We start from the raw sequence: 60,948 nt of genomic DNA, 5'->3' as shown, positions 1-60,948 counted from the left end.
ATTCATACTACATGTATTTCACATTACTAATACTACGATGTAATAAGAGATTCTTGAAAACAACACTGTTGTTCATATTCCCCAAGAAGTAAAGGTAGATGGCGCTATAGCAAAACACACATTCATAGCACCCTCCCACCGCAAAAGCTCGACGTCAAAGGTCATGTGTGTATGACTGACATGGGGATACAATCCCCAATCATGTACGTGTACTGGTATCGTATGCAGCCGCCGGGTCGTATGTGTATCATGCATGCACAGCATACTAGTATTCCGTGTATTCGTCTTGATAGCGCCGGTATTTGGTGATACAGAAATCTGGCAGGGACTTCAATGATCTGATGAATGTAATCCCATAATTATGCCGGAGATATCTTCGAACATTTTACTGAACAAGTTTGTTGCTTTATAATGTCTGATCTGTTTAGATCTGCTTTTGGGCTCCTCGGGGGCCAAAGTGATAGGGGGAGTGAATTTGTTGGACAGCAAGTGGAACTCGGCGAGACCAAGTTGCGAGTGAAGCGAGTGATTGCTGAGGGTAAGAGAACAGGACTCAATAATAGACGGGTCTAACGTTAGAGTTGAAGCACTGTTGTTTCGTGTTCTTTTGTTTTGTCAGACAAGGCTGCATGCTGCCCAGCAATTTGCCACTTTAATTAAAGGGATCATATAGTTTTGTTTGAGACCTAATTTCAGGTTTCTAACATTTTTGGGTGAGATAATGAGAAACCTCTTAACGAAATATGAAACAGCATGTACGGTAGCCTAAAATTAACTCCATGAATTCAACATTTAAATTTATTTGATGAAAATTGGTTTTGAAATGGCTGAGATATCCAAAACAGAGCGATTCTGAAAGTGTGGGACCCACACTTTTTTTTTTTACGATCGCTTTGTTTTACTTTGTTCTTGGATGTTTCAGTCATTCCAAACCCAATTTTCATCAAATAAACTTTGAATGCCTCTGACTCTGAGTCTTAACGTTTATTTAATAGAATGGTATGCTCTCTACTATTTCATAAGTGTTTTCTAGGTAAATTTTATATCGCAAAAAGTTAAAAGCCCAGTTCTCATCTCCACCAATACTGGATTACTGCACCATCCCTTTAATGCCGGTATCACTTTACACGTGTACATATCAGCCGTTGCTGGTCATACACGTATATAATCCAGGCCAGGGCAGGGGGACCAGCACAGCAGGGCAGGTAGCTACACGCAGCCGTTGTAGAGACAGCGGCTGCACCTCTATTCCTTCGCAGACGTTGTCATTTTTCAGTGTGGTTGTGCGACTCCTCCATGAATATCTTTATTAATCGTGGAAAACTAAAATACACAGAATTATCGTAATCTGTGATAATCATTCAATAATCGGTATGCGATTTTTTGTTTAATTACGTCAAAAACTCCCCGAAATCTGTGGCTGAAATCAGGTCTGTAAACGTCCTTATTGCTTCACTCCTCATCTGCGTGTTATTATGAATGGCACTCACTCTCGTATAGTACTACAACGTACAAAGTAGGTAGTCGGAGAGGCGCCCTCTAGCTCTCCGACTACCTACGTTGTACGTTCGTTGTAGTATACGAGAGTGAATGCCATTCAAATAACACGCAGATGAGGAGTGAAGCAATAAGGACGTTTACAGACCTGATTTCACCCACAGATTTCGGTGAGTTTTTGACGTAATTAAACAAAAAATCGCATACCGATTATTGAATGATTATCATAGATTACGATAATTCCTTGTATTTTAGTTTTCCATGATTAATAAAGATATTCATGAAGGAGTTGCACAACCACACTGAAAAATGACAACGTCTGCGAAGGAATACAGGTGCAGCCGCGTCGCTTCGCGACAGCGGCTGCGTGTAGTTACAGGGCAGGTAGCTTATTCAACATTGCTAATGCTAGCATTGACATGGTTAGAGTCTACCACTAACGTTAGTACCCGTTTGGGTTACAAATTCAGAATTTTACAGAATTTTTTTTTTTTTTTCATTCTATGTTTTCACTTCAGTCAGCTTCTCTACAATGTGTACAATGCAGGCCTAATTTCAAAGCAACTTTGGTCGTAGAAGATCTAACGTTATATCTAAAAAATGAAATTATTTATTGCAAGAAACATCGTCATTGTCAACATGGTCAAGTGCAAGCCAAAATAACGAATAAGGGCCTAGATACCTGGCAGTTTTAGGCGCGCTACTCATTGTTTAACATTATTCGTTATTTGTAGAAACTATGCGTACATTACTATAACCTGACCAGACGCCATGCACGGAGCATGCGTTACAGGGACTTAGCTGTGTATATAGTAAATTATGCGTACGGGGTACATGTGTATTCCTGGCAGAGGCGCACATTCTGCTGAAAATAGTATCACCTGAACCTTTGGATTTGGTCAGAAGCAAATGCAAAGTTCAGCCCTAACTTGATATCAGGCATGTACATGTAGGTGGATTAAAAATGTCGTGCAATACAGTACATACATGTACATGGATGTACATGTATGAAGTACAGCTAGGGTACCGGTTTTCGACACTTTAGCACATTTCTTGTTTACCATCAATACTGCACCGTTTTACCTAGGAATTTCGATATGAAGTTGAGCTACAAAGGCCAAAAATGATATGCCTTGAGGGAATTCCCATTTGAATGCACTCGTGTTCAATTTTTAAGCGATTCCGCTCCCCGTCACTGGCATTAGATTTCGACACCCAGCATCATTTTTCGACACAATCACAGCGCGCATCACACATAAATCACATGGCGCGTACAGTACGCGTACACTGCATTGTGGATGCAAACCAGCAATCATACCAGCGCAAGAACTTGTTGTTTCCTCTATAACGTGTCTTAATATGGGAATGTCGAAATCTGGTGCCACATTCTCAAAGCCAACGCTTTCTAGAAGTTTGCTTATTTATCACGAAATCAGCCATGAAATTACTAAAGACGATTATGAAATCGAATATCAGGTTTTGGCAAACAGACTGATACTAAAGTAAGATAACCGGCATGGGTGAATTTCATTTTACGGCGATGTATACAAAATGCGTCATTGTTTTGAACCCCTAAAAATGGCTGACATCAACATTTCTGCTGACACTGTGTTGCTTTTCTTCTAAATATTCTACCGTCGGATTATGATGACAAGTGACAAACGGTGTTTATATAAGACTAGAAATGTGATTGACAACTTGGTTGATTGCTGAAGTCAGACATTTGTATTGAGTATGAAATTTGATAAGAATTATCTGCTGGGTGTCGAAATCTGGGTCCTGTCGAAAACTGGTGCACTAACGGTACCTTTGTACATTGTACAAGTTTGTAAATTTGAAATTACTGGTACTCACTGGTAGTGAAGCAGTTGCAAGTGCCTGATTTAATCTACATGTAGGCATGATTTGTCAACAGAAATGAGTTGAGAGGAAATAAGGAACAAGTAAAAGTATCAATCAAAGTATAGGTATCAAGATATCATCTTCTATATCCGTCTATATAATTTCAGTATTCTTGATAGTGATTTTTCCCTTTTTGTCCCCGCCGAACGAGTTCGAGCAGGGGACTATGAAACGGGCTCCGTACGTGTATGTGTCCGTGCGTCCGTGTGTCCGTCCGTGTGTGCGTCCGTGTGTGATCAAAATCTTCAATTTGCTACTTCTCTGTCATTTACGAGCCAATTTTGCTTCTGTTTGCTTTATATGATAGCACTACATGGGAGCTTTGAAACTTCTACACAGAATTTCAGTTGTGACATTTGACCTTGACCTTTGACCTATATAGTACATTTTGCTACAAAATGCTACTCCTTCACCATTTCTAACCCGATTTCGATTCCGTTTGCTTTATGTGATGGCACTAGGTGAGGGCTTCAAAACTTCTACACAGAATTTTGACCTTTGACTTCTTTGACCTTTGACCTTTGACTTCTTTGACCTTTGACCTTGATTTTTTACCTATATTGTACATTGGCTACAAAATGCTACTCCTTCGCCATTTCTAACCCGATTTCGATTCCATTTGCTTTATGTAATGGCACTAGGTGAGGGCTTCAAAACTTTTACACAGAATTTTGACCTTTGACTTCTTTGACCTTTGACCTTGATTTTTTACCTATATTGTACACTGGCTACAAAATGCTACTCCTTCGCCATTTCTAACCCGATTTCGATTCCATTTGCTTTATGTGATGGCACTAGGTGAGGGCTTCAAAACTTCTACACAGAATTTTGACCTTTGACTTCTTTGACCTTTGACCTTGATTTTTGACCTATATTGTACATTGGCTACAAAATGCTACTCCTTCGCCATTTCTAACCCAATTTCGATTCCGTTTGCTTTATGTGATGGCACTAGGTGAGGGCTTCAAAACTTGTACACAGAATTTTGACCTTTGACTTCTTTGACCTTTGACCTTGATTTTTGACCTATTGTACATTGGCTACAAAATGCTACTCCTTCGTCATTTCTAACCCAATTTCGATTCCATTTGCTTTATGTGATGGCACTAGGTGAGGGCTTCAAAACTTCTACACAGAATTTTGACCTTTGGCGTCTTTGACCTTTGACCTTTATTTTTGACCTATATTGTACATTTTACTACAAAATGCTACTTCCGGCGGGAACATTGTATATTACGCACCGCATAATTTCTACTTTTCCTTGTTTAAACAGCTGCTGTTTGTACTTTGTATTAAAAAGATAGTGCCACTGAAACTGAATCACATTTTTTTTTTGCAGGGGCAAGGGGCACAAATTAGTTTCAAATACATATAGTGCAATTACTTAAACATTTTGTAATGCCAATAAGAGTCGTAATCATATGATAATTCATGCCATGTTCTTGTCTCCCCATTTAGGTGGCTTTGCTTTTGTGTTTGTTGCTCAAGAGAGCTCTACAGGAAAGGAGTTTGCTTTGAAGGTATGTGTGTGTACATCATTTTGTGCAGAAGGACAAAATTCTAGTGAAAAGGTGCCTTTCAGTGAAAGTATACAGTGTATAAGTGGATCATAAAAATGAATCTAAGGAAGCATGATTGAATGTCTTTAAACCTAGAAAATTATTTGTGACCTATCTTTATGAAATGTCTTTTTGTCACAAATCACAGGTTCTCTGATTTCATATCGAAAATTGTGAAATTCTCCAGAACCTAATCTTCAAAGTGATGCATACAGAATTTGTTAAACCCATGTCCCAAGATTTGCTACAGAAATTGTAAACAATTGTAAACAAAACAAAACAAAACAAAACAAAAAGCAAAAAGAAAAGAAAAGAAAAGAAAAACAAACAAAAAAGCCAAACCTAAAAAAAAAAAGTTTTGAGAAAATCAGTTTGAAGTTCAGATGCAGTCAAGCATGCTGCAGATAACCATTATCCTACACATACATTGTATTTGTAACTCAATTGTTTTTGTGCCTCATGCATACAGAGGTTTCTACACCATGCATTTTCATAATGCTTGCCCTATGCATTGCTTCCAACTCAAGTTCTATGCCATATATACTCGCACTCGCTTAAATTTCTCCCATGGGAAATCGACCCCAAGAATGTCCTGTCCTAGGGAGAGCTAGATACAAATGGTTGTTACAATCATGTGATTCATGTTTCAGCCAATCAGTGACCAGTTGGTATTCTGACTATTGGTAATGATATTTGTTGTCAGCAGCAATGGCTGATAGAAATTGTTGTAATGGTTTTGGAAATTGCAGCATCTACCATATTTGTAGAACCCACTGCAACAATGAGCAGCTTTTTATACAAAGGTAAATTTTTGTGGTAGATGCCCAAAAGCCACAAAGCAACTCCATTAAGTGGAAAATGCAACATCAAATTCAGACCTAAAATAAGTGAGGTATGGACTCTTCTAATCGCTTTTATGAAACAGTGATGTACAATGTAAGTTGCAAGCACATGATACTCAAGTCATTATTCAAATTACATGTAGATGAGGTGATCAAGTCATGGATTCATAAGTTTGTGGTTGACCTGTACGTAAACAAGAAAGTTGTAAGATGGTGACAACATCATTTTACGTGCTGTACGTACTGTATGTCAGTAGTACCTTATTAATATTCAATTTCATGAAACTTTATTCCATTTGGTTTGCTATACGTATTGTGCATTTTACTATATAACCCACTTTATACCAAACTGTAGGGGCCTACATAGTATTAAAATCAACTGATATATGGAATTGATTTACCAGATACCCATTTAATTTGTGACAGGGGAATTCTTCCATCTATACTGGAGTGCTCTAAATAGATTAGCCATTTCAAAAATATTCATTTACACTCTCTTTATTTGTTTTATTCTGTGTACATGTACACGTGTATATAGTTGTGATGTCTTTATTCATGTGAAAATATTGTGAACATAGTAACATCCATCCTTGATATATTTCAGTGAAAGTTGCTGTGTGAGATACAAATGTACAAGTTAGATTTTGATGTCACCATGAGCTACGAGATATACGGCTGTTCTTCGATTTTTGTTTTCCTTTGCTGAACAAGTGAAAATTGTTGTGAATTACAAGTGTACATGTGTACATGTATGTGGATATTTTCTGTTGCATAGAACCCAGGGCTCTTTTAAGACACCATCAGTATTTTTCTTTTCTTTCTTTTTGTGTGTGTGAGAAGATGTGTCCTGACTTCGTCCAAGGTGATTGATTATTAATGTTGACCCCACATGTCATGTTCCAGACTTGTCTTTTTTCTCTGAGACATAAAGAGGATGTACTGTTCAGCAATTGTGTAGTCGAATCTGACTGAAACAGATTTGGGTAAATTCTGACTGAGCCTATATAAGGGGGGGGGGGGGGGGACCTGCAGCTACCAGCAGCATGTTGAAAGCAGTAATTAAGGTGGGGTCAGATGCCTCGAGGCATTTGTTGTTGCCAAGAAATTTTCAGTGTACAGTGTTGTTTTGCATTTAACAACAGAAAAACAACTTTCAACCTGACAGCAAGAGTAGGTTATTTGTACACTACGTTATCTATCTAGAGATTGTAACAGTATGCACCATCAATCATGTGCTTTTAGTGCCAATGTTTTCATGCCCTAACCTTTATTGTCCCCGCCGAACGAGTTCGAGCAGGGGACTATGAAACGGGCTCCGTACGTGTGTGTGTCCGTGTGTCCGTCCGTGCGTCCGTGCGTCCGTGCGTCCGTGTGTCCGTCCGTGCGTCCGTGCGTCCGTCCGTGCGTCCGTGTGTGATCAAAATGTTCAAAATGCTACTCCTTCGCCATTTCTAACCCGATTTTGATTCTGTTTGCTTTATATGATAGCACTACATGGGAGCTTTGAAACTTCTATAAAGAATTTCAGTTGTGACCTTTGACCTTGACCTTTGACCTATATTGTACATTTTGCTTCAAAATGCTACTCCTTCGCCATTTCTAACCCGATTTTGATTCCGTTTGCTTTATATGATGGCACTAGGTGAGGGCTTCAAAACTTCTACACAGAATTTTGACCTTTGACTTCTTTGACCTTTGACCTTGATTTTTTGCCTATTTTGTACATTGGCTACAAAATGCTACTCCTTCGCCATTTCTAACCCGATTTCGATTCCGTTTGCTTTATATGATGGCACTAGGTGAGGGCTTCAAAACTTCTACACAGAATTTTGACCTTTGACTTCTTTGACCTTTGACCTTGATTTTTGACCTAAATTGTACATTTTGCTACAAAATGCTACTCCTTCGCCATTTGTAACCCGATTTCAATTCCGTTTGCTTTAAGTGATGGCACTTGGTGAGGGCTTCAAAACTTCTACACAGAATTTTGACCTTTGACTTCTTTGACCTCTGACCTTGATTTTTGACCTGTATTGTACATTTTGCTATTAAATGCTACTCCTTCGCCATTTCTAACCCGATTTCGATTCCGTTTGCTTTATGTGATGGCACTAGGTGAGGGCTTCAAAACTTCTACACAGAATTTTGTCCTTTGACTTCTTTGACCTTTGACCTTGATTTTTTACCTATATTGTACATTGGCTACAAAATGCTACTCCTTCGCCATTTCTAACCCGATTTCGATTCCGTTTGCTTTATGTGATGGCACTAGGTGAGGGCTTCAAAACTTCTACATAGAATTTTGACCTTTGACTTCTTTGACCTTTGACCTTGATCTTTTTACCTATATTGTACATTTTGCTACTAAATGCTACTTCCGGCGGGGACATATATTACGCACCGCGTAATTTCTACTTTTCCTTGTTTCAATTCCTTTGCAGAGACTCCTGGCCAATGATGAAGAGAAATCAAAAGAGATTCTTCAAGAAATAACTACGCTTGTATCCTTTCTTTGATGAAATGCTTATTTGCCGTGTACATTTCTTTTTGTTTTTGTGGCATACATGTACGTTGTATGTTAACTGAGTCCTGGAGATGAGATATCATTAATCATGTAATTTGTATGATAAAACAATTTAAACTAGAAATTTATAAGTGCTGTGATTATAACTTTTACTACTACACATGTACATGTACATGTACATGTATACATTTGGCACCCCTAACAACAAAAGCAACAACAACAGCAGCAACATTGACAACAACAATAAAACAAACAAATAAACCCAGCATTAAAATATAATTTATGTGTTGTATCATGTATTGTATGACACATGAGTTGGTGTGTCCTTTCATCTTATAGGACTTACAGACCCCATTTTGAAGTGTGTATTCGCATTCTGTGGAACATGATTCGAAGAACAATTTTCACACATTTTTTGTGCATAATTCTCTTTTATCTTTGCAAGTTTGATGTAAAATACTTCGAAAAATCAGCATTTGATTGTGAGAGAAATGGAAAAAGAAATGCAATGATTGTTAAGAAAAGTGAGCAAGCAAAAGTTATTATCAGCCATGGGGAGATCCCATGTTGCATTATGAATACATGTAAGAGTCAGGCAATTTGATAGCCTTGCAAGGACATATGAGATGCCTTGTTTTCAGGAATAGAGAGATCCCATATACCAGTAATGACATCACGTGTATGGAAACTGCCCACTTTTGAAAGTGATACCGTTAGTATGAAATACATTATAGTACAGTATTCATCGCATAATCGGGACAGGTTGGGAGTAGCAAACACGGCCCCTTTAAGCGGGGTGCCCGATTTCGCGATGAGCACTCACCATACACTAACGGCATACGACATGTACATTATGTAGTGCACACACACACAAACACACATGCATACTGACGTACTGTACATGTACATGAATACACAACCACGCTACCCCTCGGCGCGACCCTCTAGCTGTCCCTGCATTCTCGCAATGATGTAGAGTAGTCGCAACCGGGCTCTTCTTCTGTCACCTCTCTTCGAACACAAAATATGTGGATTAAAAGCTAGCACTTTCTTAAACATTCGTAGAATTCTTGGACACGTAGGGCGTTCTGTATAAATACATATCCACAAGTTAGGCCCTACCATGGGAAATGATTACCCAGAACTGATGTGGGAACGTCAATGAAAAGTCCTTCAATCATTCAATCATCACGGCTTGATTGTTTACTTGCCGCAATCACTGCACTGTACATGTGTTGTAGCGATCTGGCTCGCCATATATACACATGTACAGAAAAGCGAAGGCGGGCAGCGAGCTGAAATGTACGTGTACTGGATGGACGGAGGTCAAGACACACCAGTCCGAAGCTTGCTTTGTAAGTTTGATGTAAACGACAACTGATAGGGAATCTTTGAAATATTGTTGTGGTATTTTGGTAGATTTTTTGTGTAAAATATCAACAAAATCAAAGATCGCTTGAAGAAAAATTGTCCCGTTTATCAGAGGTCCCCGCCCGATTATCCAGTGAAAATAACGTGCATTGGAAATGTTTCTGGGAAGCGTATGTCATTTAAGCGAGGTTCCCGATTATCAGATGCCCGATTATGCGATGAATACTGTATATTATTCAAATGTGGTTCTACAAAGTATAGAACTGCTTAGTTGGAGTGGTGATGTTAGGATTGCTCTGTCATACACGTGCACACTCGCATGGGGATTTATGTATCCTCTTGATTTTATGTACAATCGTGGGTGTGTGTGTGTGTGTGTGAGTAAGCCACACAACTGATACTCAGTAGTGTTTAGCGCTTTTTCAAATTTCTGCATGGTCTGTGCAGTATATGTGAAGACTAATCCTGGATTAAACCGCTCCAGCACTGCACATGACTGTGGTTAATCCTACCACGTGTAATCCCACCAGGAGGGAGAATGCTGTGGAATGGGATCAGTAATCCCGGATGATGGGAACCATGGTCTATTTAGTCCATGGACCGATAGCTCTTTTGTCTGGGGAGAGGCCTTTAAAATGTACATATTGTACACATCAACGTACCAGGTAGTCGGAGCATAGTGAAAGCAGTTCATAGACCTGACCAAAAACAAAAGATTAATACACTGTATGTGCAGGTCTAGAAGTTGTTCATTGCACATGCTGTCATTAGTGATATTACCAACTGCTGGACACTTTGCAAAACAAGATTAGATTCAATATTTCAAATAATTATTTGCATGTACCTCTATATTGAAGATTTGGTGCCTTTGAATATTTCTACAGATAAATGGTGCTATATAAATGCTGTTTCATCATCATCATCAAAATGCAAAAGACATTTCATAATTGGCATACATGTCAAGTTAGGTGTCTATGTGCTCCAACTCAGGAAAGTGTATCAGATTTAGTAAACTGCATTGTACAATTGTAGGTACATTGTACAATGTATGATGGTGATGCGTCTGAAGGCTATACGCTTGCAACAATAAGTGACTTTTGAAGATAAAATGTATTTTGTCCATTGGCAAACATCAATTCTAACATGTGAGAGTGTTATACTGTATACAGTGAATATGTCACAAGGTTTTTATTTTTCGTGAATTTCGCGAGTCAGCTGCTATTCGCGAAATTAAAAACACGCAAAAATATTGACTCTAATGCCGATATGAATGTGACAAATATGCGTACATTTCTCTGTTCAGTACAGGACTCCACGATTGCGAATTTAACCACTCGTGAAATTGTTGGGAAGTCCCGATTTGCAAAAATTTAGAATCGAGAAATATATGGCGTATACAGTACTTGATTATGCTTTAAATTAACCACATTAACTCTACCCACAAGGTGTTTGAACATTGACAGGGCACTGCACTTTTGGTCAAAAGCCTTTGCAGTGGTCGGTGGTCAGAGGTCAATGTAATGGTCATGACCTCATTCCATGTTTGCAGTTCCCATACTCAAATTACATTTTATTAGTAGACTCCTCCACACATAAATGCTTATTGTGGAGCAGTAACATTTCTGATTGCATGTTTGGCCAAATGTTGGTGGGAATCAACATGATTCACACAGTAAATTGCTTGAATTGGACTTCACTTCACAGCTCTTTGAATACCAGATGTTTGGGAAAATCTGTCACAAAGTCAAGTGCTTGGAAACAGCTATGTGTTTGGACCTTTTCTGCTTTCCACAGATACACTTGTTAGTCATAATGGAAAAGAGACAGTAAGTTTAGAAAACAAAGGTTAAGACATTTGTTTTAAAAATTGATGTGAAAAAGAACTAGATATGGTTTGTACAAACAACCAACCCCCCCCAAAAAAAAAAAAAAAAAAAAAAAATGATCACACAAGTGGCATGGATGCCTAAAGTTCCATTCTTTGCAAGAAATGTTGTTAGAACTTGACCATCCACCGTCAATCAGAAAAGACTCTCTGGACACCCAAACATCGTCCAGTTCTACTCGGCCGCCTCCATCGGCAAGGAGGAATCGGAGCATGGTCAGTCGGAGTACCTGCTCCTCATGGAGCTGTGTCCAGGCGGTCAGCTTGTGGATGTGATCAACAGTCACCCCGCCCCCTTGAGCTGCGATGATGTCCTGCAGGTGTTCTACCAGGCTTGCCGGGCGGTGCAGCACATGCACAAGCAGACCCCTCCTGTGACCCACCGGGACCTCAAGGTGAGCCCCCTTTTATGTTTGCTGACCGCATCACTTACAATGTACATGTACTTGTAATGTGTGATGTGTTCCTGGCAAATTTGGAGACTTGGAATGTCAATTAACTAGCCCAAATATTTATGGAAGGGACTAAACGGCTTAATTATATCATTGTTTGCTGCCAGGAGAGTATTCAAGCTTGAATGCTTCATTGAGTATATTGGAATTTCTTTACTTTCTGTGTTATTTCTTCGTGGATGCCATCAAATGACAAGAGCCGCCAACCTTTGGAAGCACAAATTAATACTCAACACTTTCAAAATTTGTAATTTTCCTTGAAAATTATTTGTTATTTCTTCTACTGCAATTACAGCACTCTATGTCTCACGCACTGCATGAAGTAATTGTTCTTGCTCAAATGAATGGTAGTAACATTAAATTCAGTCATGCACATTCACCTATTACCTTGCTTTAACACTGACAGCAAACCTACGTTTTCTCATTCTAAACTCTTGCTTTAGCTTCAAAGTCATACATATACTGGTAACCCTTTATTGATCTTTAATAGTGAGGCCAAGATTCACATGTTCATGACTCTAAGTCCAGATTAAATGATGCACTGAATTCAGTCAACAAAATGTATTTAAAAGTCTCAATCAAAGAATGCTCTAGCATGCTCAAATGGCAATCAGTCCTGGCTTCAAGGATTTGTAACAATTATCTTAAAGTTACAGAAGGTTCAGTTACTTATGGAAGGCAGTAGAATCTGAACAAATCATCTCATGGCATCTCTTCCGATAGTTGGATTCATGTTCATTTATGCTTGAGTGAAAGCGGTGCAGAGAGGAGCTGGCTGTAATGGTGTCCCCATCAAACGCTGCCGACACTCCGGGGAGATATTCATGAAAGCGCCGTTGTGTGTCAATTCCTCCTGGCAGCTCAGAAAATCACATCACAAAATCAGAAAGTACATTTATGAAATAGCCATGAAATAAAGTCATGTGTCCTGTTCAATGATGCTTTAAATATGTCCAAACTCCAACAGCCAGACTTGTGTTCTTTTCTGCTTGAGATGAAGCAGTGCATGAGTTCTAGTTTTAACGGTTTCTCCATCAACCCACCACTGACACCCTAGGGGAGATACCCTGCAATATACAAAGTTCTACTGGGAGCTACAAACTACAGTGGCTCACTTGTGCTCATGCTTATCAATACAGTGCCATAGTGTATCATCACAGATTTTAAGGCTTTGATGCATAGAGAACACGTGTGACACATGTGGATCCCATAGTTGTGCACTCATGCATGTGTGCTTGCATTCTCTGTATAGCTGAGACGAGTCATGCCTCAACCTTTTGTCAATTGACTATTGAAATTAGCTTCATTTTTTCCCCCTCGAATTCTTTTTCAATGGGCTCGGTAGTATTTTGGTATTCCCCGTAGACTCTCGCAACAAATTTGATGGCTGGCAGCTCTGAATTATTGTTATTGCTATTACTGTTATTATTATAACAGTGATATAGTTCCCTTCTTTCTCTTCTTTAGGGGTAGAAATTGGAACTTTAGTACATTGTATGTTAGTGGGGGTGCTGTGTAAAATTTTTTATAAAGTTTATAGAACATCATGATGTTGCAAATGATGCTGAGGGTCATGATGATGATAATGATAACATCTTCATTGTGATAATGATGATTATATCATTATCATAAAATGATTGTTGCAATCAGTTGTCATTGATTAATGATGTTTAACTTTGTTATATAGAGATGGTTCTTCTCAAAGTAGAATCTGTCTTTTGCCCTTTAGTAATGACAGATGCAGATACAATGTCTTACAAGGAAATTTATGGAGAGATGAACAAATTCCCCTTAATAATCCTCCTATCTGGATACCTGTAAGATGACGTCTGATTCAATCTGCTCTTGTCTCAGCTGGAGAACTTCTTGATAGGAGCCAAGGGTACCCTGAAGCTGTGTGACTTTGGGAGTGCCACCACCAAGTCCTACCAGCCGGACGACACCTGGTCCTCCCTCAAAAGGAGCATGCTGGAAGATGAGGTATGTTTGCCATTAAATCTACAAGTCAGCAGTTAATTTAGTGATGCAGTACTGTATAAGCTGTTATTTTTGCGAGGGTTTAATTTTTCACCAATTTCGCAAGTGACCATTGGACTGCGAATTTAACAACACACAAAAGTGTCGCCGTGCGCCAGGGTAATAGTGCACTTGTGATAGCATCAGTTTCAATTCATGAAAGCAGCATCTCGCAAAAATGCCTGTGACCTCCTCATTGGTGGAAATGTCTGTACGTGAAAATGACAGCTTATACAGTATAATATGTGTATGTGTGTGTGCTTGATTGGCCTATTATTTGTCTGTCCTGTGTTTTTTGAGTCACAGCTGTGGTACTGTAGATATTTACAGTCTTCCTTGTAATTAGGTGATGATATCTTGTCATGTCTTTTTAGAGAAAGTGAGTTGTGGTACTCAATGAAAGTGTGGCACTCTTAGAGAGAGATTTAGAGATAGAGATGTTGTCTTTTAGAGATGTTATCTTTTCCTTTAGTCTGCTTCCTTTTGGTTTTGCAGTCCCTGTAAGCTGCCTTCACAAAACATCAGGTTACACTATTCCACAGGTTAAATAATTGAAAAATAATGTAAATATGGAAATGTATGCCAGTTTGCCAAGTACATAGATAGGGGATTGTGTATAGAGGTCTATATAAATTTTGCTGTCAAAGCTGCTGAGAAGATTTTGATGTACAAATGTATGTTTAAGAAGACAGGCAAGAGTTCTGTCATTCGTGGATATTTGTCTTCTTGAAGCAGAATTTGAACTGCAGAAGCATTTTGGGCTCATCCATCTCATTCAGTCAGAGGAGATTCAATGCAGTGTTATTTTACATTTATTTCACTTACCACATGTGGTAACAGTTGAGTTATGCCCAAATAGCTACATATGTACACTTTTACATTTATTGTTGTAAATTCCAATTGTCTACTTTTTGGTAGCAGTTTCCAATTCTGTTTCAGTTTTCCCATCATCTTTGCTCTAGTGTGTACTATGTGTGTGTGTGTGTGTGTAGCTGTATTGTGCAGTAGTTGGTTGTTTATTTTTTCTTTATTCACAAATCTAAATGTATAATGATTAGGTGACTATATTGGTTGTGACTTTTATCCTCCAGCTTGCAAGACACACCACACCAATGTACAGAACACCGGAGATGTTGGATCTCTATCAGAACTTTCCAATCAACCATGCTATGGATGTATGGGTAAGCATGCCTGCCACTTGCATGGAGGCCATTTATAGTGAATAGCTCAATATGGAGGATGTCTAGTTCCTTATAAAAGATAACAGGCACATTTCCATGCACATAGAAGACCGAGATTTAAAGGGTGTGTACAGTTCTGGTCGAGGTGAGGATTTAGCTTTTAACGTTTTGCGAGATATTCAGAAACCACTCTATGAAATGTCAAAGAGCATGCAGTTCTAAGGGTATCAAAAGTTTATTCGATGAAAAACGGTTTTGAAATGGCTGAGATATCCAAAAACAAGGTGAAACAAAGAGATCCTGATAAAGTTGTGGCATGTCGCCTCTTATTATTAGCACTTTTTTGGATATCTCAGCCATTTGAAAACCAATTTTCATCAAATAAACGTTGAATCCTTCTTAAAATTACATGCTCTTCCATATTTCATAAGAGTCTTTTCATTATCTCACTTAGGAATGTTCAAAACATGAATCCCCACCTCAACCAGTACTGTACAGTCCCTTTAAGCTGTGGGAAATATGTGTTGTAGCAAAATCAAACCGTCCTCAACGGGTTAAGAATTGAAGTACAAAATGAACTAGTCCAGCAAAAATATTCAAAGAATTTGCTTTAATGTGGTGTACAGTAATTATTCACAGAGTAAGTTTTACACATACCTTGTACATACACCTATGTATACCTCAGTGTTTTTAGTAATACAGTGTGTAATTCATTCTCCTAGCCAATGTTCTCTGTACCATCATCTCTCTTCCTTGCAGGCTCTAGGCTGTATGCTGTACACACTGTGCTTCAGACAGCACCCCTTTGAAGACTCGGCCAAGCTGAGGATTATCAATGCAAACTACTCCATACCTGAGGATGACCAGGAGTTTACCATCCTGCATGACATCATTCGTGAGTTCTCACTAGTTGCTACATTTGTCGTTGTTGTCTGTGTTGTTTGCTTTTTTGGGGGTGGGGGTTCTGTATGGATACATTTCAATTACTGCATCAACCTAGGGCATTGCTTGCATGGACTGTGTCATGTTAGATATCTTCTGATCATTGTAAACGTATGTTCATTAAAATGCTCATCTGATGTTAAAGTCATCTATTTTCTTTAATGCAGTGAATCAATTGAAAACTTTCTACATTTCATGAAAGTATTATGCTAATATTTATGTTTTAGCATCAGAATAAAAATTAGAATAACAATTACTGTAAATGTTGTATTTAAGGCAAGTCTTCCCTCAAGTCCAGAGTGAGTGATGATTTCATTTGGTGTACAACATGCAAGTTCATTTGATCATTATTGCATGTGTGTATGTGTATTTGCTTGTGTGCATGTGCAGGTATAAAACCTGTGTGTTGTGTGAAGGTAGGAAGAGATATTTTCATGTACCTAAAGCATCATAAAACAGAATGTGTTGTGTCCACATGACTAGATTGAAACTTTACCCCAAAAGTTTTGTTTTGTTTTTGTGTTGAGTAGAACCCCTTTTCCCACGTCCTCGGTACACAATGCACATCCCTCACATCACAATCAAATTCATGTTCATATTCTTGTTTTGTTATTTCCCGAAGGTGGAATGTTAAGGGTTGACCCAAGAGACAGACCGCCAGTCGAAGTCATCGTAGCCCAGCTGCAGGAAATTGCAGCAGCCCGTAGTGTGACATTGAAGGGCCCCCTCAGGGTCCTGACAAGAGCCAACCACACACAACCAGGCAGCAGTCCAGCTAGGAGACCACCTGAACGAGATGGTGAATATTGACCCTTTTGTGAATGACTCTTGACCACATGCTTCCTGATTGGGACCTGTGACTAGTTAACCCCTGGTCAGTTATAGTTGCTTAGTCAGTACCTGTGACTATAAGCTTTGACTACTCGTGAGTGCCTTGTCAGCACCTTTTATTGATAGACTCGGTAGTAGTCATGACTGCCTTGTTTGGATGACTTGTTTTTGATTGATTGCAAGACGGTGGTGATTACCTAGTTTGGATTTGTGACAGACTGATCCTAGACCTACTACAGCTATTACGTATAATAGTCAGTTACATGACTATTGGCCCTTAATCAGTGCTAATGAGTTGTGACTAATGACTATTCAGGAGGGTAGTAGCTGACAAGAGATATATTTGACAAGGAGGCCCTTGATATTTGAAGCCCTCTTCTCTGCTTACTTGCAGCAAATAACGTCGGTCAGCGGCCGCAGGATGTCACCGATTCATCTGCCGGAAACTTCCTTGGGATGGTGAAAGGAGCTGGCGGAAATCTCTTGCGCAACCTGAAGGACACATCCAGCAGAATGGCACAGACAGTGGCAAGGTTAGTGTGCTGTCATCTCTAACCACATGTACAGTGGTATCACTGATCCCATTATGACATCACACCACAAATAATTTCTGTTCCCTAGACAGCGACAAATGACTTTAATACCATATTTACTGACCCAAAATGTGAAATGATAGTCTTAAACCGTTAAGGACGAGTCCCAAGTATTCACGGGCAAGTGTCTATGGCCATGGGAAGTGTGTGTTGTAGCAAAATCAAAGCCGTCCTCAACGGGTTAGGAGATCAATTGGGTCTAGCAGCTATGACACTGAACAGAAGCAGTACACATGCAACCTGATTCAGAAAATGTAGTTTGATGTAAAGGATCAGGGTAGATATTTTCAGTTTCTTTGAACCATACTTTACTTTGGCCAGTGGAGAATCTCTTTGTCGTTTGCAAATACTTTGTGCAGTGTGCACTTTATGGCCAAATTATGAAGGATGTAAGAGGCATTACATTGGTTTATTCTTGCTTTAGTTATCGATACAGTCTCGATTGGAGATTTGCAGACGTATGTGGTAGTATGTATTCAAGCCCTACATTCTTTTATGATTTAAGTGATGTAAACAAGAGAAAGTGAGAAACATTGATATTTATAATTATCTATAGTTAAGCTCTACTCTGACTTTCCTCATTTTACTGCTGTGATTGTCTCTAGCTATGCAAAGTCGGAGCTGGACATCACCTACATCACCAGCCGGATCATCGTCATGTCCTTCCCTGCTGAGGGCATAGAATCTGCCTACAAGAACGGGATCGATGATGTGCGCAGCTTTCTGGACTCCAGGCACAGTGGCAGATACCATGTCTTCAACCTAGCGCAGAGGACGTACCGGCCAATCAAATTTGAGAACAGGGTACAGCCTCTCCTCAACTTGAGTGATAAAATTGGCGCAAGAGTTCCCACAGAGAAAAATTGCACTTACATCACAAGATGAGTTATGAAATCAAGTAAACACCCAGGACGATCTCTGCATTGTACTGGACTCAAACTAATTTACTCATCTAAATAGTTTGCTCATCAGCAGCTAGTTCAAAGAGCCGAGTGTCTGCAATGCTATTCAGATCTATTATGTTCAAGTGTGTTTAATGTCATTGTGAAGCTTATCTCATTTCAGTACCTGATTGACTCTGATTGTGTCCCAAACACTGCAATGTGACTGTACAAAACCAACAACCATGTTAACCATCCTATGTTATGATGTGATATCAGATGTTGTTGTGATATTGCTACTTTTCAGTCAAAGTCTAGGTGCCCTTCCAGTCTCCCACTGGCTTTAATACTCAAATTTTCTGTTCTCACCTTTTTTCTGCCAGGTGTCAGATTGTGGTTTTCCAGCTAAGAGACCTCCCAACTTAGTTCTCCTCTACCATGTGTGTCGAAACATGTATCTCTGGATGCAGAGGGACCCCAAGAATGTATGCGTCATTCACTGCCAGGTATGTGAATGAACAGTGAGCGAACTTTCTTACTTTGTTTATGTATTTGTTGCATGCCTGCCTTTTAGCAACTGCTATGATGAATTCCTTTCCAAGACACAAGTTTGATTTTTTTCTTTGATTGTAGACATTCCCGTAGAATATTCAGTATCTGTCAATGAATTGTAAGTTCAAAATCAATGATTCTTGCGTTGAATTGTTTTTATTACAATTGAATGGAAAATTTGCTCTTTAATATGCACTTCAATTTTCACTTCAGTGAATGTAGTAATTCCCATGATGATTCAAGCATGCAGCGGGCACTTAACAGGGTTCTTACATTGAGAGGTTTATGCCATCCCACTGTATGTGTGGTTTGCTTTGATTTGATTTGATATGTGCATAGTTTTTGAGTTAGTCCAAACATTAACATATGATGATACGTTATTTGGAAGAAAATACGAAGTATAATCCTTCCAATGCATTTGCCTGCCAAAAGTCCCACCTACCAAGAATTGTTGATGAATGTCCATCTGTCATCTTCACACACAGGATGGGAAAGCATCAACAGCGACTGTGGTAGCAGCTTTCTTCACATTCTGTCGTCTCTTTGGGACTGTGGATACCAGTCTCTACATGTTCACCGTCAAGCGAGGGCCTCCTGGTATCACGCCATCGCAGAAAAGGTACGATGAAGGTTCCCCTCCCCCCCCCCCCTTCCAATCTGTGGGTGCAAGACTTTTGTAGTAACTAGCTCACTGTGATGTAGATGTAAGTCATGATATGCACTTTTGTGCAGCAATGTCCGTAGTTCTCTCAATGTAAATGGTAATGTTTTGAGATTAATTTCCAATTGCAAAAAGAATGTATTTCCTCAATATGAAGATCACCTCTTGTAAGATATTTTGATAACAATGTGTAATAACTTATGGATCATTTGGTGTTCTATCAATTAGTCTGGTATGGTGCACTTTTTAAATCCTTGTCCTCAGAGAAAGAAGGCTTTCATACACGTACCTAGAAATGATTTGGTGCTGTTCATATTTCCCAACCTACAGTTGTGTGTTGTACTTTTTGCTCATGAATAGATACATGGAGTACATCTGTGGGATGCTGTCGCCAGAGAAACCCCTCGTCCCTCACCAGAGAGTGCTGCTCATGAAGACCCTCAGACTCTCTCCCGTCCCGCTCTACAACAAGATGAGGCAAGCTTTGGGCTCTCTCCTTACCAATCCCATTTCACTGCCATCTACCACCCATTTCAATACTGTTTGTATGATAATCAAAGTCACCAGATCTAACGTGGTGTTGTACTCTAAGCTTTTAATCATGTCGTGAGCATATCACATTCTCTGATCAACACTGTATTGCCTATGTCATGCCTTATTTTACCTTTAATTGGAAAAATGAATCCTCCATTCTGAAGTGTGCCCTTTCTTTGAAGTTCATCATTGAGGGAGACGTCAGCACTATTTAGCAGAGTGATTTTCTGTTTTACCCTTCCTTCATAACTCTCTTATAGGACTGTGTTTTGAGGGGTAAAAATTATATTCTTAATACTTTGTATTCAAAAAAGAAGATGGTAGACATGGCCACATACCTCCTATCTGATTGCCAAATAAAACATTGTTTGGTTAAATAATCACTAACAGAAGGATAGCTTGTACATGTACACGGCATTTTCACCATTTAGAAGTGCACCTACTTTTTGTCTGTATGTATTAGTACACTTGTAGTACCAGCATGCTATTTCTTTGAATATGTGTCACATGTTAGGGTCCTTAGTCATGAAATTCAATTTATTTACAAATTGCTTGATTTTGGTTGTCATTCAGGAGTGGTTGCCGTCCATTTTGTGAAGTATTCCATGATGAGGAGAGAATTCTTTCTACATCACAGGAGTACGAAAGGATGAGGTAACTCTCAATTGATGTCATGTAATCATGTCTGTGTGTTGTTGCTATCAGCGCGAAGGATGTCTTAGCGCGAAGTATGCAATATGTTTCCAAGATGGCGTACATTTTGTATTCAAGCCATCTAATGACCTGGAAAACGTGATGAACTGATAACTTCTAATATTTTGTTTCATCAAAACAGTCATAAGTTTGAAAGATGCAGAATCTTGTCGTCATTACTCCTGCTCAGCAGTACACTTTCAGAGTTGCTAATGATCCAACATCTATAAGAAACTTGTTTTATCAATGTAATTGTTAAGTAACCAATAAATTGGTGCATATGCTGGTTTATTTACTTATTTATTCATGAATTCTCTCATGGGGCTTTTCCCAATTGAGCCTTTGTTTGATTAAAAAAAAAAAATTACCTCCAATAATTTAGCCCGAGGTAGTAGAATTTAACTTGTGTGCAAGTTTAAAGTTAATTATGGTTGATGGCTACATTAGAAGGGAAACCGTAAGAAAGTTTGATCGTTCCTCTCTCAGGTATTGCTAGATTGTTGTTGAAGCTAGCGGAAAGTAGCATTTTGAATCTCGGAACATTTCTCATCCTGTAGATGTATCTGGTTTCCATCCGTGTATTATTCAGGGGCTTTGAGATAGAGGATGGTTCAGCCACCATAGAACTCAACCTCCCTGTCGCGGGTGACATCATGATTGCTGTCTACCACGCCCGCTCAACATTCGGTGGAAAAGTGCAAGGAAAGGTGAGGAGATTTCGTTTTGGAGTTGTAGTAGTCACTGGCTGATTGTGGATGCTTATGTGTTATTAAGAATACAGCGCACTCCTGTTATAATTAACGCGGTTATAACAAAATTCAGTTACAACAAATTAAAAATTCAGGCCACATTATTAACCGCTGTATTTTTTTTTATTATTGATGTGTTATAATGAAATTTCGATATAATGAAAGAAAACTGCCGGTCCCAAGGACTTCGTTATAACAGGAGTCTACTGTGAATTCTCCTTCATTCTTTGATGTTTGCATTCAACATTCTTCGCTCTGGTGGCATTGCTGTTTATTCATATCTTCTAAAATTCATGGATTGGGGGAATTTGAATAGAGCTGGTTGAATTTATTTGCTTAATCAATTTTCTTTATCACTTGCAGGTAACTGGACTGAAGATGTTCCAGTTCCAATTCTACACTGGCTTTGTGGAAGTAGGAACCAAGGAAATCACTTTTAGCAAGTAAGTTCCAGCAGCTAATCTAGTTAGTTAAGTCGGACAAAACATGCACGGACTGCATAGGCATTTAATAGTGCAAGTAGTATCCTATTTCTACCTACAGTATTTACAATTATCATCTATATAGGACGTTTTAGCGGCGCATTAAAAACGCGTATTGTAGTCGGCTCAATTTTTACCGTTCAATATCGGAGCATATTGAACGAATCGCATAGACCAACGTATTAATTCCCCATAGGCTACCGTTGTTAATTGCCGTTCAAGATCACACGATATTCAATTCTGTCTCGTTTATTGCGTGAGCGTTTGCTGAATGCGCAAATGCTTGCTACTAAGTGCGCGTCATTTTGTTACATTTTTCACATGCGCGCAAACATCTTGCAAGTTGTTTGTTTCAATACGCAGTTTTAGGGGCTTCCCCTTTTCAGCGCTGGGATGGGACTGCCGAGTCAACTTCAAAGACGAGTAGAAGCCGGGTAATTTTGTGCAGTTCATGGTTGCTCTACTTGATTGTATAGATGATAATAATTATATTGGATGGCCTTGATTCATGGAATACCAGGGAATATTGCACTCGTTAGAGTCAATATTGCACTCATCTTCGATTCGTGCAATATTGGCCCTAACTCGTGCAATATTCCCTGGTATCCCATTCATTGCCATCCAATATAATATAAACATGGAAATGCTCTGCATCTGCATATTGCAGGGTGATGCACATGCAATTGCTCCCCACCTAATGCACAAGTGCCTATGGGTGTTTGCTATAATGAAAAAAATAACAACAACAAATCTGTCTGTGCTACTTCATACATGTACCTCTGAGTACAAGCATCACTATGTTAAGCTATCATTTGCCTGTGATATGTAGAGTGTCAGCTATTGCTGAAGTTTCAAAATATAAATGACAAAGAAATGCCCTTTTTTTTTTTTTAAAAGAAAGGCTTTCAGTGTTCAAAATTTCTGTGTGAATGGCCTCGTACTAGATGATTTTTGTTTTGTTTTGTTTTGTTATGTTTTTCTGATGTACCATCCAGCCAGATCAGGATCACCCCTTCAAAGGAGTTTAGAAAATGAACCAGTAATGCTTTCTTCATATACATGTATATTGATTCTCTAGTGAAATCTAAAATAGTTGATGCAGTCTGACGATGTTTATTTTTCTTCAGAAGGCTTCTCAAGTTCCAAAAAAGTGAATATTTACAAACTGGTCTAAAATTTTTTATATATTTTAAATGTTTGCAGGCTCTTGTGCTTGGGAGGGATAGCTTGAAATATTCGCTAACCTATGCATGAAGTAATTATGACTCTGATACTCCTGAATCAATTAACTCTTCAGTTTTCCTCGTGTATTTTCCTTCAACAATGAATTATGAGCAATGTTTTTTTAAAACATATTGTTTGGGATTTTGTTCCCTTCAACAATGAAGCATGAACGTATTCTGTGGAAACATATTATATAGATGATGACCGGCGGGGGAGGGAACATACCGAATGTTCCACCCAAAGGGTTTTTAATGCTATTGAGGGAGGTTATAAGTCCTGAGACGATGTCGAGGGACATATAGGCTCCCGAAATAGCATTTTAAACCCTGAGGGTGGAATGTTTGGTACATGTTCCCGACAACAAAAGTCATCATCTGTTATATTATATGGGTTAGTCAAATACAACCACCAGCACAATGCACTCGATCGCTGGCGCAGAGCCAAATTCACTGTGCGCGGGTCCTTCAAATTACACTTTTGTACGCATTACAATAATCAGTCATCTGCTTTTTCACATTGTATGGAATAGGCAATTTATCCTATCGATTGCGTGAAAAAATATGATCGTTCAATCGTTTGGTATTGTTTGTCAATGGTTACGTGAAAATGTTTTCCCATGGGAGAACATTACAAAAATGTTCAACCAATGTGCCTCCATCACGTGACTGTGTTTAGCCAATCACTAACCGGTATTTGACTAACCCATTTAATATTACGTGATATTTGTTATGACAATGCCCACCATTCTGCATGTATCAGGTATGAGCTGGACTCCTTCGAACATGAAAAGTTTGCCGATCACTTCCACGTCACCCTGGATGTAGTGGTGTCGGAGAACGACAGGGTGCCCGAGAAGCGCCCCCCTTGGGCGACCTTTGAGACCCAGCGCCTGACCCCCAAGTACTGCTTCTCTGGCCAGGAGGAGTGGGACAGTGTCAGAAATCAGTTCGGTGAGGACAAATGGGGTCTGGAATCTTTGACCAGAGACGGGGGTAGCAGCAAGATAAATGTTTAACTTGCTTGGTCAGGGGGAAACTTGTGACGGCAAACACAGTGAACATGCATGATATTGCACATGCTCCAAAACCCAACTTTATGACAAGCATACATTTATTAGTATAGGGAGCATAAATGTACCTAATTTAATGGGGAAGGGGTGGGAGGGTTTTGATGGGTTGCTCACTAGTCTTAAACATTATGAATACTGAAAAGAAATTTTGAAATTGTCATGTACATTTGAAAGAGTAATGCCATTCTGCTTTTGAAGTCTACAGCAGTTATTTTTTTAAAAAGATTTCTTTGTAACCTGGAAGAATCAGTGATTTTTTTTTTGTAGTTTTTTTTACTTATGATTGATTCAAGTGTATAAGATGTCTTATGACTAAGATGTGACATTTCATCGTTCCTTGTGACTAAAGCTATTCCATGAGAATTCTCATTAAAGAGAAGGGATGATGGAGCTGAAATCAACAAGGTCAGTGTTGATTGAAGTCTTCCTGTTTGTCCCAAGAGTGAAATCAGTCTGCTGCCCTCTGAAGACCACAGTGTAACAAGATAATCATTGTGGACAGATACGGGGCAGACATGTGTCACTGATACAAGTTTTTACTGTGGTTAGATGGTATTGTACCTTGCAAATATTGTTTGATATCTTTACCACGTTTCTTTTCTCACTGAATTTTGTAATATTATGCAGTGGTGAGGTGTGTATGAGTGCATATTGGTTCATGAATTTCTCATGCAAAACATTCTGTGAAGTACAGCTGCAGATATTAAGTGATTTTGTTCATAAAATGTGACCTGTTTCCAGCATATTGCCATGATTTTGATTCAAAATGATATAAACTGTAGACGGCTGTATTCCATGAAAATCAAAAAGTTATATACTGGTGATTTCAATATCCAAATTCAAAACCATGTTGCAATCCTTTTCCTAGAAAAGCATGATTTGCTCTTTTTAAATCATCTGTGCATAACATCTCTATGGACTCACATAAAAGGACTACCAGATGTATTAGGGGGTGATATATGAAGTTTGTGAAAGGTAGCATACACTAAATTTTCATCTATCTTTTGGAATTAATGTGTTTGCTCTGCCCATTTCATTTGCAGGTACTATGGATGAAAAGGCCAAGCTATCAAAGGAGAGGGAGCAGAAGGAAAAGAGAGCTGCTGAGAGCTCAGCCGCCAGTCCTCCCTCAAAGCCCACCCCACCCGCCGCCCAGACTGCCCCCCAGGAGCCACCTGCAGGCAGCGACAAGAAGAGCTTCTTCCAGTCTCTCCCCTGGCAGGACAAGAATGAGCCAGTGGAAGGGGGCCAGGTGAAACTCCCGACCCAGGAAAACGAGACCTTACTCGACGACGATGACAGTGAGGACGATTTTGAAGACTTCCAAGCTCACCGGTTAGCCAACCCCGGTCAGACGACAAACGCTCAAAGACCCGTCCAGCCGGCCGGCGGTAGTGACGATAGTTTTTTCAAGGCAGATATCAGCCAAGCTCCACAGGGCGGGGCAAAGGAGGAGGACTTCTTCGCCGACTTCGGCTCTGAGATTGCCGAGCCCGAGGAGTCTCAGACGGCAGACCTCTTGAACATTGGTGGCAGCCAGCAAGGACAGCCACCGGCACCCGAAGCCAACCTCATGGATCCAGGACCAAGAGACCCATCTAACTTTGATCTCCTTGTTGACACAACCGCCAAGCTGGACGTTGGCAGCACCACACCAAAGAATGCCCAGTCTCGGGATACGTTTGATCCGTTCATGCAGTCCAAGCCACAGTCGCAGCAGCGTACAACACCAGTCACGCCACAGTCGCAGCAGCAGCAGGCACCTGCCAGCGACACGTTTGATCCCTTCGCTTCTCCATCATCCTCCCAGCAAGGAACGCCAAAGGCTGCAGCCAAGCAGCAAGAACCAACCAGCAATCAAAAACAGACTGAAGGAGATGACCTCTTTGATCCATTTGCAGCCTTTGGACAGCAGGCATTCAATCCATCAACCAGCGCCCAGCAGCCACAGCCTGCTGCAGCCACCAGTAAACCACTCTTTGACCCATTTGGTGGTCAGATGAGATCCACCCCCTCACCGACACCAGCATCAAGCAGCAACCACCTGAGTGCTCCTCAGGGAGGCATGCCCCGACAGACACACAGCAGCGACAACCTTTTGGGCAACTTTGGAGGTTTCGCACAAAATGGCGGTCCTACTTTAAAACAGGTTTGTTGGTCATGTAAACAAGTAAATCTTCCATCTTGTGTGATGTAGAATAAGATCCAGCTATCACTTATCCAGGTTGAATGTCAGCTAATGATGATTCAGCATTATTTTTCTGGTATCAGATGGGTTTAGTCCATTATTCAGCATACCACTTTGATTTCTGATAGCATAACCAAGTTATCAAGAGCAACATATATATGTATAGAGTGTGTCAGTTTGAAAGACAATTTGTTTTTGGCATCATGCTTTTGTGTCAGAATCTTGTTCATGGCATCATGACATAGTTCTGTATGGAAAGTTTGAAACCTTTTTTATAATTCCTTTTTTCCTCTTCTTTTCACCACCAACAGAGTAGCAGTGGGCCAGATCTCATGTCAGGGTGGGACCAGGGCAGCCAAGCACCCAAGTCCAGCCCGATGCAGCCCCAGCCGAACAGGACGCCAAACAGCTCGCCAGCAGTGAACCCTGGGGCAAAGACAGACCCCTTTGCAGGTTTTGCCAACTTCTCGCCAACCCCCTCAGGCCCGAAGCCCATGAACCAGCAGCAGCAGCGGAGCCCCCAGCAGCCCCAGCAGCCCAAGCAGCCGCCCCAGAACTTTGGCAACTGGCAGGCAAAGCCCGGCCCCGTCTACGGGCAGGGCATGGGTATGGGCATGGGGTCCCCTTCGCACACAGCCAGGCCGGCTCAGCCCCAGACATCGCCAATGAAGACTGCCCCATCTCCACAACAGCAGCAGCCACAGCAGCAGCAGCAGCAACAAGCCAAACCCAACTACCATGCCACAGGATTCTCAAGTGTCATCGGGAACAGGGAGGAAAGGGGCAAGAGGATGGGTGGTGAGTTTTGAAGAGTGACTCTTTTTTTCCCCCCCTTTCCGAACTTTCCTTTCCCTCTGAAGTTGTTAGTATTCTGTAGTTTTATTATGTCACCCTCTTAATACTGGACCCTATCCTGCTAACATGGGAACTATATCAAGTCAATCAATGAACCCCGGAGTTCTGACAGATTCAGGTCAGATCAGTTAGGAATGATACATAGACATTCACAATATATTCTAAAACATGGCATATTGTTCCCAAATGGCTTAGTGAAACAGTTCCTAGCTTCTCAGGACTCATAGATCCCAAAATTGTAAGATTAACTGAATTGAACATAGGATTGATTGTAGAGCTTAGTGAAACAGGTCCCTGGTCACATTCCATCTGTAATTCTATCATCAATGCAGGTTTCATGACCAGCAAGGCAGCCCAGCAGGCTGACTTCAGCAACCTTCTGTCCGGCCAGGGATTCCAGTCTGCCAGCAAGAAGAGTGAGCCCAAGACCATCAACGACATGAAGAGGAAGGAACTGGAGAGGGTGACTGACCCCAATGTACTCAAGGTCAGTGATAGGAAGATGTCAATTTCTCCCTGCTCCTATCAAAGTAGACTTCCTAGGTTCCTCAACATGAATAACACTATTCTTGAATGTATGTAGGCCTTGCTTGCTGTGATACCAGTACCTGAGTGGGAATGATGAATATTCCTTTGATGTGTTAATATGGTCTAATTAGATGCATCATGTTTTCAGGATGTTTTTCCAACTGTCCTTTTTCCTCTTATCATGAGAAGTGAAAAATTACTAGATGTAAGCTTGCTGATGAAGTTTGGGATATATGCAAAGATACAAAGGTGAGCTGAATACAAACACAAGTCTATTTAGTGATTATTTACATAGATAATTCTGTGAAATGTTTTACTGCCCTGCTGATGGTTGTTTGCATGAAGGTGCAGTTCTGATATCCCTAGATGTGTCATCTTTTTGTGCTGCTTCAGGTGCGAGATTGGATCAAAGGAAAGGAGAACAACATCCGAGCCTTGATTTGCTCCTTGCATCAGGTGCTGTGGGACGGGGAGGAGAGGTGGAAACCCATAGGAATGCACCAGCTGGTGGAACCCAACCAGGTATGTTCTCTGTTCCTTTCATTGGCCCTTAGCCCCTCAAGTCCTGGGGTGATTTTTGAGGGAGAAATTATCATCCTACCCTCATTACATTAGCAACTCTGAATATTCACTGCCTATCTTGTATTAGAGAGAATGATAGATGAAACTAGTTGATTTTGTTAAAACTTCACAAAATTGGAAAGAAATGTACCAAAATCTCAGAGAGAAATAGGATCTTTGATTCTATAAATTGTGTTGCCATTGATTTGTCGTGCTTAGAAAGTACAATATTTCCATTTTTACCAAATGACTTTGGGATGTGTCTTTTTGATCACTAAAGCATGCCCTTGAAACAAAGTTCACCATGGCTGATACCTATGCTTATAGCCTAACCTGCTTAGAAATCATATTTTGTAGACCTCCTTCTTTCAGTTCAGACTGCCTGGTATTTATTAGATTGTCCTCTTGGTTTTTGTCCCCACCAGGTCAAGAAGTGGTATCGCAAGGCCGTTCTCACAGCGCACCCTGACAAGCAGATTGGCTCCCCTCACGAAGAGCTGGCCAAGCTCATCTTCATGGAGCTCAACGATGCCTGGGCGGAGTTTGAGAACTCCGGCGCTCAATCCCTGTACTGAGGTCTTCTCCGCCAAGTCCAGAACGCTTGGAGGGCAGTTTGAGCGGACTTTGTTAATGTATTAACCAAACAGATTAAAAGATCATCGCTTGGGGAATGAATGGGAGATGGCTGGCATGGTAATACAAGAGGCTCTGGTGATCTGTCAACCCAGTCAGCTCGCTGCTGCCATTCCTGTCATGGGTCCATCCAAGTGAAAGTATTGTATGAATGTTGCTCTGCACAATGTGGTATTATCACCAGATAACATTTGCGTGAATCTTGTGGAACATGTTAAAAAGTGAAACACATTTCACAGTTTACATGCTCAGCCAGTTGAGATAAGATTTTGAATTTTTTTTTAAAAGACTGTGCAGAGTGTCAAGGCATGCTGTCAGCAGAAATCGAGCATTGTCTCCAAGACTTTTGTGATAGAGAGAAGATCAGTCAAAAGATGGGCGTGTCTAGATGGATGTTGCAGTGTGGCAAATATGGACATGTACATGCCAGTAAAGGGTTGGCCCTACTGTTTATCTAGTGCACATTTAGCACATGCTGATCAGAAGTATGTTAATGCACAAATAAAAAATATTGACTCAAGAGGAGGAGAAAAATTCAGGTGTTTTGTTTTCATGCCAGTGCCATGCAGCACACACACCAACAATACAAAGTTGCATGATATTATTCTTCCTGTGAAGTATTCTCCACTTTAACTGGCCACTTATAGCATCCTGTCTCTTACAAATGGATCAATTCACCCCTTGTCAAGAGGTTTACTCAGAGGACAGAGGGTGAGAAGCTGTGAATGTAGATGATATGTCTCTTTGATATGAGAAGTTATGTTCCTGCTTTACAAAATCCAATGCACTTCTGCATATCCGAGCAACTGCAATTCTGTGTACCTGTGTCAGGTGGCTTAGATGAACGGCAATGAAGAATATGGACGGCAAGACGTGTGCACTTCCGCAGCACCATCCGCCTTAACCTTCCCGTACCAGAGTTAGCAGTCTCTTATCGATTCACACAAAATGCATGAAGAAGAGTCTTGCTCAAACAGCATTTATTCCCCCATGCCACAGGTGGGAACTTGCAATGCAAAAAGAACAGAAGTGCTGTGGGAATTGATTAATCTGTGATTTGTCCGACAGGTCAGGGTGCCTGATGTTGTCATGAAGAATGACGAGAAAAGCTGAGTTAAGGTGGGGTCTCTTTTGGGTGTAGGACGAAGGGAAACTTGCACAAAAGAATCTTTGTTGAAATGAGCATACACCTTTCACTATTACTGGAGCTGGCAGGTGCGCACTTTGCTTTACACCTTTGTTCGGTGGTATTTGGATCTTCATTGAAAAGTTGTATTACAGGTCAGTTCTTAACTCTCCTAAACAGGAAAAAGGAGTGATAAAGATATTTTCCACCATCATTGAAGGATGGTGCGTGTGTTGAATTGGAGGATGAAAAGAACAGCAGATATAGATTTGATTTCTACTCTATGTGCATGTCACAACAAACTTGTTTTTACCGAGGATTCATTGATACTTCCATTTACTCATATGAATGGTGATGATGAACTTTACGGTGGTCTCAGAAGCCGTTACTGTAGTCTGATTCATGTTATGTATTTTTTCCCACATTGAGTATATTTTGTGATTTGAATCCCAAAGTCATATACTGCATTCCTTATTTTGAGAAATATGGTGATAATTTTATCGTGTCAGGTTGGACATTATTTATATTTGTACTTAATCTATCTTTGTATCTATCTATCTATCTATCTATCTAGCTATGATTGATCTAAGTACTTTTAGAAAACCCACAGAATTAAAACGAAGCAAGAGATTGAAGAGTTTGAATCCCCTCATGGCAGATGGTAGAATGTCACCTTCCGATAAAATAGAAGTATAGCAGTGAGATTTGTGTCCTCACACTGGAGTGTTCATTATCTTTCTGTCAAAGAAGATTGGTTTTTATGGTATGTTGTACTCTCAGAAACTTCTCAAAAATAGTTTATGTAAGTATTCCCCTTCCAGTGACTCATATTCTGCATGCATGTGAAAAAAGTGCGGCTCTCATTTCACTGTTTCCTGGCCTCTGTATGCAATTGCGATTATAGCAAAATAGACTTAGTCATCAGATTGTGTGCTCTTAAAGTTTTTGATTACCATTTTATTATTTTTTCTTTATAAAGTTTAAGCTGCGTAAGATTGGAGTGTGATCCACAGGTGGTGTTATTTTGCCATTGTTGCAACATATCTGACATGAGTCTTGTCAATTAGAAGGTATACAGATTTCATATTCATATATATTAATGTTGGTTGTCACCCATCTCAGTCTTACGGTGAACAAGCAGGACAGCTAATTCCACATGAGAGCATTAGTTGGGTGTTTGGGTGTGTCAGAGGGAGGGGCTAACGTGTCATGATCATTTCAAACCAGTGTCAATTTTGTGCAATGTTGTGCGAGAATATTATAATTACATTGTATTAATTTTGTAATTTTCCATATCTGGATAGGGAAAATATGTTAGATATATATGCTATGATACAGTTAGGAGTCGACACATACATGTAAATGTTATGAAAGTAATCATCTGTTCCCTCCACTTTAGAAATCGAGTCCAATGTTTCTATTTTGATTCTGTAAGTTTGTGAGAAGGAAAGAAGATAATCAATTCCATTGTGCAAAGAGTCCAATGATTGTGTAATTCTCCATTACTGGTTTAAGTGTCTTGATGATATGAAGTTTTTAATGCCTCTGTGAGTCCTGCCAGACTTGTTTTTAAAATAGTAAGTTCCTACTTTCTTCCATGTTAGATATAATGTCCAGTGTTTTAATCTTGATTCTTTACATTAAAAAAATAATAATAATAATAATTGAATTGATTCCTTTTAGTGCAAAGAACTCTAAGATTTTGTGGTTATTGATGTTAGCTATTTTTTACTGCCCTAAAGATCCAGTAGAATGTAGAGACAGTGTTGGTCAGTTTGGTTATAAAGGTCAGATGTCATGTTATGATATGGTTATTTCTGTGATTTTATGTTTAGATATATTAGGTTATTTCAATGCAGATTAACCCATGTGATCACAGACACCGGAAAATGAAGGGCTGACAATTGCGATGATCTTGTGACATTAATGACAAACAAAGTATGACAAAGACTGCAATAATGCTTCACATTTTCATATTTATTCCGAAATACATGTACACCCTCATGCCTGATTTTGTGATTTTATCAGTTACACTTGATTGTAAAGGAACCTCTATAACTGTGTCAATTTATCAGTGCTCTGATATCTAAATAAATAATGTGTCCCTTTAAGCAGTCAATTGTAGACATTAAAGACCAACAGTGACGTTGCACGTTGCACCATTCAGTTGGAATCTGTATAATAACTAATATGATCAGTTGCTAAGATATTCTTAACTAGTCTTTGTGGATATATTCAATACTGTGAATATGTTGATATGCATTCTATTTTTTGTTGATTGCTCTTGTTCGAGAACTAGGGAATGTGTGTTGGGAGGAGTTGAATTTATGATTCTGTTTATCACACGGTTATAACCTCCTTTTGTACTGCCAATTGAACTTTGACCTTTTCATGGCACTATGCAGATACACCAAGGGGATAGTAACAGAAAAGGGTTTGATAGAAGGTAGTGTAGACTACTGCATCATATTTTCAACAACTGCCCTTTGAATTACATTATTTCCAGGGGTTGTCAGGAACATGATAGAATACTGTAAAACCAGAAAGTTTTGCATGCATTTTAACTTTGCAACTTTCACAAGAACCAAGGTGTGCAAAAATAAAATGCATACAAAAGTTCTTGTCGACACTATTATGAATTAAATGCCAGTGGCAATTGGGGTTATGAAAATATCATGCAGAGAAAAAGGCCGTTGGCTTCAATTCGTGAAAATTCCATGCCATGAATATTTGTGGATTCTACAGTAATATTCAATGCTGCCTTCAAATGATCAACATCCAATTAATCTGACCCTGTTGACTGTGTACTCCATGAAAAAAAAGATAAATGAGAATAGTGGAGTGGTATTATCTTGTCTGTGTGGTACAAAACAGCATGCTGGAGCTCTTTTCTGATTTCATGGTACCTCTTGTGCCAGTTTGCATGAAATACTGTATACGCTATAATTTTCGCGTACATAAATTTTCGCGAATTGCCGCTGTCACACATTTTCGCGAGTGGTTAAATTCGCGATTGGGGGACCAGAGAAAATATGAAGTGGCAAAGCAAATAAGAATGATACTAGTTATACACTGCATGAAAAAAAAAACTTACCAAACTCTCCGAACTAGTAAGTTAAAATTCAACATTTTTGAAGTGGTTAAGTCCATCGCGCTAGATTTATGACGAGTGGTCCCCTTGCGATAATGGATTGGCTCTCTACAGTATTCGTGAGCAGACGTGGACGTGCTATATGTACGTAAACAAGCTTAGCCAGTATGGTCTGTTCGGAAAGCCTTGACATGGTATACTAGTCCTGAAATGTTCGTATCATCAAGGCAAGGGATTCATTTTGGAAGGTAATATTTTCGCGTGTTGTTAATTTCGCAAATAGCTCCCGACTCGCGAAATTCGCGAAAATAAAACCTCTGCGAAATATATAGCGTATACAGTAAGAGAACCCTCGTATCATCTCTCGTATCATCTCTCACCATAGGGCAGATAGTGAATTGTGTGTAGGGGATCTATCTTGCCCAAGATGATCTGGAATCAAATTTGTGTGGTTTAAGGGGCAAAATGTTCACCTGATAATCCCATTTTTTTTCCCCCCGATGGTTGAGATACTGTAAAAGTTGAAATTTTTGTCATGAAAATAGTGCAAAAAACAAAAGCATGTGAATTTGTGCGTGTTATGCAGAGAAGTGAACCTGTTTTATGTAATACTCTGTAATATTTTGATTCTGCGGAATAAAATTCACACGAAATTCATCGTGCCTGGTCAAGCGCAAAAAATTACTGGTGCAAACATTTCTACTTTTACAGTAAAGGAGTTACCATCTGGTAGAAAGTATGGCATGAACATAATCATAGGGGAAAGCCATTTTGCGTGCCATGCATGCGGGGAGAGTTTAAATTGATCTTCAGCTCATAAGTGCTCATGAAAAGAGTGCCAGGAATGTTCCATTATACTGATGGGATTTCATATTTGTGTATTTTTTGTTCTTTTTACCTTCAAACTTCAACAAGAGGTGATGTCGAAGGATTTTCTAAGAATAAGAACGTCAAATGGGAAGTCGTGACATGCGATGACACATACGAGTCAGAAGATCAAAGCTGTGCTTCATCAAACATACAGTGTTCAGGGAAGTTGGTGGGCAGTCATTTGTTTCGCATGTATTGAAAGGAGGGTAAGCGGACATGATTTGATTGATAGTGTACATTTAGAGGTGATAGTTTTGTTGTAAATGAAACGTGTGTTTTATTTAGTTGTAAGTAAAGCTCTTTATATTTCTATCACATTCCACTTAAGATGTGTGTACCTTAACAGAAATCATATGCGCTCCTTTGCAATAATTGTGTATGATGTTTGGGTGACCATTCGTCAGTAATGTGGATCAGTCTCAACGATTTTATGACTTCTGAGTACTATCGTGTATATTTGCTTGAACAGTTAAAGGCCGTATTGATTTTCCTGTGTCATTGGTTTTTATGTTATTTTTAGTAAGAAATTTCATTTCCCATTTTGATAAATGAAGACAGTCAGGACAACTCTTGCCCTTCGTTTCATATAAAAATAGCATTCAAATGGAAAGCAGTCACTATGATTAGATGTGTATGACTGTATAGGGCAGTGCGGCACATTGCCAGTGTAGATATGCAATACACTGCAGCCATTCTAACCTTTCGTTTCAAAGGGATCGCATTAAAGACGAACACACACTTTTGGAGCGTGGTAAAATTTCACTTATATCACTGTCAAGTCACTTTTATACACGTTTGTCTCTGTTGTGATGGTGTAACTTTGAATTGTTATCAATTCAATGCATTGAGGTATACAGCTTTATCCACTACTGCTCCAAAAACTATGGGTCAAGCTCTTTCCTCATCTGAAATCTTCACAAACTGTCAAACAAACACAATTTGAGTGCTATTCCCAAACTCCACGTACTCATTGAACTTGCACTGTCACTGCCTGGTAATCTGTACATACATTCTGACTCCAATGCAAACCTAGGGATAATATCTCAAAGCAGTTTGCATGCAATGGATAGATGCTTTGTGGATACATCAATTTACTATTAAAAAAAAAAAAAGTTTACTGAAAGTGATGTAGAGTCAATTGTGAGAAATAATATCCCTTCCAAAGAAAGTAGGGCTTGATTTTTAGACTGGCCATGTGTCAGCCGAGTTCGTTGCTTTAATAGTAAAAATAGTACAAGTATTAACTTTGTCAATGCATTATATGCAGTGTATGTGTATTTCTTTCCAAATACGTGGCACTGTACACATTTTGTTTGTTTTATGTAAAGTCTTTTGTAGTTTTGTAATGCCAAAACACATGAAGATTTTTTTTTTAATGATTTTATTTCTCATTTGCAAAATCTATCCTAGTATTTGCTATTGAAACACACAATCATTGGGAACAGTGTGCAGAAGTTCCCATTGCTATACAGAATATTAGAAGATAAATGTAGTAGGTCCTGCTGCTTTTCTGTTTAATTTTGTCCTTAAACTACCCTATTCATCCCATTTGATGTTTGCTGCTCCAAAAAGAAAATATAACAAGAATGTTTCATTGTATTGGTTGGAATAGAGTCAAGATTTCTATTATGTATATGTATTTATGAAATAGCTAGGTATGTTCAATTTGACTAACTGTTAAAAGCTAATACGATGCTACAGGTATGAGCAGTTACAATGTGATATGGACGTAACAGTGCCAAGTGAATGAGCGTTTCGAGTGATCACCGGTTGTAAGATAAGTAAGACCCTTGGTGAAAACTGTGGATTATATATGAAGAAGAAAAAATAAATATATCATATTTACATTGATATCAAATGAGACTGATGCGAATTTTCTTTTGCAGTGAAAAAAAAAGAACTACATGTACAGTACATGTACACTCGGCACATATAAGCCATTGGTTGTTTCTTTTTGGAAATGCAATGCTCACGGTTAATACTATATATAAGCTGCTATTTTCGTGAGAGTTTAATTTTTCGCAAATTGCTGTTGAACCGTGAATTCAACAACGCACGAAAAATGTCGCCATGCGTTTAGAATGATAGTGCAATTTCATACAATAGCCTCGGTGTTAATTCGTGAAAACAACATCTCGTAAAAATGTTCATGATTTTCTACTTCATAAAAATATCTGTATGCGAAAGCAACAGCTTATACAGTAAATGATTGAGCTATCTCGGATATAACAACAATCTGCAACTGTACTTCCTCACACCAAGTCCACAAAAGACTCTGAATAGTCCATCTTGATATCAAAAAGATGTGTTACACCTGCATACCCACCAACTCTGGTCCTACTGTATGGGAACATTCCTAATTCTTAGCATCATCAATTTTGTGTTCCTATTTTTGTCCACATTTGCTAATGGTGATATATGGGAGATGGGTGAAAACTATTTTTGCCTTACTTTCTCCCAATTATTCTTATCTCCTAAATTTCAGGGGGTTGGCAAGCATGCACCTGTTACCAGGCATCATCAAAATTCACCTCGGCTTTTGAGTACATGTAACATGTTTCCTTTCAATCGACGTATTAGCCCAGGCACAGTACACAGAACTCACTTTACAGCATGAATAACACTGTAGATGTATAGTATCTAGCATCATTCATTATGGACAAGCGCCTGCATTTATTGACACAATGATTATGCATAAATTGTAATACAAAATCTTATTTACACATTCACAGCCCATTAGGGTACAATGCGCTCCCATTATATATGAACAACATCTTGACAAACATTTTGTAACAAAGTAAAAAAATTAGGTCCCCCATTTATTATCATATACATGTGTACTTTCATATTTGTTCTGCTGTAACAAAATTTTGATGTAATGGAAAAAAATAAATGTTGTTCCCAAGGACTTTGTCATAATTGAAATCACTTGTAGTATAAATACAGGTATAAACAGAATGGTATCTTTGATGATTTCTAGTTAAAACTATTCTAGAACTTGCTCCAATGGTGCTCTCATGATGCAAGTCCTTTGGAAATATCTCGGTGAATAGTCCACACCACTTCATTAATCCATTCAAATGCATGAAATGTACTTGCTGCTCATTTAAAGTCATCCAATAAAAGAAAAACATCCCATACTAGTCCCTCCAAACCCCCTCCCCCCAAAATAGAAACTTCTCTTATATTTTGTCTTCAAAGTAATGCACAAGCTGCAAAGTAGTAGGGTCAGAACCACCACCAAAGTGTGCCTGCTATCATGCAATTTGTTCAGAAAACAGCCATTTTCTTCTCATCTATTGTTACCAGTGCCTGACAATTTTTGCTTGCTTGCGATCTAAGTTGATACATATACACTGCGTTCAATAGGCCATGCTTGCACAGCCACACTAGTCAACTCGTGTAGGAGTACAAATGGAATTTACAACTGCATTGAAAGTCTGATACACTCTTTTAGAACCATTACCACTAATCTGCTTTGTGTTTGTCAGTGTAATGCCTACCACTTTTCTTATACTGCTCTAATATTTTCTTTTTTTTTTCACATGCATGTCCAGCAACTCTAGCGTCTTATGAATTTATGAACATTCATTTTTCTATTGGCATACTTAGAAAGAAAAAGAGTTACCAGCAATAAACTGATAATGTTTAAAACAAAATAAAAAATCTCACAAGAAAGAAAACCAGGCAGATATGCTGTTTCTGAAAAGTGTATGCACACTACACTCACTTCCATTAACACACTGATGAAATGTCGGATAAATTTTCTGAACCAAGTATGAGTGGTGTAGAGTAGCACAATTGGTTTGCAATAGCTCTGAATTGTGTTTTTCTTTTGCTCACAGAAGTGTACTAAGGAAATTTCGTCTGTTGAGAATGAGAAGGGCATTAAGTTGTCTTGAACACTTAAGGCCCGAATTCACGAAGGTGGTACAAATGAAACCATGGTTTAAACCATGGACAAAAACCACGGAGCGCCAAGTGTCGCATGGAATATTTCGTTACGAAATTGGTCATTTTGTCGACAAAATGACCGTTTCGTTAACAAAATTATGATTTCGTGGATGAAATGTCCATTTAGTTACAAATTGTTGTCATTTCGTTACAAAAAATCATTTCATCGACGAAATGACTGATTTCGTAACGAAATATTTCATGCGACACTTGGCGCTCCATGGTTTTTGTCCATGGTTTAAACCATGGTTTCATTTGTACCACCTTCATGAATTCGGGCCTATGGGTTTAGTGGCAACTCAACGCCCTTATCGTTCTCAACCGACGATTTGCAGTGGACAATCTCTGCTTGCAAGTGATAATTATACACTATATGACTTTCACAGACATATGAAACATGTGGGCAAAAAGAAAACTAATTAATTACCATGCTTTTATCAGAGTAGATTAGTACCGGGTAAATGACACAACGTCTAACTTTGGCGCTAGCCACGTTCACTTGCTCAGCCACAACTTTTCACTACAAATGCAATTTAAACGAAAGCTTCAATTTTTTTTTTTGTCTTGGAATAAGCTTGAATTGTAATCCTACGTCTGCTTCAGCTCGAGTTAACAATTTCATAATTGTTACAATAATTTCCATGCTACCATGCTTTACAAGCTACATCACAATCTTTTGTTTTTGTTCTCCGCCTCTATGGAAAGCATCTTCCTGTGTGGGGAAAAGTCTCGTCACTGCTTTTTGTGTACATGCAGGGGGGATCCAGGAATTCTGTAAAGGGGGGGGGGGGGGGTGCCACTTCCGGGTTTCATTTCCTTTTTTTCTTTTTTATTTCTCGTTTTTAATGAAAAATAAAGGGGGCGTGCGCCGCTTGCGCCCCCTCTGGATCCGCCACTGACATGTCTCTCACAGATACAAACTGGCAATCTCCTTGGTGGGAATCAATGAAAATTTCATACAAGCTCATACACTTTGGTAATTCATTCTGGATGTAATCATGTTCCCATGAAGATACTGTGGTTAGATGTCACAGTGCCCACTGCCAGCTCTACGCTATGCTCAGTGCCTCCAGCTGTTGGGAGAGGGCCTGGAGCTCTCGACGGAGCTGAGCCGGCTCGGTGAGGAAGTGCACATACAGCTGTCTCTGCCTGGATAGGAGGCTATCACTCTTCAGGACCTAGGGAGAATAAGCCAGTTTGGAGAATTTTACATTCTGCACATGAGCACAAAAAGGTCATCTGACAAAAACGACATGATGAGGCACAGAGCTCTAATGAGCAATATCATGGACAGTGCCTGGATGTTCTTTCTTATGTTGCAGTGAAAGAACATTCAAGAGAGACTGTTAACATAAAACTGAGTTGGATTGTGTGAGTGGGTGATGTCTAGCTTTACAACTGTTCTGTTTCAATGGCTTAAACTTTCGGGTCAGGCACAAATGAGTACACCACACAGTGCACCAAGTACTCCTGATCAGGAAGATTTTGTTGAGTCAGAAGGGGGTAGATGTATGCACACATACCACAATCAAATCACTGAACATCACTTGCAAATCAACAACCACCCCCTCCCCTAAAAATGATAAAGAATAAAGTCCCTGGGCTGACAAGTCCTTGCATCTCAATTAGCACACATCAAAAATCAAAAATACCTCCTAACTTAATCTTGAATATCAAAAATACTGATTTGAGTTTTAAAATATAACAACTATAATAATATGTAATCCAAAACAATGCTTCTGCATTATTTAATGTCAGCACTGATGTTATTTTACAAAAACATTACAAAAATAAAAAGAGTTTTTCACTGCTCTGAAAAATAAAGACTTTTCAGGTATGTGAGCTCTTGTCATCCCCATGAGTAAAAACATGATTGTTCATATCTAAGCAAGCACTGATAAATGGAAACCTTGATATGGAGGGAACATTACTTAAGATCTGTCCCTCACCTTCAACTTGTTGTTGTACTCCCCCATCAGGTCCAACATATGCTGTGTCAGGTCTTCAAGAGTTCTATCTAGCTGGGTGATTCCATCCAGGATAGTGGGGGGTGTCAGCACAGGTTGTCCGTCCTTGGTTGTTGAACCTGCATACACTAAGCTCTCACATTTTCTCAGGTTTTGCTCCCTGCAATAACAACAACAAAACAACTACAGTAAACCTCGCCTAAGTCCAAAGGGAATGGAGAAAATTCATCACCTTAATTGAATTTCAATTTACACATTGAAATTAAAGACATGTTTATATCCATTAAGGGTCAGTTTTTGGTTTTTTTTACCAGCTGCCAATTTTTCTATTTGTGCAATGAAGACCTAGACAAGGTTGACTGTAGTTATCACAGAGCATGTTTTCCCCCCATCCCCCAAAAAACTTTAAGATGATCTGTTCTGTTTCACATTGCATCATAGAATGAAGGGGAATTGTGCCTGCAACACACTTGAAACATTTACATTACTGACCCTCATTAAAGTAACCTCATCAAATTCGCAGAGACAAATCTCATGCACAATGAGTAAGTGTTCAAAGGGAACAAAATCGAATGAACCAGGTTTATGACTAAATGCTTTTACTTCCACTGCAGGATGGAGCATATCAGTGTCACATAGACATTCATGTCTGGAATATCCTTTCTACAATGCGGACTGCAATACTCAATTTTGCAATTTCCTCCCTAACTTATTTAATGACTGTTATTGACTTAAAATCTTAAATATTATAATTCATTAAGTGCTATTGCAGAACGAGCTTCAAGATTTGCAATATGTTTTTTCATGAAAAACAAAGATTCAATTTATCAGCTGCTAGAACTACTCACAAGGCGGCCAGCTTGCCCTCCTGATTGTCCGACATGCGACCGAGGCTCTCCCTCAGTGACACCAGCCTCTCCATGAACTGCCTGCTGTCGTCAAGGAGACGGGAGTATGTGAGGAACAGCTGCTTCTCATCAGAAGCACCAGAGTTGGCTGGAGGGTGGAGGGGGAAGGGAGAACCAAATGCTTAAAAAGTTTAACTCTTACCATGGCACAGATTTAATCTGCGTCCATAATGCATTCGAACCCTGTTATAACAAGGTAGTTGGGACCACATGAATTTTGCTTTCTTCGACAAAATACAGTGAATGAATGAATAAGGAAAATTATGAGGTTTACCAATAAAATCCCGCCCATTTGCACAATCTCTTTGTATCCATGCTCATTACAATGGGGTCTCCCTGTATCCTTTACTGACACTTGAGTGAACTGTACAGCATGGGTCTTATTTGCACAATTTTCCATTCATCTTGTGTTTTTATTTTGCTGCTTTCTTTTATTTTGCTGTGTGTTCATTTTGCTGCAAATGTACTTTGCATTTGTTGGTTGGTGCTCACTTTCATTTTTTGCCTCATCTTTGTACACCAGGTTTGGGGGTCGCCGCTGGTTCACCCCCCCCCCCCCCACCCCTTCACTCATGCTGTTGCTTTTTCACTTTTAACCTACTCTTTACTCTTGTGTCGTTCCTACCCCTTCTTGTTTGATGTTGCCTGCTTATTCATCTCCATCCTTCACAGGTTGCCGCCCCCCCCCCTCCCCCCCCCCCCCCCCCCCATGATCCATGGGATCATCACTGGCCTCAACTGCCTTTTGTCTGTTCACCCCCTTGCTTTTAATCCCCCTTCCTATTTGAAACCTGTTGGGCTCAATGTCTTTCACTTCTGTAAACCCACTCCTTTTGTTTTCATTGTTCTGTGTCCCTATAAACCCACCTCAGACTGTGCTTGTTGTGTGTAGTCCATATATTGTATTATGACTACATGCTTTCCCTCCATGTTTGTCACCTTGCCTCTGATGAAGATTCTATGAGGACCGAAAGCTCAGGCCCCTTTTGACTCTATTAATATGCCATTGGCTGGCCACTACATGTATTTGATAAGCAGTTTTCAGCATTTTGTTTTGTTTTGGGTTTTTTTTTGTTACTACATTTGCTGCTTTCCTATTACAGGAAAAGATAATTTCCTGGTATGGGTGACATCCTTTGCATTCATGGTCTTTATGGGTCATTATGGTTGTCTATACAGAAATGCCACATGGAATAAATTAGAAACTGAACTTTGAAGTATTAGGTCCTTTACCTCTGACAAGGAAGGAGGAGGTTAAGTGATCATCAGCGTTGGTTTGTCCGTTTGCAAAATAACTAAGAAAAGTTGTGTACGGATTAAGATGAAACTTGCATAAAAAGTCAATATTAACACAAGCAACACCTCATTCAATTTTGGTAGTGATCCGGGAATTTTTATGGATTTTTGGAGAATTTTTTTCATCTTTTGGCATATACGGTCAATGAATGTAGGGTTCAAGCTGCGCGTACAAGAGGTTAACATACGCGCACTAGAGCGCGTGCTCTGCTCTGGCAAGGCATAGCAAAGATGCAAACAAAAGGCTTCTATTTTGGGAAATTGCATGCCTGTCTGGGTTGAAAATGAGTTGCTGGCTTGGAGGAGGTCTGTGCTCTCCGAGTGCTTTTCTAGTTTGGCTAAGTTGTCATAACCTTTTCCCTTACCAAGTATGCTGTGAAGTCTGTTGACCATTGCGTCTCTGCTGTCCACCGTACTGCGAGCATTCTTTGTGGACGTCAGGTCAGGATCTGACAGAAAAGCCTTAAAAAAAAGAAAGGACAAAAAAGAGCATGTACATCATTCAGAAAATGTAGTTTTGAAATTCCTTTCCAATATTCTGATGAAACTATGTACATACACATTGTGGAAATAGAAACAGAATATCTTTCACAGCTCTCTCTCTCTTTGGTAGGGTAAAATTTATATATGATCAAGATGGAAAAGGAAATCAAATCTTCAAAATATGTGCACATCACGGCATGGCTTTGAAAAACCAAAGGCACAAAATATGACATACCATGCTTTTCTGATGGGAGGTTAGACTCTGGTCCAGGAGTTTCTCTGCTGCTGTCATCAGCCTGTGTGTGTTCCTGTGGTGGTGTCCCTCCACCTCGTAAGACATGTCCAAAAACTCCTTGCGAGCTCGCTGCACTGTCAGCCATTCTATCAACTGATGACAGGAGGAACATACATACACCGCACCTTAAATTGTGCCAGTCTAGCTTTCTACAGGGCAGTGCCACTCAGTAAAATCAATGAGATAAGACTACACAGAAATATACTCTGACTGCCATTACTTGGCAGCATTTAGTCACAGCAATGACACTAGAGGTATTATATGTCATCTAAAGAGTTGGAAGGATTCATTCAGTGAAGTGTATCTTTTTCGGATTTTTTAAGCATTTCTTGCTTGCCTATTTATACTCTCATCGTACTATTCTGTTACTACTTTGTTAAAATGCATTTTGAAATAGTACATACTTTGCAATTCTGTTGTATACTGCGTGGTAGAAATTAACTGAAATCATAAAATCCACTTGTTTTGGATCTGGCATGTACATAAAACAGATGGGAGCATAAATGGGTTGCACCTCCCATAGACGGTAATAGGTTTTTTGTTTTGTGAAGGAAATGTCAACTAATTGCGTTCATGCCTACCTTATCTTGCTTGGACGTAAAGTAGTCCTGTCTGGCTATCTTCAGGTCATAGTCCCCAGACAGTATGTGTGTGGTCTGCAATGCCGCATTGACCTCCAAGAGCTGGGGAATCTCGTGCTCCCAGATGTTGAGGGCACTGTTCATGGCTGAATTCTTTTCACGCTCACACTGCCCCAGTCTCTCACTATGATGAGAATTTGAAATATGAAATGAAAATCAAACCAATCAAGTTCAAAAATAGATTTCTTTCTTTTCATCAGGTTGTGAAAGGTAATCATATTTCACAGCACTGTGAACTTTGAAAGTCAAGCAATTCTAAAGTTTTGTTTGTAAATTTAAGATGATCTCACAATATAACTACCACAAGAACTTGACAACAACTGACTGCAGCTTTTCCATCAACTGACTTTCATTTTATCTTTTAAATTGGTCAATGACCCACACTTCATCTCAGCAGGTGCAGGAAGCAAATCAAAACAACACACAGAGTCTTATCAAAATTCCCATAAATGTAGTCAAACATTTCTTTGTTTTCTTTACGTAAAGCTGTGAAAAGCCAAGTATTTTTTTTTCTCGAGCATTTCTAAAAACTGTTGTCTAGTCTTGACATTACTCAATTCTGATGACAAACAACATTCTAAATACAGTGCAATATTGACACATTAAACAAAGAAAAGAAAAAAAGCCTTTTGTTTCTTTGGTTCCTTTATCACTTAACTTGGACAAACACATATTGAATGGATGAGCATATTCTAAAAATCCTTACAGTAAATGCACAAACTTTGCGGTGCATTAATTTTTGCGCATTTTGGACTACTTTTGGTTAGCACAAATTCAAAAACCTGTGAAAATATCTTCCAGATTTTCTCTGCTCATTTTGAATGGGTTGACAATGGTGCAGTACGAATTCAAGAACCTGCTAATATGTTTTTGAGCCACTCAGCATGAAAAATTAATCGCATGAAAATATGGACATTTATCGTAATTCACTCCCAACCAACCTGAGGTTCTGGACATCAGTGGAGTAGGTCTGAACTGAGTGCAGTCGCTTCTCAGCCAGCCGGTGGGCTGCAGCGATGCGGCTCTCCTCCAGCACAGCTTTCATGTAGCTCCGCTGACTAGCCGGATACCTGGGTGGGGAAACCACAGTCACACCTATTAGCTGTCATTGAAGGACACAAGGTCATCAACAAACACATGCTGATTGATAGGTGAGGCTCTCAGGTAAGTATTTCATGAAGGTGTACTCACAATACAAATGGTCATAGTTTGAGCTCTCATCATACACTGGAGAACTGGTGATTTGTGATTGGTGAAACTGGATTCTGACATTATGTACTATATTCTTCTTTTCCACCAAAAAATGAGTACAGACAAAACCATCAAAGGAAACATGAGCATTGATGATCACGGTAAAGTGAATTTTGAGTTTTTTTTATTGTAAAATTGAAGTAATAATAAAAAAACAACAACAACATGTTCATACTTTGAATTCCAAACTGCAGACCGAGTCAAAGTAGGGTTTTTTTGTGTGTTTTTTTGTTGTTGAGAATAATATGTTACCCGCTACAACAAAAGGATCCTTAAGTCGCTGACGGGTGAGCCGAGAAAATCGAGTTTGAAGTCGGATCACCAAAATCTGTCAAAACGTTCAGATTTCTGTTTTTACATAATTTTGTAGTCTAATGTATCTTCTATCATCTGCCGAAATTTCGAAGCTAAATGATCAAAGGAAAGGCCTGAAAATAGCATTTTTCTGGGCCATGCTTGGCTCGCCCGTCAGCGACTTTAGGATCCTTTTGTTGTAGCGGGTCACATATGCTCTTATATTTTAACATCAGGTTTAAAAGACTTAAATCATGAAGAAATGCTTGAACTATAGTCACATAAAGGCATGAATAATTGGGAAAGCTGACCATGATATTGCCATACCCCCTTCACATTTTAATGGGCAGGCCTTTTGCGCTTCCTTGTTTTCACCATCAGTCTCAGTGAAGTTTACCAATGTAATGTCTCTTTTACATGTGATACAGGCTGTCTCACCAAAGTTTGATTTTTTTTTTCCTATTCACTGAAACCACAAGTACCCAAAATTGCTGCCATCCTGCAGTTTCAGCAAAGTGTGTAGTCCTGATGTAATATCTCCCAATGTAATATCTCCTTTACATGCTACACAGGCTGTCTTATCAAAGTTTGATTTTTTTTTTTCTATTCACTGATACTATAAGTACCCAAAATTGCTGTCCTGATGTAATATCTTTCAATGTAATATCTCCTTTACATGCGATACAGGCTGTCTTATCAAATTTTGATTTTCTTTTTTTTTTCTATTTACGACCCCATTTGTGCCATCTTGCAGTTTCAGCAAAGTGTGTAGTCCTGATGTAATATCTCCCAATGTAATCAATCCTTTACATGCGATACAGGCTGTCTTATCAAAGTTTGATTTTTTTTTTCTATTTACGACCCCATTTGTGCCATCTTGTAGTTTCAGCAAAGTGTGTAGTCCTGATGTAATATCTCCCAATGTAATATCTCCTCTACATGCGATACAGGCTGTCTTACCAAAGTTTGATTTTTTTTTTTCTATTCACTGATACTATAAGTACACAAAAATTGCTGCCATCGTGCAATTCCAGCAAAGTGTGTGATCCTGACACACAGGAGCGTGAGAAAAATGGTAAAGTGCGTTGAACTCACAGAGCCTTGAGTCTGGCCAGCTCGTGACAGTCTGCCTCCGTCACGTGAGACTTCTCTCCTCGGATGAGCAGGCTCCTGGGGTCACTGACCTCAAGCAGTTGATACCTTGACTCCTCATTATGGCCCGCCAACTCGGCAATGCCCTATAAACACACACACACAACCACACACACACACACACACAATCACAAATGCATCAAACATTTCAATGCTTGTAATTGTGGCGACATCATATCTTTTTTTCAAATTCATGAAATTCTTCCGTCGAGATGTTTTCATTGCAACTGATTAACAAATTGCCCTACATCCACATAAATAAGCACTGAATTGATCAGTGTTTTAGTAGTAGTCATGATAAAAAATCATGGGCGTACATACTTGAGCAGGATTCGAACCCGCGACCTCCTGATCACTGGACAGGCAGTTAACCAAGGATTAGAACCAACACTTGCTGTCGGGCGAAAGCTCGGTGGTCTAGTGGAGATGAAGCCTGTCCGGTGATCAGGAGGTCGTGGGTTTGAATCCTGCTCGAGTATGTACGCCCATGATTTTTTATCATGACTACTACTAAAACACTGATCAATTCAGTGCTTATTTACATCAATGTAGGGCAATTTGTTAATCAGTTGCAATATCTTTTTTTTTTTCTTCTTTTAAATGGAGGTTGAATCAATGGTGATGTGCAAGTGAGGCTTTCAGTAGATACTGTACTTCATGTTTAAGATGACTGTGATAAGAAGGCCTTTCCTACCACAGCTGATATAACAGAATACACAGTAAAACATGTCTTAGCAGCCAACAGTCTCTAGCAGCTGCTGACAAATCTCAGTAAACACTTTTTCAGAGTGTGTACCTTTTCCCCATAATTTAGATGGGTTAGGAAAGTGAATATAAATAATACACCATCTTACAACATAGAATTTGCTCACGCATAATCTGCCCTAAACTAAAACTCCATTTGTGATGAGGGGTTACATATATGCTACAAACAGTGAATGTCTCATAGATGAACTGTATATGCCATATATATCGCTTGGCTTTTATTTTGCAAGTTTCGCGAATTGGGTGCTACATGCGAATTTAACAACAAGCAAAATCATTTGCTCTGATCTCGACATGAATGCAAAGTACACATATACACTTCTCCTTTCATTACTGTACTCAAACCACTCGCCAAATTGTCAGGAAGACCCGATTCATGAAAAATTAGACTTGCTAAATACATGCCGTATAGAGTAAGAGAAGAGAGCAAACCTACTTCAAAGAACTGCCTTTTGGTGAACTGCTTCAGAGTCTGAGTGAAACCCTCTTCGGCCTGATGGACAGTCTGCAAAGGCAGCTGGGACAGGAACGGTGCGTTGGGCGAGTCGCCGCTGCCACCATAGAGGGAGACAAGCTGGCCGACGGTGGAGTTGAGTTCGTCTAAAGACGCATTGACCTATCTCAACGGAAAATATCAAAACAGCTGCCATTACTCTGAGGTTCAGCAAAATGCAAACTGTGAAAGTGTATGATAAGCCGGACTCAGACGACCTTGCAGTAAAATGATTGAAAAAAAAAATGATTTGAATCATAAAATTATCACATTTTTGTCAGAGTAAAGAACAAAGCAACCCTGACATAAATCAACATTCCAAACTTCCTATCACAGTTATTATCAAATTAATTGATACACCATGCTCTATCTATCATGAGTGCCTTTGTCATCCAGAATAGGGAGAAAAACAAAACAAAACAACAAAATTACATTATCATGGAATACAAAATTTCATCTTCTTTTAAATTAGTGTTGCATTCTGATAAATGACCAATTTCTCCCCCATTTTATTTACTTTCCATCTTTATTGCTGATGTCTCTTACACTTCAATTGAAAGTCTGCATCTACCATACAGATTCAGTTTGCTGAGTTACCAAACCAGTTTGAGAGTTTACAGACCTGGGTGTTGTCCGTCTGACCGTTCTCCAGGTCAGCCTTGTACTGACCGCTGGTCTGAGACTCCACTGGTGTCAGTTTGGTCAGCTTGTGGGTCAGCGCTGTGTGATGCAGACTGTCAAGGCAAACACAGGCATCAGAGCACACTGTAAATTCTACGGACTATGAGGCAGACTTAACCCTTGAAGTGCCCAGGATAGGAACAGTCTCCCAAGGAGGCCAGGATGACAGTAGGGACTAGGATGATTAGGTAATCTCCATTCACTGACAATTAATTTTCAGGCATCTGTGCCAATTGGCAAAGAAAGCACTCCAGCTTGCGGAACAATCGGCAAACAAAGTGCAGTAATGACTAAAATAAAGTTGTTGGACAGAATATGTCTCTTTGCCGAACTGCTGATGTTTTGTAGTACACCACACCTGATTATCCTGAAAAGGGATATATTGGGATTCTTTCAGGGGCACCTTCTGAAATGAATACCATCAGTCCTTTGTGGGAGCACCACATGGAGCATATTGCAAAGTATCCCCCAATCTACCATCACTGACACATACCACAAATCAATATACACATCACATCCCTTGGCTGGTCCTCCCCTCCCCCCCCCCCCCCCAAAAAAAAAAAAAAGAACCCAACAAAATATCAAAACTGCCTTTGCTTCTGACATTCAGTGTGCTCACCCTTAGAAATACTTTCTCCAATCGCAGTCATTATCCCAAATGATTCAAAGGCAGTTCCAAAACTACCCACTTGAGGAAGCTAAACTTAGTCATTACGAGGCAAATCAACATGTTATCCCTGGTACAATATTCATAATAATTTCATAGTATCACTCTGCTGGTAGCAAAGAAAAAAGAAAATTCTGCACCAATATGAATGTTGGTAAATGCACTTACATGTAAGAAATGAGAAGCCAGTCTTCACCATTGTTGCACTCAATAAGTAGTCAATAACTTTAGCAACTGAGAGTATGTACATAATTGTTGCCATGATTTCTAAACTTGGGTTAATACTGTACCTTAGTTTATCCCGGAGCTGGAGCAGTCTCTTCCTGCTCCTCTGAGCTCGCTGCATATCCTCCTCCAGTGCTGCTATGTCATCCCTGTAGTAACGTGGACACAGATTCATGTAATTATGTAGCATCCCAAATCACAGATTTGTAACTTCACATGTTCTTACATCATGGATGACATGACATAGGAGATACTACATCTGGGCCCCATTTCATAGAAAGTTGACATGATAGCAACTCTTGCTAGAATGGCAATTGTCATAGTAATGACAAGAATCCAGCTTCCTGATTGGCTGTTGCTATTCGAAGTTGCCATTCCAGCTAGAGCTGCCATCCTAACATCTTTTATGAAATGGGGCCCTGATCTTCGGATCAATCAACATCACTTTTTTTTTTTTTTTTTTCAAAACTAACTAGTAGTCAAGAAATACACATTCTGTATAAACAGAACATACTGACATATTTTTTTTTTTTTGCACATTCCTGTGTACATTTAGGTGGTATCTTGAAAAGCTTTATTTTGAGAAATATCAACATGAAATTTGAGAAATTTCACATGCAAACAATTACTCCTAAAATTAAAGTACATCACAGTAGCACGACTACAATACTATTAAAAATCTTTAGATGACCAAAACATGACTGTACAAACAATCAATAACTACTTCTCATTTCTCATTCAAGTTTTGACTGCACCTCAAACCATTCGATGATATGGTGCTCTAGCATAGTGTACTGTAAACGTCCATTATTTTCGTGTGATTAATTTTTTGCCTCGAGCAGCTCAAAAATATATTCGCGTGAAATGTGTGAAAATTAATGCACTGCGAAAATTTGTGCATTAACAGTAACTAGTTTTTTTACACATAGGTTGCTCTTTGGGGCAATTTACATTTGATGTAAACAGATATCTTACTTCAGTTTGTCTTCAGATAGGTCTTCCTCTTCTTCTGTGGCTGAGATTTTCAGAGCTTCTTCAAGCTTTTCTCCTTCCAAGACCCCATCACCTGATTTCTCCAGGGTATGAAACCTTCAAAAGGAAACATTCCACATTTCACAAACATGGTAGCAAACTGAAGCTTCACTGGGGTAGAAGAATTTGCCTTGTTAGTCAAAAAAAAAGAAGAAGCTAGAAACAGTTTACTTTGCTGACTTGCTTCTTTGAAAGGTAAGAAAAACAACAACAAAAGAAAAAAAAATCTGATGTAAGACAATGCAAACTAACAATAATGTATGGTGAACCAAAATGTTCCTTCAAGTTCTCCAGATTTTTAAGGATATCTTTTTTTTCCCCCTTGGTCTTTGTTCTCCATTAGATCTAGATCTATTCCAGTATTATTTTGTGAGTTGACACATGATGGCAGTACTTGAATAAGAGATGATCCATTTAGTTTCAACGTTACAAAATTTGGATCATCTGATGCAGTGCACTAATACTAATAGCCGACTACTGCTTTATTCAACACCAACAAAAAGCTCTGGAGATCCTTTTGGAAACACATATCCTTCTCTTTCCTCAGCTTAACACAGAAACAAAGTGAAATAAAAATCAAGAATTCACTGAAGTGGTGCATACTCATCAAGCTCTTGACTGGACAGAACATTGGCTGATCCAACGTTGTCAACAAACCAGTCCAGGAATGGCGCCACAGCATCATTCTCAAACATCCAGTCAAAGCCCTCATGCTGGAGCTCGTGTGCCTTCGGGTATTTCAGCCTCTTCAGGGTCTCGACGAAACTCCAGCCCCAACTCATGACTGCTAATCACATTACCAATTGTGGAACTGTTGAGAGAGAAAAACAGGAAATATGGTTTATAGCTGGAAAAACTGTTTAGATTTGGATACATTTACAAATACATACTCTACATAAACCTCTCATCTGTGACATGGATAGTAAATTCAAATCACTTTTTTACACTATCAAACGCAAATGAGATTTTAGCCGCATTCACACGTACAAAATAGCAGGATGACGATTGCGCTCCAAATTAACAGGTTAGCGATCACGCTCGGAATCTTGAGTTTTCTGCAACTGTTCACACGTACAGAGAAATAACCCGCTAAAAATTGCCGATCGAGATAACAGCCAAACCTGCAAACTGGGTAACACAGCGCGCTTCACTGCCTGCACTTCTCTTGGCCCATTGTTTTTTGCGCGTCTTAAGTGGTGTGGTTCGCGCGCTGTCTTTGTATTGTGCAAAAGAGGTGAAGGACCTCTTCACAGAGGCCTCGCTGTTGTGAAGTGCACATTGAATGATGTGATATTAAAAACTTAAGTTTCTAAACCCGACTGTTCACACGTACCAGCTGGGCAAATTAGCACGCTTATTCAGAAATAAGAGCAAGATTTCTTGGGTTTAGCATCGCTGATCGCGCTAATTGTCAGGTTTTTTGTGTCCACACGTGCAAAAATCTCGAGATTACGATCGCGATGCAAATCTCGAGATTTGTATCCCACTAATTGGTGTACAGCTGTACGTGTGAAACCCCCTATTGTCATTGAGCTTTCTGCATATTCTGAGAAGGAACCAGAGCTGAACACTGAAGAACAGTTCCAGAACCATCCGGTAGAGAGAGTTTACTCGAGATAGAAATAGGAGATAGTTTATCGTTGCGCGTTGTTCATAAATTTAAGTAGTGTTTATTTGGCGGGCCTAGATCTAGAGCTGACTTTACAGGCCTAGGCCTATAAGTAGCCTATATATTATAGAACTCTACCTGTAGATGTATAGGAAAGGTCTACTGTTTCTCAAGTTTATAATTTGCGATTGATATCTCCGACAATTTCGTGTAGGCCTACGTGACATTTGCCCCAATGCTTGGCAATAATGGCAATGGAACTGCCTTATTACAGCCCAGTCGCTGTAACACTTACAATAACATTAAGAGTGTAACTGTGTAAGTGTAAGTAGCGACACAGCATACTAACAGCGTCTGGTCGGGCTACCGTGGTATGCCTTATATCATGCTTATTGGCAATCATGTGCATGTTTCATGGTGCCTTCTTATTGTCGCACTGATTTCCTGGATATAGTGGAGAGAGTTTAGTGTAAATTTGGAATTTTAAATCTAGGGTAACATCCCCAGTATTCGGTCACTTAAGCTTTTTTGCAATATTTTTCAAACTAAATTAATACATACATGCATCATATCTACAGCAATGTATGTGAAATATATCAAATTTCTTTAATCTCAACTTTCATTTTGTTAAATATCTCACAGAATTGCACAAAATCCCGAAAGATTTCACCTTGAAAATTCCCCAGTATACGATCACCGGCACCAGTATTCGGTCACGCGTTCAAAGTCAATGTGTGTTCAAGGCCGGTCTGAAAAATGCGCGCGCGCTACCTTGTTGGCGCAAAATTGCATCGGCGACCGTTAGTGACCGAATCCTGGGGCCTCGGCACTTGCATTCAACCCTTGTACATTGCTTGGGACAATGTATCGGCACGTACGGAAATTTTGTTTTTCTTTTGCGTTTTTGAGGATATATTACACTCCAAGCTTGCGATAAGCGAAAAATCCCGCAAGAGAACGGCGTATTTCTCGATTTTTAGCGCTTTTTCGGCGACCCGTACCCGCGCGCGCTTTTGGAAAGTAGTGCCGATTCTGCACTTTTGACGGTAAAATTTGGGATTTTGGATGGATTTTTGGAGGGGGCTAAGGGAGTTTCCTGTTGTGAATGAGTGTGCAAGTATGTGAATTAATGTCATTTGCGTGTGTTGTGACAGTTGAACTTACTGGGTGGTAACTATACACCCAGTCGCCGCTGTACATACCGTACGTAGCGCGATTATGGTGGTGACTAACGTGTCGTTAGGTAGTAATAAGTGACCGAATACCGGGGGCCGACCGAATACTGGTGCCCTTAGTAAACCAGTATGCAGTAACCCTAAAATCAATGTTAAGACTGTAGTAGGCCCACAAACTGCTACGTAGACACTTATCTACCCGGCAAAAGTAACATATTATGAAAAATACTGGTAGGATAAAGGCACCAGTATTCGGTCAGCCCCCGGTATTCGGTCAGCCCCCGGTATTCGGTCACTTATCACTAGTCACCAGCCAGTAAGTTCAACTGTCACAACACACGCAAATCACATTAATTCACATAGGCCTAGCCGTGCCCTAGGCCTACTCACGTTACTACAAAAACTCCAAGTAAATTCAAATTCCAAGTAGGCCTAAACTCCAAGTAAAATTTAAGTTATCTAACGTTACAGGGTACATTGTATTACTAGTTATTATACACAGGCTGAATTAATTTAACCGATGTTCCTGCAACTTTACCGTCGTCTATTTTTATGGGGGTTAGCCCGACCAGACGCTGTGCGAATACAGTAACGGCGACTGGGCTGTGTATGGCCGCTGTGTATAGTTACCCCGTATCTAGAAAATCGGTTCCACCTTTTGCGGTCTCAGATCTTGTCGGCTAGCCAGAAAAGAAGTAATATCAGACCTCCAATTCATAACAATTACGGTACTAACGTTAGTTATACCGCATCGTCTCTCTCATGATATGAAGCAATGAAGTACGAAATGACATTTCATGCATGCATAAATCACAACATGTCCAACTGCTGGAGAACCGATTCAAGTTACGCGCGCTACACAGTACCCGGTACGGTAGTGTACAACTGAGATCCACACCGCACCGGCGCGGCGGGCGGCCGCTGGCCATGCCACCGCGCCGCGAAACCACCGAACTACGGTGGGTGCGTGGGGACAACGCAACGAACGAACGAGGGACAGTAGTACAGTGCCGTACGGCACTGCAGTAGTAAACTATACAGCGCCATCTTGCGACGTGAATTGTACGTTTTTTTTACCGTTGCGCGTTGCTCTGTTCGTTGTTTATGTTGTGGTATTTTCATGGTTGAGACATCGACAGTGGAAATGTGGTAATGGTAACGTACCCCGAGCGAAATGTTAGAATATATGTTATACAAGTGCTTCGAGTGTATCAGTGCTAACAAGCTGTTGTTTCAAGTTTGTGTTGGTCAGTTTTTGTAGTCAATTACAGAATGTAACTTATTCGGAGTAACACAGTCCCACATGCTCATATTCTCGTAAGTGGCCGTATCGCTATGTGTAGCCCGACCAGAGACGCGCGCTGTGTCCCCTGTGAGAAGCAGTTTCTCACAGCGCAGCGGCTGGGCTGTGTATAGTTACCCTATGTGTATTTACAGTGGTCATGGTGTTTAGCATCACGAGCATGCATGCAGCTTAGCTTAGTTAGATTTCTATAATTTTTGTAAATTTGATACGCCTTTCTAAAACAGTTACTGTAGACTATCTATGTCTACTATTGTTACTAAGTTTATACTATTATCAACAAAGTTTGTACAACTACAAGCCCTTTCTGTTGAGTGTTGTCGCGTGGTTGTGCATGTGCCCAAGTTCAAAATGTTCACAAATTTTACAAACATACCTTTATTTATGGACAGGAGATTAAATGCCAGCAACTGTGCAAGTGCTGTGTACTGTGACAGTGTAATTTACTGTGTATGATTAAAGTATGTGCTCGTGGTAAACGGTAGGCCTAGGGGCAAGCATCTGAGCATGGTATATAAATTTACCGGACGCATGGTGGTATTACCGGACACATACATTTTTGCGTACGAATGACATTCTGTACGCGCGAGACTTCATAGATTAGCCTCACAGAACTTTGTGTGGGCCGAAATCGCAAAAAACGCCACATAAAAATGTAAAAACACGAAAAAAAAATCACATTTTACCTCCAATTTATAGTTGATCGAGTGACCTGCACCTCTTCATAGTTAATATTTATGCATGTTTGAATCACATTTCACGACTGAAATTCTATGAAATCCCACTAATATACAGGAAAAGTGCTGAAGATTTCAATGGAACCAAAACAAAAGTTCACTGATCTATATCGGAAATTTGTAGCTATCGTCCTCAAACGCGAACGATGCGAAAACAGTTTGTGCACTAAAGGGGCCCGCAACTCATCACCCGCGCGTGCAGCTCCCATAGACAAAGCACGTAGTCTAACCAGTTGTCGATTTCTCACAAGGTTTTATTGCTTGAACTGTTCGAAATGGTCAAGACAGACATTTTCCCGTAAAATACGAAATTTGAGCCTCATTTGCAGATTTTTTGTTTGTCATCCGCTCGATGAGAATGTGTACGGTGATTTGTGGGATGAATTGTGATTCTGGTGCAAGGATTAGGTGCGAAAGACCTCGATTATTCGATTACGAAAATCACATCCGGTAATACAATGTGATTTTGCACTGCGCAAAAAACCACTATTTTTAGAGGGGTATGTTTGAAGCATATTTTCTAAAAACTGGAACGGAGAATTGACATAAGTTGGCTGAATTCGTAATTTCCATGAGTCTGTGAATAAGTGGTGTTATTTTTAGCCGAAATTTCATTCTATGAGTACGGAATTCAAAGCCACAAAGAAAAGCGTCCGGTTATAGGATGTGCCACCCTACTTTACTCTAGAATAGGTTAGTAGAAAAACAGACTAAAAAACGATCACGTGTATGACGATAGGATACTGATACTAGCCTATACTATTACTAGTATAGATATGTCTAGACAGACCTTTCACTATATGCTATGCGTGATCATCATGTAAATGTGATGCAGTTTCATACGGCATTATGAGGTTTACTTTTGGTAGTATGTTTTGTTGCAATGTGCCAAAGGTACACTGTACTTGTAGCAGCAGGATCAAGTTCTTTATATGTCCCAAACCAATACATGAAATTTTGCCTAAATTTTAATTAGTGTCTCCTGAGCGAGGGAGAAAAGAAGAGTGGCCCACACCCAGTCGTCAGTGGTTGTGACCCACATACCCACAATATTCATATTCCAGATGTACATTGACTTTGTCTTTACCCAATATAAATCTGCTTGAATATGGGTAGACTCTATACAAAAATCCATGATTTTCACCTGGCTTTTTAGCTCACTGCTGAAAATTACTGTCTGGAATTATGTTTAACACAGGAGCGTGGTGGTATTGCATGGATGGACAAGGAAATTTAGAGCAGCCAAAAAGATTTGATTAGAATAGTCAACAGTGATGTAGACTCTATCCGTTAATGTACTTTTGTCTCCATAAAGTTCTAGATAAATTTACAGAAAACCAAATTGCATGAAAATCACAGGAAATACTGAATAAGATACTTCCAATCACTCGCCTAGCTAAATTTTAACAATTTTGGTCAGCATTTAATGTCATATTTTTTGTCATTTCCCAAAACAACTCACTCTTCATGAGCTTCACAGCTCATGTTGCCTACACAGTCTGAAACTGAAATTACAATTGTAAGGTTACTTTGCTGATAGTTCCTTTGTGTCAACCTCTCATTTAATGTGTAATGTTGCCAACAGGTTCATTTTTTTGTATGTGCAGATTTTTTTTCTTTTTATTTTGACAGCTTTGCTAGGCCTGAAATAGCTGCTTCAGTGCTGCAGAGAAAGGGATAGTTGCAACAAACATGAATCGATCAAGGAGCAGCGCCTCCTCTGTTGCCAGTGGGGCAGCTGCCCTGCTCCAGAAGGCAAGAGGCCACTTGCGTGGCCAGAGCTTCGGCCTGGAGAGCAAAAGCAGCTCGTTGACCTCCCAGAAGCATTCAGCCACCAAAGATGATGATGAAGACGATGTCGCAGTGAGTATCTAGAGTGTATTAATCACTGCAAGAGTTCAAACGTGCTGAGGACTTCTGTGAAAGTGTACAAGCTGAGTGGTTCCATGCTGGCTTTTGTGTCACAGCTTCAGTTGATGTCACACAATTGAGTGGGAAATATTTTGTAGCTCGGCATGAGATACAAGTCTAGTGACACTACTGTAACTGCCTAAAGGCTAATGTTGGTTAAATTTGAAACAAGTGAAAATTATTTGACAAAAATGGCAAAACATAACTGATATACCTCTACTCAACCATTTGAATACAGTTACATGTATTTCTAACCATTATTCTGTGCACTTTTTTTTTTTTTAATGTGAGCCATCTTATTCTATATTTCTCAATTACAAAGACAGCCTGTGTCCCTATGCCCTACATCAATACAGTTGTCTCAAATCTTTATTGAAATTCTCTCTTCCAGGCCTACTTATCTCAGCTGTCAAAGAAGACGTCTGGAATGAGGAAGCCTGCCAGCATGGCAGCAGATGATGTCAGCTCTGGTCTGAGTGATCTCAGTCTGTCTGATGACAAAGGGTCCCATGCACCCAGTCAACCAGCCTCTTCCAGTCAGCAGTTCAGTAAATTCCTGAAGAAGTCATCAACTAGGTCTGTAGAATCAGTAACCTTGTGCTTAACTTCAATCTGTTTATGAATTAATGTGGATCAGGTTGTATGTTTGATACAGAAGCTGTTTTTTTAGTTAAAGAACAAAATATTAACCAGGAAGCAATTCAACAAACACCGTCCCCATTTAGGTTACTGTTGAAAATAAGAAACTCATTTCTAGCACATTTTCTTGTTTTGTATTCTACATGTAAGCTCTGTGTCAAAGAGCCAATCCTCGCTGCAGGGCTCACAGAAGAGCTCAACGCTAGCACACCACCAGGCCAGTAGCGTTGCCAAGAGACCATCTTCAAGCTTCACATCTAGCGCCCTCCAGCGGGCCTCCAAACTCAGTGCCAAGATTACTGCCAGGTCAAAGGGCATGACAGCTCCTCTGGACAGTGACTCATCGGACACGGACCTTGCAGGTCCAGCGTCCAAGCAGAAGGCAGGGGCTGGACCATCCCGTGTGGCATCTGGCCTCGTGGTAGACGATGCACCAGAGATGGGGGATGGGAATCGATTTCTGAAGAAGTCCGCCAGCAAGGGGCCAGGAAGAGACGCCAGTGCAAGTAAACCCAAGCCGGAAGCCAAACCCAGCAGTGCGGGCGAAGAGAGTGATGATGACTACCCAACGAGGAGCCTCCATGCACGGGATTCTATGGAGGTGCTTGAGGCGGCAAAGCCTCGTCGAACAAAGACGCTGGATTCGCTGGTGGAGAAGCAAGAACCATTTCAGACATCAACCCCAAATGCAGTTGGGAAGGCGGGAAAGAAGAAGGGTGGTGTCTATGATAGGATCATGGCTCAGCTGGATACAGATGAAGAGGACATGGCAGAGCTGATTGGAGGAATCTCGCAAGCCTCCTCCCCCGAACCAGTGGTCACTCCTGTAAAGGTATATACACGACTTGAGATGATAAGATTTATAGATGTGATGTGAACTTCTGTAATGATGAACATGTACCATAGATGAATTCTTCTTCCTCTTACTCATTTTCCTGGTTTTAAAAGTTTGTCCTTTGTATTTTCTTTCTCCCTAATTATGTATTCCCCCTATTTATGTATTTATATTTTTCATTCTTTTCATTTATGCCCCTGAAATGGCTAAGATCTTATGAATCAGATTAGTCATGCTTTTAGTTGTAACATACTAGTAATGTACTTGTGTGTTCTTCAGTGCAGCAGAGTAACAAGATTATGCATACCTGCTTTGAACAGGGTGCAAAAAGAAACAAAAGCAAAACTTGTGAAAATTGCCGCTTGCATTCTGTACATTGAATTGCATCCATAGTCTGGCCCATTGTCAGCTTATGTAAATACTTCTCTCCCAATTTTGCAGACAGAATACTCTAGAAGACACAATCCTAATGATGTAGCAAATTTTCTTGCTTAAAAACTAAAGTGAGCACCAGGGACAAAAAAACTTGCCACCAACTGTGCAACTGTCTAGTTACAGTAAGTGGTAATGAGTGCCTAAGAGGTTCCTACAATCTCATATATGGTTCCAAAATAGACTGCCATGGGGATTTCTACTAATCCATTTGGTACTGTCTCTCAAATAGGAATAATTGTACATTACAATGAAAGTTGAAATTTGAAAACTGTTTCATTGACATTTATATGTACAAAAGTGCATCATATTTTGCTCTAGGCTTGTGTTTGCACTCAGGTACACCCACTTTTGATTTTGTGTCTAATATGCATAAATGGACACTGCCATGGATGTATCAAGTGCACTAGAATTTGTACAGTTTCAACGTTAGCAAACAATGTGCACGTAAGCCATTTGGCTTAATGAAGAGGATGTGAATATATTTAGAGCAAATACTTTATTGGCACAAGCCTGTACAACTCGGCATATTAAAAGTAGCAATTCATAACACTGTCTTGTGTAATTCACCACTGATTTACAACAGAAGGAAGTCAAAAAACGAGCCGTGACCCCCTACAAACCTGCAGTGGAGCTTTCCGATGATCAGAGTGAGATTGTTACTCCTGCTGCATCTCCTGAACCAAAAGGTAAAACTTTTATGTCACTAGGTCTGTGCCTTTCCTTGCAGCCAAACAAGATGGCAGCAGTCTTATTCTACATTCAAAGCATATGACTTCCTCAGGATGGAACATTAGACCTCTTATTGGTTTACCCAAGCCCCCTTTGATCTCAGCCAGAACAAATTCTTAGTGGACTGGAGCAGGGTAAAAGAGTAGATGTTTTAGTCATGAGCATTGTCCAACCCTTAACCTTTGCTTGGACTAGGCTTTCTTGTCTAACTAGGAGCGTTAATGAGATATCATGTTGCTGAAATTGAGCTTCCTTTTTGAACGTTTGTAAGTTCTTTAGTACTTATATGAAATATTTTTCATCCGATTGTTTGAATTTCAGCAATATTTGTCCAGTTTGTGTAAGCGGAGAAAAAGAAAGCAAAAGAAACCATTACTGCACTCGACTTACACTACCCATTTAATAACCTGTGTACATGTTCATCTAGAAGATGCCATTGATTCATTGATTTATTTCATGGGACCCCTTGATAAACTGCTAGACCTTTGACTTTTTGCTTTTTCCCTCTAGTGCAAGCAATGACCATTGAGGATTTGGAGCCAGCTGCCCTTGACCTGTCCAGTGTCCACTCTGAGGGGGACACCTCCATTGCAGAAGAGGTCAGTCTGGGACCAACCTTCTCTGGGCTCCAGACGGTCGATGACCTCCTCCAGTTTGAGGAGATCAGGAGTCCATCTCCCCCTCGAGATCAGCGGAACGACACGCCGGTGGTCGACAGCTACCAAGATGACTTTGAGAGTGTCAGTGAGAGAACTGTCAGTCCAGTCATGAGACCGTCCCCCTCACCAAAGCCCATCCTGGCGGAAGAAACATCACTAGCGATGTCCATTGCGTCATCCATCCCAGAAGTTGAGGACAAATCAGTGGCGGATTCCTACACCCCAGATTTCTCCGAGGCTTCGAGTTCACGGCATTCGACCAGGTCGCACTCCAGTGCTTCTTCAAGATTGCGCAGCAGCAGAAGCAGTCGTAGCCACTCCAGCAGGTCCAGGGCAAGTAGCACAAATTCCAGAACCAGGTCAAGGACCCCTGATACTTCTCGCAGCGTGAGCAGCATCTCTTCTGGCAAATCCAAGTCCAAGTCCAAGTCTGGCGACTACTCAGAGGACTTTGACAGCGCCTCTCAAGGGACAGACTCGGAGGAAAAGACCATCACCAGTGATTTCTCAACTTCCCACA

General features: G+C 39.9%; 3 protein-coding genes across 3 annotated transcripts in view; 2 read left to right on the top strand and 1 right to left on the bottom strand.

The window, feature by feature from the left end:
- The first annotated feature begins 317 nt into the window (after nt 1–317).
- LOC140237290 (cyclin-G-associated kinase-like) lies at nt 318–30,057 on the top strand. The gene is made up of 22 exons (XM_072317232.1): nt 318–538; nt 4,858–4,919; nt 8,242–8,301; nt 11,721–11,975; nt 13,887–14,012; nt 15,140–15,229; nt 15,989–16,124; nt 16,794–16,970; nt 17,397–17,535; nt 18,201–18,399; nt 18,860–18,982; nt 19,514–19,647; nt 20,050–20,166; nt 20,797–20,877; nt 21,506–21,623; nt 22,029–22,108; nt 24,131–24,321; nt 25,484–26,589; nt 26,940–27,426; nt 27,816–27,970; nt 28,405–28,533; nt 28,998–30,057. Exons 1-22 carry the CDS (start codon nt 412–414, stop codon nt 29,145–29,147), a joined length of 4,242 nt encoding a protein of 1,413 aa, XP_072173333.1. The 5' UTR covers nt 318–411; the 3' UTR covers nt 29,148–30,057.
- An 8,483-nt stretch (nt 30,058–38,540) lies between these two features.
- LOC140236971 (HAUS augmin-like complex subunit 3) lies at nt 38,541–53,847 on the bottom strand. Its single transcript, XM_072316916.1, has 14 exons — nt 53,811–53,847; nt 51,000–51,207; nt 50,340–50,453; nt 49,430–49,513; nt 48,414–48,525; nt 47,735–47,914; nt 46,477–46,619; nt 44,778–44,906; nt 43,777–43,960; nt 43,136–43,288; nt 42,783–42,879; nt 41,062–41,209; nt 40,196–40,373; nt 38,541–39,424 (listed from the first exon to the last, which is right to left on the bottom strand). The coding sequence occupies exons 2-14, from the start codon at nt 51,176–51,178 to the stop codon at nt 39,296–39,298; spliced, it is 1,830 nt and encodes a 609-aa protein (XP_072173017.1). The 5' UTR covers nt 51,179–51,207; nt 53,811–53,847; the 3' UTR covers nt 38,541–39,295.
- Nucleotides 53,848–54,264: 417 nt separating this feature from the next.
- LOC140236507 (uncharacterized) overlaps nt 54,265–60,948 on the top strand; it is a 10,296-nt gene continuing 3,612 nt past the window's right edge. The window contains exons 1-6 of the mRNA XM_072316429.1: nt 54,265–54,335; nt 56,862–57,083; nt 57,523–57,707; nt 57,921–58,602; nt 59,624–59,726; nt 60,280–60,948. The exon at nt 60,280–60,948 is cut by the window's right edge and continues 144 nt beyond it. Of these exons, the coding sequence (XP_072172530.1) occupies nt 56,913–57,083; nt 57,523–57,707; nt 57,921–58,602; nt 59,624–59,726; nt 60,280–60,948 (1,810 nt within the window). The 5' untranslated portion in view covers nt 54,265–54,335; nt 56,862–56,912. The remainder of the gene's footprint in view (nt 54,336–56,861; nt 57,084–57,522; nt 57,708–57,920; nt 58,603–59,623; nt 59,727–60,279) is intronic.

The sequence above is a fragment of the Diadema setosum genome, chromosome 13 (assembly GCF_964275005.1).
Source record: "Diadema setosum chromosome 13, eeDiaSeto1, whole genome shotgun sequence".
Taxonomy (NCBI): Eukaryota; Metazoa; Echinodermata; class Echinoidea; order Diadematoida; family Diadematidae; genus Diadema; species Diadema setosum.
This window is presented reverse-complemented; position numbering and strand designations above follow the sequence as displayed.

Bases quoted from the DNA above. Each gene is read 5' to 3' on its own strand.
- LOC140237290 (XM_072317232.1), top strand. From the start codon at position 412: ATGTCTGATCTGTTTAGATCTGCTTTTGGGCTCCTCGGGGGCCAAAGT. The intron at 17,536-18,200 runs GTTAGTGTGCTG...GATTGTCTCTAG, and splicing joins ATGGCACAGACAGTGGCAAG to CTATGCAAAGTCGGAGCTGG. The intron at 27,971-28,404 runs GTCAGTGATAGG...GTGCTGCTTCAG, and splicing joins CTGACCCCAATGTACTCAAG to GTGCGAGATTGGATCAAAGG.
- LOC140236971 (XM_072316916.1), bottom strand. From the start codon at position 51,178: ATGAGTTGGGGCTGGAGTTTCGTCGAGACCCTGAAGAGGCTGAAATAC. The intron at 43,289-43,776 runs GTAGGCATGAAC...TCCTGTCATCAG, and splicing joins TTACGTCCAAGCAAGATAAG to TTGATAGAATGGCTGACAGT. The intron at 42,880-43,135 runs GTATGTCATATT...CTTTTTTTTAAG, and splicing joins CCTCCCATCAGAAAAGCATG to GCTTTTCTGTCAGATCCTGA.